The following is a 69,376-nucleotide window of genomic DNA, read 5'->3' as shown; positions in this document are numbered from 1 at the left end:
TAAAAGTTTTAAGTTTATTAAAAAAAAAAAAAAAAAAGGCAGCCAGGCTCCAGTCCCCTTCCTCCACCTAATTTCTCTCTGGAGAAATTGAGCAGGCCGATGCTCCAACCACTGAACCACACCCATCAGGGGGAGATGCAACAATTTAACAAACTGATTTATTTTCAGGACTAAATAATTGAGTCAATGAAATATTGAGCAATCTACCAACTTCACTTCTGGATTAATATAACAATTCCATATCAAGATGCTAATGCTTCAGGGATTCCAGTCTATTCCCATTTTGGAAGAATCAAGTAACAGCCTCTCTGTTCCAGTCTCTGATCCCATTCCCTTTTCCCCCTTAGATCAGGCAGGGAGAGGCTTCCTCACCCTATACGGGCAAGGACCACAGCCCTTGTCAGAAGGAAGCAGTCAGTGAAGACAGACCATCCTCCCTCTTTACCCCAAAAGATTTTAGGAATGGTGCTGGCTAGTGTGGCTCAGTTGGTTGGAGCATCATCCTGTACTGAAAGGTTGTGGGTTCAATTCCTGGTCAGGGCACATACCCAGGTTATGGTTTCAATCCCTGGTCAGGTGCGTACGGAGGCAACTCATCAATGTTTCTCTCTCACATCAATATTTCTCTCTCTCTCTCTCCCTTCCTCTCTCTAAAATCAATAAAAAACATATTAAAAATAAAAAATAAAGATACAAAGATTTTTAGGGATGCAAGTCTCTGAGGGGGGAATGAGATAGGCCAGCAAACCAGGACAAGTGGAATAGGGAAACTGAGACAGATAGCTGAACAAACTGGCAGAGCTATTCACAGCAGATACAGAAGGTCACCTCCCTAGAGATAAATCTAGACCTCAGTTGTATTTTAGCTCCAGACCCAGAAAAGCAGCAAAACGAGGTGGGTGACACCAGGACCAACTGCAGTGACTAATAACCCCCTGAAGGAGCACACTTAGAAAACTAATGAATATTCTGCTGAAACTCTCCCCTGAGATCTCTCCTAAGATTCCTGCCTGAGAGAAAGAGATAAGCCCTCAAGGCAAAGTGATAGGGGCACTTATAATTTCCAAAGATTGAGCACCTGAATTAATCTGAAATATAATTATATTACTTATAAAATTGTATGACACATATACTATGTAAGCAGGGATTTAAGGGTTTTTTCCTTAGGCTTCTTTCTCCTAGGCCTTTGCACCCAGCACTTCCCTTGATTTCATACTGAAGCAATTAAGAAGGTGGCACAGCTGTGAACAGTGGGTTAAGATATCATCTTATAGAGACATCCCCAGGCGGCCAAGATCAAAAGAATGACTTCCAGGACTGCACGTAGCTGCATTCCATTCCCAGCCCCAGTTTGCCCCATATAACCAGATCCCTCAGGCCACTCCTTAAGACAGGTTTTGGATGCTAGTAGGCTCCCTGTCTTCTTGGTGGCCGGTCTTCTCAATAAACACCTTATAGGATTCAACCCTGCCTCCGTTGAACTTGATACAGCGACAGGCAGCCCGGAGACCCATTGGGGTTTCCTGGTAACAGAAGGACCCAGCGCTTGCTCTCTCTCTGGGGAGCAGCCCCCATTCCCTTTCCCTGCTTCTTCCCTCTCTTCCTTGCCACAGGCCTGCATCTCCTAAACTCTAAAGGACACCACAGAGAACTGCAACAATGAATTCTTGACACTTAATGAATATTCATCATTTAATTTAACTAGCAAACCTTCAAATTTCAGGTTACCAAAAATATTTTTAAGTTGCTAAAAGTTAACCTAAAACTATCCCATTTACATTTATTTAATTTACTTGCTCCTAACAATTAAGCTAGATTACTTTTGAAAATTTTATTATACCAAGTTTTCTCACTGACAAAATTTGCAACAAAGATAACATGAACTCATTTAACTAATAAATTCAGGTAGAATGAAAATAGTATTTAATGCTGATGATTCTAAAGATATGCCTATTTATCCAAACCAAACTCAAGCCAGCTTCAATATCAAATATTTTCCCAGATCAAATGATTCTGAAAAGCATTTGATTTAGTTTCTATTATAATTTAGACATTTCTCATATAAGCGCCTATTTGTTTAAGCCAACTTAAAAGCACTCATATATATATATACATCATTCTGAGGTAGAAAATAACATATAACACACATGAACATACAGTCACAAGCAGAGAGCTTTTAGCCATAAGACAGGCACCATAATGCAAAACTCACTAATTTAGAAAAGAATAGCTGGCATAATTGAATTGATCTTTTCAAATGGGTGATTTGTTTGTTTGTTTGTTTGTTTGTTTGTTGTTTTAAGAATTACCTTCCTGAAACTTGCATTTTAAAAGATGGCCCAGGTAAGAGTTCCTGGAGAAGACCATATATTTACATCTCAAAGGTACAGGGAAAGAAATGCAAGCTCCTCACAGAAAGACTTTTGTTTTATTAAACCAATATTTTTAATCCTCTCACGTTGAATAGGACCATTTTGGCAAGGTAAGAGGAATTGGTGGGCTTGAATTGGTTTTTTGGAGCCAACACCTCAAGAATTGGGTTGCAGCTTAAATAGTGGTAAAAGACTAACAAATCCATCCATCCACTGTTGGAATGTTTATCCTCTGAGTACATTTCTTATCAGGCTCTGACATTAGTTTCCAATTTGGCCAAATTTCTGATCAGAAAATTATTAAATCCTTTCAAATATCCTGTCATGTTTCAGCTAGGATAAACAGTAAGTATTTCTGGTGGTATTAAACAATTCCATGGATCCAAGAGGGTGCAAAGGTCATTACCTTCTTTTTTATCGTGGGTATTTTTTTGTTAATCCTCCCTCAAGGATATTTTTTTCCATTGCCTTTTAGAGAGAGTGGAAGGGAGGGAGGAAGGGGGACCGAGAAAGAGAGAAACATTGATGTGAGAGAGACACATTGATTGGTTGCCTCCCGCTCTCGCCCCCGACAAGGGCCAGGAATAGAACCTGCAACCCGGGTACATGCCCTTGACCGGGAATCGAACCCACGACTCTTCAGTGTGCAGGCCGACACTCTAATTACTAGGCCACACCAGCCAGGGCAGGTTATTACCTTCTAAGAGTCTTTTCTTCTGATAGCCAAAAGAAAGAACTGACAGCCAGCCGGTGTGGCTCAGTGGTTGAGTGTTCACCCATGAACCAAGAGGTCATGGTTAGATTCCCAGTCAGGGCACATGCCCAGGTTTTAAGCTCAGTCCCCAGTAGAGGGCGTGCAGGAGGCAGCAGATCGATGATTCTCTCATTGTTGAAGTTTCTCTTCCTCTCTCTCTCTCTCTGAAATCATTAAAAAATAAAAGAAAGAACTGACAGCCTCTGTGGGGAGGAAAAAACTTCCTTTACCTTCAAGTTTCTTTTGGCTGTTCTAATAATCAAATAGACTTGAGATAAATTAGCAAGAGAAAATAAACCAAATTTAATACATACATATGTATGGGAACCCCACACACATGAGAGAGTCAGACCTCATATGCAGACAGGTTCAGAGATAGAAAGAAAACGTGGGGTATATAAGACATCCTGAGCTAGGGATGAGGTAAAGTGTCTCAGGGGCTTCAAAGGGTTATTGCAGGATGATGAGAAGAGCAGATACTTAGTAAATAAGCTTACTGCCCTTAGCGGAAAAACAATCCCCATACCACATCTTGTACCCAGAAGCACATCTTGGGGTGACCTGTTCTGAACTCCTACACCTTCAGGTTTCAGTTCCCCAGTGAGACACAGTATCTATTTCCATAATACAACCAGATAAAAGAGATGCAATCAATTAAAGTTGACATAACTTTTTTAACATAAAGCCTGCTTATTTTTTATTATTATTTTTTTAAGTTTCTTTATCTTTATTGTTGAAAATTTTACAGTTGTCCCCTTTTTATCCCCATTGATCCCCTCCAACCCACGTCCATCCCACCCCCAGGCTTTCCCCCTACCAATGACTGTGTCCATGGGTTATGCTTATAAACATACAAGTTCTTTGATTAATCTCTCCCCACCCACACCCCCCTCCCCGCCTTCCCTCTGAGATCCCTCAGTCTGTTTCATGCTTCTACGTCTCCGTTCATCAGGTTTTTTTTGTTTATTATATTCCACATATAAGTGAGATCCTGTGATACTTGTCTTTCTCTGACTGGCTTATTTCACTTAGCATAATACTTTCTAGTTCCCTCCATGTTGTTCCAAAGGATAGAAGATCCTTCTTTTTTACAGCTGCATAGTGTTCCCTGGTGTAAATGTCCCACAGCTTTTTTATCCACTCATCTACTGATGGGCCCTTGGGCTGTTTCCAGATCTTAGCTATTGTGAATTGTGCTGCTATAAACATAGGGGTGCATAAGTTCTTTGTGATTGGTGTTTCAGGTTCCTTAGGTTATATTCCTAGAAGTGGGATCACTGGGTCAAATGGCAGGTCAATTTTTAATCTTCTGAGGAAACTCCATACTGCTTTCCATAGTGGCTGCACCAGTCTGCATTCCCACCAGCAGTGTACTAGTGTGCCCTTTTCTCCACATCTTTGCCAGCACTTGTAGTCTTGTTGATTTGTTGATGGAGCCATTCTGACAGGTGTGAAGTGATACCTCACTGTGGTTTTAATTTGCATCTCTCTGATGATTAGCGACTTTGTGCATTTTCTCGTATGTCTCTTAGCCATTCGTATGTCCTCTTTGGAGAAGTGTCTATTTAGGTCCTTTGCCCATTTTTTAATTGGATCGTTTCTCTTCCTTACATTAAGTTGTATGAATTCCTTATATATTTTGGATATTAACCCCTTATCAGATGTGTCATTGGCAAATATGTTTTCCCATACAGTGGGCTCCCTTTTTGTTTTGTTGGTGGTTTCTTTTGCTGTGCAGCAGCTTTTTATTTGATGCAGTCCCATTTGTTTATTTTCTCCTTAGTTTCTCTTGCATTAGGAGATGTATCAGCAAACATATTGCTATGAGAGATGTCTGATATTTTGCTGCCTATGTTTTCCTCTAGAATTTTTATGGCTTCATGTCTTTTATCCATTTTGAATTTACTTTTGTGTATGGTGTAAATTGGTGGTCTAGTTTCATTTTTTTGCATGTACCTGTCCAATTTTCCCAACACCATTTATTGAAAAGACTGCTTTTACTCCATTGTATGTTCTTGCCTCCTTTGTCAAATATTAATTGACCATAATGGCATGGGTCAATTTCTGGGTTCTCTGTTCTGTTCCACTGATCTATATGTCTGTTCTTGTGCCAGTACCAGGCTGTTTTGATTACAGTGGCTTTGAAGTATAATTTGATATCTGGTACTGTGATCCCTCCAACTTTGTTCTTCTGTCTCAAGATTGCTGTGGCTATTCAGGGTGCTTTTGGTTCCATATAAATTTTTGAAGTGTTTGTTCTAGATCTGTGAAATATGCTGTTGGTATTTTAATAGGGATTGCACTGAATTTGTAGATTGCTTTGGGTAGTATGGACATTTTAATGATGTTAATTCTTCCAATCCATGAACATGGTATATTTTCCATTTGTTTATATCTTCCTCTATTTCTTTTTCCAGTGTCCTGTAGTTTTTCGAGTAAAGGTCTTTTACATCTTTGGTTAAGTTTATTCCTAGGTATCTTATTTTTTTAGTTGCAGTGGTAAATGTAATTGTTTTTTTATTTCTCTTTCTGAGAGTTCATTATTGGTGTATAAAAATGCCATCGATTTCTGGGTGTTAATTTTGTATCCTGCTCCCTTGCATAATTCATTTAGTAGTTTTTTGGTGGAGTCTTTAGGATTCTCTATGTACAATATCATGTCATCTGCAAATAATGACAGTTTTGTTTCCTCTTTTCCAATTTGATGCCTTTTATGTTTTCTTCTTGTCTGATGGCTGTGGCTAGGATTTCCAGTACTATGTTGAATAAGAGTGGTGAAAGCGGACATTCCTGTCTTGTTCCTGTTGTTAGGGGAAATGCTTTTAGTTTTTGCCCATTGAGTATGATGTTGGCTGTTGGTTTGTCATATATGGCCTTTATTATGTTGAGGTATGATCCCTCTATCCCCAGTTTGCTGAGAATTTTTATCAAAAATGGGTGTTGGATTTTATTGAATGCTTTTTCCATGTCTATTGATATGATCATGTGATTTTTGTCTTTCAGTTTGTTTATGTGATGTATCATGTTTATTAATTTGCGAATATTGTACCAGCCTTGCATCCCTGGAATAAATCCCACTTGGTCATGGTGTTTGATCTTTTTAATATATTGTTGGATCTAATTTGCTAATATTTTGTTGAGGATTTTAGCATCTATGTTCATCAGGGATATTGGCCTATAATTCTCCTTCTTTGTAGTGTCTTTATCTGGTTTTGGAATTAGGCTAATGCCGGCCTCGTAAAAAGCATTTGGAAGTGCTCCTTCCTCTTGGATTTTTTGAAATAGTTTGAGGAGGATAGGTGTTAATTCTTCTTCGAATGTTTGGTAAAGCTCCCCTGTGAAGCCATCCAGGCCAGGGCTTTTGTGTGCTGGGAGCCCTTTGATTACTGCTTCAACTTCATCAGTTATTGGCCTATTTAGACTTTCTAACTCTTCCTGATTGAGTTTTGGAAGGTTGTATTTTTCTAGGAATTTGTCTATTTCATCCAGGTTGTCCAGCTTGGTGGCATATAGTTGTTCATAGTATTTTCTTACAATCCTTTGTATTTCTGTTGGGTGAGTTGTTATTTCACCTATTTTGTTTCTGATTTTGTTTGTTTGGGTCCTCTCTCTTTGTTTCTTGATGAGTCTGGCTAAAGGTTCATCAGTGTTGTTTTTCTTTTCAAAGAACCAGCTCTTGGTTTCATTGATCTTTGTATTATTTTTTTAGTCTCTATGTCATTTATTTCTGCTCTGATCTTTATTATTTCTTTCCTTCTACTTATTCTGGACTTTTCTTGTTGTTCTTTTTCTAAGTTTTTAAGTTGTAGCATTAGAGAACCTATTAGAAGTTTTTCTTGATTTTTGAGGTAGGCTTGTAGTGCTATGAACTTCCCTCTCAGGACTGCTTTCATTGTGTCCCATAGATTTGGAGTTGTGTGTTCATTTTCATTTGTTTCCAGGAAGTTTCTTCTTTCTTTCTTGATCTCTTTGGTGACTCATTCATTATTTAAAAACATGCTTTTCAGCCTCCACGTGTTTAAATGTTTTTTAGTGTGTTTATTATAGCTGATTTCTAATTTCATGCCACTGTGGTCCAAGAAGATGCTTGATATGATTTCAGTCTTCTTGAACTTGTAGAGACTTGTTTTGTGTCCTAACATGCTATCTTTGAGAATGTTCTGTGTGCACTTGAGAAGAATGTATATTCTGCAGCTTTGGGTACAATGTTCTGTAAATGTCAATTAAATTCATCTGATTTAGTGTGTCATTTAGGGTCACTGTTTTCTTATTGATTTTTTTGTCTGGAAGACCTATCCAGTGAAGCCAGTGGAGTGTTACATCTCCCTGGTATGATTGTATTGCTGTCAATCTCTCCCTTAAAGTCCTCTAGAAGTTTTTTATAAATTTGGGTGCTCCTATATTGGGCGCATATATGTTTATCAGGGTTTATCCTCTTGTTGGATTGAGCCCTTTGGTATTATGTAATGACCTTTCTTGTCTCTCATTATGGTCTTCATTTTGAAGTCTATTTTGTCTGATATGAATATTGCTACCCCAGCTTTTTTTTTCATTTCCATTTGCATGGAAAAATCTTTTTATTATTATTATTATTTAAAATATTCATTTGCATGGAAAATTCTTTTCTATCCCTCACTCTCATCCTGTATGAGTCTTTTGTTCTGAGGTGGGTCTCTTGTAGACAGTATATATTTGGGTCATGTTTTCTTCTCCATTCAGCCACCCTATATCTTTTTAATGGCGCATTTAATCCATTTACATTTAAGGTTATTATTGTAAGATCCTTATCTACTGCCATTTTGTTTCTTTATGCCTATGTTTCTCATTCTCTTTATTTCTACTTCTAATTATAGCAATACCTTTAACATTTCCCGTAATGCTGGTTTTGTAGTGATAAAGTCTTTTGGCCTTTCTTTTTTTTTTTTTTTTTTTTTTTCTGGGAAGCTCTTTATTTCACCATCTATCTTGATTGATAATCTTGCTGGATAGAGTAGTCTTGGTTTCAGATCCTTGTTTTGCATTACCTTGAATGTTCACTCCATTCCCTTCTGGCCTGCAGAGTTTCTGATGAGAAGTCGGATGACAGCCTTATGGGAGCTCCTTTGTAGGTAACAGATTGGTTTTCTCTAGCTTCCTTTAAGATTCTCTCTTAAATTCTTGGTATTTTATAACACTTTTTTTTTTTTTTAAATATATCTTTATTGATTTCAGAGAAAGGAAAGGAGAGGGAGAGAGAGAGAGAAACATCATTGAAGAGAGAGTCATTGATCAAGCCTGCAACCGGGCATGTGCCCTGACCAGGAATCGAACCCCGATCGCCTGGATCCTAGGTTGACGCTTAACCACTGAGCCACGCCCGGCCGGGCATCTTGGCATTTTAATTATGATGTGTCTGGGCATGGGCCTTTTTGGATTCTTCTTGCTTGGGACTCGGTGCCTCCTGAACTTGTGTGACTTTTTCCTTGACCAGATTAGGGAAGTTTTCTGCCATTATTTTATCAAACAGGTTCTCTAACCCCTGCTTACTTTCGACCCCCTTTGGCATTCCTATAATATGAATATTGTTATGTTTCATGCTGTCCCACAGCTCCCTTAGACTGTCCTCCTGCTTTTAAATGTTTTTTTGTTTTGGGGTCTCTGACTGAGTGATTTTTTTTCTACCCTGTCTTCTAATTCACTGATCTGATCCTCAGCTTCCTCCAATCTGCTGTTTATTCCTTCCAATGTATTCTTTATTTCTATGTCAGTCTTCATTTCTGCCTGGTCATTTTTTATAGTTTCCATATCTTTTTTTCATGCTGTTGAGCATCCTTACAATCAGTATTCTGAACTCTATATCTGAGAGATTGCTTATCTCCATTTCATTTAGCTCATTTTCTGGAGAATTCTATTGTTCTTTCATTTGGAACTTGTTTCTTGGCCTCCGCATTTTGGCTACTTTTTTGGGGTTTGTTTTTAAGTGTTAGGTAGGTCTGCCAGGGACTCTCAGTCTTTTTGTTGTTGTTTTTTAAATATATCTTTATTGATTTCAAAGAGAGGAAAGGAGAGAGAGAGAAAAAAAATCAATGATGAGAGAGTAATTGATTGGCTCCCTCCTGCATGCCCCGGACTGGGCATGTGCCCTGACCGGGAATCAAACCCCGATCACCTGGATCCTAGGTCGACGCTCAACCGCTGAGCCACGTCCAGCCAGGTTCAGTCTTTTTGGAGGGTCTCTGGTACAGGTGAATGTCAGATGCAGTTTGTGACTGGCCCTGAGTACCCTGTTTGGGGCTATTAACAACCCTAGGCTTGGGGTCTCCACTGTTGGGGCTGGGTGCATTTGGACAGGACCAAGACGCACACCAAAGTCTGCTTTTCTAAGGCCTGGGTCCTGAAGCAGATCAGGCAAAGACTCAAAGAACCCTGAGGTCTGCTTCCACCTGCAGACTGGTTAATCTGATTCTCTTAATGAGCCTCAAGGTGGAGCAGCTGGTTGTTATCAGTCTCTTAACCAGCCTTAGGCTGTACAAACTCATCTGGGCAGGGTGAGAGGCTTTCCAGCAGGGTAGGGCAATTGCTTCCCCCTCAAGCAAAAGCCAAAAATTAGCAGCAGAGCCTGGCCGGGCGTGGCTCAGCCATTGAGCCTCCACCTGGGATCCAGGTGATCAGGGTTCGATTCCTGGTCAGGGCACATGCCCGGGTTGTGGGCTCGATCAATGACTCTTTCATCATTGATGTTTCTATCTCTCTCTCTCCCTCTCCTTTCCTCTCTCTGAAATCAATAAAGATATATTAAAAAAAAAAAAAAAATTAGCCGCAGAGAAAGATGTCCTCCATCGTCTGGGGGAATGACTCAGCAGAGGAATCCAGAAGGGCGTCCCCTGATCTCACTCTCCAGAGCCCACAATCTCAGACTCTCCCCACACAGCTCCAGTCTACTCCACTCCACCTCCACCGGAGCCCAAGGTGAGTGGCTGCACTTGAAACATTGTGTGTTGGCTCTTTAAGAGGGTGCCTGCAGTTCTAGCTGCCTATCCCTGGCAGACAGAAACCTAGCTGCTTTTCACAGCCAGATGTTATGTGGGCACCTTTCTCAGTTCTGGTGCTTTTGGCTGGGAAGCCCAGCCTGGGGTTTAGGCCCCAGAGTCCTCAGTGGGAACCCCCTACAGTTGAGATATCCCTCCCCACCTTCAGCTGTCTCCTGTGGGAGCCCAGCCAGGCCTCTCTGGCCTCCGCACGTGCTACTAGTCTCTATGCAGTCTCTTTTCTACATCTTGGTTATGAGGGTGCTCTCCAGCTAGTCTTCAGTTGGTTTTCAGGATGGTTTTTCTATGTTTCAGTTATAAATCCAGATTGGTCCCAGGAGAGTGTCAGTGTAGCTTCCACTCAATCTGCTGCCATCTTGGCTCTCTCCCATAAAGCCTATTCCAATTTCCATAATCTAATCAATCCTTATGTTGTAGGTAGCAGGAACAGCACTAGGTGTCTGACCTGTGGGGTCAGACTGGACATGGGTTCAGCAACCTCTGTACTTGAGTTCTGGCTTGGAAAGAATTCAGAGCCAAGACCCAAACTGTAAGAGACCATTTATTTATAAAATCACAGAGGTAGAAGTAATTCATAGAAGAAATGGGCTGAGGACAGGAGTTACAGAAGCAAAGGAAGAGCCCTTGGAGCTTGGGAGGAAGCTAATGGTAAGGCACCTCTAAGGAAGGGCCTGGGAGGGGAAGGGAAAAGTGCCAGTGTGCTCCCTGGAGGGAGATTGTGATGGCCGGGTTGGTCTTCCTTCCTGAGGGTTTTAAGGGTGGAGATTTTAGGGGCGGTCCCAGGGGAAGATCTTAATAGAATATTCAGCGGTTTTCCAGGTGTGTCCTTTCAGGGTTGTGGTCTTCAATGATTGATTGTTCTGCACCAGGGCAGGGGGTCATTATTCAGGACAGCTGGTCCTAAGATTAGCTGTGGCTAGCTTTGCTGCTATTCTGGGCCTGGAGCTGAAATACAACTGAGGCCTACATTGTTATCTCTAGGGAAGAAAGGTCAGGGGGTCCAAACTGAGTGACCAGCAATATGTTTGGAGAGGAAAGGTCCCCCTGGGGGCAAGGTCCCACTCTACAGTTGTCCTTTACTAGGCACCCAGGGCTTTCACTCTGGTGACCTCCTGTACCTGGCCCATCGTCCTTGCTCTGCTCATGTCTGTCAAACTGCCTGCCACACTTACATATCTATATTCTTCTTTTTTTTAATTGATTGATTCTTGTTTGTATCCTGACTGAGGACTGAACTCGAAACTTTGGCATACTGGGATGATGCTCTAACCAATTGAGATCTGGGACCAGGGCTTCACCACAGTTCATAAATTCCCATATCAAGGAATCCTGGAAACTTCTCTCTTCTGTCTCCTGATCATTTTATTCACTCAAGTAAAAAGGCTTTAGGTCACTAGCACAGAGTCAAGCCAAGGGACGTTGGCCCTGTTGTCAGACTTTAACTTGACTTAACCAGCCTGATTGCGGCTCCAACTAATTGCTGGTCAGGTCTCTCCTTGTAATCACTTCCTTCCAATCTTCTCCCAAGATGGGTAAATAGAAAAGACTTGCTTGGGGCCCTTTAATGTTGGTGTACCTACAGGGAGTCACTTCCGCCCATTCCGCCTTTTGCTGTACTGAAACCTTTGTTTTAATCCCGTTCATGTCCATTTTTGTATCCCAAATTTTTTTAAACTAAAGGTTTCCACTCTGGTGAAAGGAGTCCTGTGACTCGCCTTTCTCCTTGTTTCACCCTTATTAATATTTTAAAACGCTGTAGGTATCCCATTCTGTGTATTTGATTTGGAACACCTTGCTTTTTAAGTGCACACTAGAGCGAGCCTGCTTTCCCAGTCTGAGCTATCCCAGATTTGTTTTAACAATTTACTCCTGCCGGGGGGGCGGGGCTCAGCGGCTGAGCGCCAACCTAGGATCCAGGAGATTTCAGGTCAGGGCACATGCCCGGGTTTCCGGCTCAATCAATGACTCATCACTGATGTTTCTATCTCTCTCTCTCCCCTCTCCTTGCCTCTCTCTGAAATCAATAAAGATATATTTAAAACAAACAAAAAAACCCACAAAAAACAATTTATTCCTAAACACTGGGCATTGGCGGAGTTTCCCCTTAGCTGTTTGAACGCTTGCTCCTCCCGGCAGGGGAGATACTATATCCTGCGCTCAGAAAAGGAACCCACTTTTCTTGCTACTCTACTTTAAGGAGACCCAACCTAGCGCTGAGGCGGGCGGTGCCGCGCCGGGCGCTCCCCACCGCCTCCCGGTGGCGGCAGGCGGGGGTCACCGCTGATTAGCTCGGGTCTCGGTTGAGGGCCGCGCCCCCTTCAGCGGTAGAGGAGAGTGATAGGCTGCGGGAGACCCATCCCCCTCGCCCATTGGTGGGGGCAGCGAAGCCCGGGATTGGTGGAGCCCGTGGGGCGGGTTCACCTCCCCTCGAGCTCGGGCTCGGGTGAAATCAGAGATGGCGACCGCAGCTTGGCTTCGGGGCGCGCGAGCGACGAGCTGGAGGCTGCGGACGCCGCCGCTGTCGCCGCTTGCCCGCCTCGTTTCCCAGCGGGCCCACTCGCTGTTGGCGGTGGACGATGCGATCAACGGGCTAAGTGAAGAGCAGAAGCAGGTAAGGAGCCTGGCCCTTTTCCCGGCCCCAAGGCCTCCCGCCTGCCCCCGTCTCCCCGCTTCACGGTCGCCTCGCGCTCCGCTGCCAGCCGCCACCCAGCAGCGGCCGTGCGCCCGGCGGCGCGAGTTAGATGAGGAGTGGGACAGGAAGCCCCTGGGAGACCGATGGTGTTCTGGTGGAGTTTGGGGAGGGGCCACCCGTGTGTGGCAAAAGGACCCTCGGTCTGTCTGAAGTCCGCTTACACCTGACGCCAGGGCTGTGGTTCTCAAACAGGTTCACCGCTATTCCTAATAAATCTTTTCCAAATCCACACCTCTGGGTTTTGAAATGCAGTAATCCCATACCACAGAGTGTGTCTCACATCCGTGTTGTTCCTCTCTCCCTCTCTCCCTCCCACCCTCGGAAAAGCAATGGAAAAAATATCCTCGAGTGAGGATTTTAAAAAATACTTGAAAGACCTCATTAGGAAAGGAGCTGAACTGTAACCGTTCCAAGAGGGAGGAGACTGTGCACTTGGGCACAGTTGCCCCCGCCTCCCCCCATCCCCCGCAGGCGATTTTCCTGTGGCAATTGGGAGCAGGTGCCAGTACCCCTGGGAATTCCAAAGTCTATTTGGGTTTACAGACAACGGGCAGAGCTTTAAATCACCGCGGAGAACCAGAAATCGGTTCTAGTTCTAGTTCTCAAACTTTCTTGCCAAGAGGAATTTCTAATCTCTTTGAGTAACCCCTTTTAGACAAAAGGCAGAAAAGAGCCTGACAGGCGCCTAGAACTGAAGGGGGCACAGTAAAAGGGGGTGGGTACTGGGGAAGGCTGGAAGGGTTGGCTTGGGTCGGTTCATGCAGGTCCAAAAGGGGTAAAGATGATCTCTGAGGAAGCACAAACTCTAAGTTTCAGTCTGATTCTGTTTGGTGAGGTGTCTTGGGGCCTGTTTCCTGAATGTGTCTTCAGTAGTGGAGATGCTATCTTCAGTGGCAATAATGTACTGTTTAAGAGCATCTGTCCACCTCTCTTCCTCTAGCTTCGTCAGACCATGGCTAAGTTCCTTCAGGAGCACCTAGCCCCCCAGGCCCATGAGATTGATCGAAGCAATGAATTCAAGAACCTTCGAGTGAGTCTTGAGGCCCACGCTGAGGGGGCAGGGGGCAGTCTGGGAGCTGGGATGAGCTGGCAGTTACACTGCAGCCTAAAAGAGCTCATGTAGTCTTCTGGTGAATGAAACCTCCTTAAAAATGCAGCCACTTTTTGTGAAGCATTTGGGTTTCATTGTTCCAGGTATCCAGGCACCTGTGACTGGCGACCTTCTTACAACTCACTGTGCTCACTCCATTCTGTTGGCAGGAATTTTGGAAGCAGCTGGGAAACCTGGGAGTCCTGGGCATCACAGCTTCTGGTGAGTATACTCTCATTCCCTAAAGAGAACTTCTCTTGCATGCCCTTTAACACCAGTCCCAAAAGAAGCAGAAAAAGAGTGAAAAGATTATACCCAAAGAAACCTAGAACTTCCTCCCCCTTGGTTCTGGCAAGGCACCCATTGACTGTCAGCCCTTCTGTTTTTTTAGGCAGTGACATTGAGAAGGCAAAGAGATTAGGCCAGTGTGGTTCACTTAGATCAGGATCACTTGGACTCTTGAAGTCTACATGCTTAATAAGCTCCCCCAGGTGATTTTGGCAGCTTAGTACTTCAGTCCATTCCCTGAGTTCTATCCTACCAATAGCATCTAGGCACACAGCATGGTCCTGGGCTCATTTAGGAACCAATGGTGGTATGTAGGAGAGGGATGCCTATCTGAGCCTCCGCATGAGGTGGCCAGATGATATATGTTCAGTACACTGTTCCTGGGCCTGGCCTATGTCCCCCTCTGGGACTTACTACTTGTTTCTAGGATTAAAGGGCACGGAGCTGATGGGCTCTGATTTGGATGTTGGCCTTTGAAGGCGAGGCCCAGCTTTGCTTGCTGTGCCAGTAAATAGATGAACCTATGGCCTTACCAGCCAAAGCCTGGTTGGCACACCCTGCTTCAGCTTATATTCACTGGGCATTGGAATAGAGGTGGAACACAATATACTTCTCCTTACATCTTCCCCTTACTACTTAGAGGCAGTTCTTGGATTTGAGCTGGTCATAGAAAGTTACATCATGAGTAATGATAAAATGAAACCACTTAAAAATTAATTTAGACCACCTTAATGGAAAATAGTAGAGGGAAGGCCACCGGGAACTTCCAAACAAGACTCTTTCTTCCACTGTGTCTTATGGGTTTATGAACCCCCCAAAAGAATATGCTTCTGAATCAGATGGTAGAAAGAGGTAGTTACAAATCAGAACCTTGAAAAGAATGCCAGATATGAGTTCTGCTTTCTACATGGTTGTCCTGGTTTCCAGTGTCACCACCTGTGGGCTTTCCTTCCTGGAATTGCAGGGGGAGGGCCAGCCTTTCCAGAGAGTCTAGGATGAGCCTGACTTCTTGATCAGAGTGAACATGTGCAGAGGATCTCACCAGGGTTTACCCAAACAGCAGGGCAGCAGTTGGTACCAGATGACCCAGCCACTTTGATTCTAGATCTACTGCCAAGGACAAGGCACATTTTTATGAGGAGTTCTGAAATTCCCTACCAGCATCTCTCCCACCTTCTGCTGCACTGCCCACCAGATTTTCTCTCAGGCTATGGTTCTCCTGTTCCCTGTTACTAATCTTGCTTTTTTCCTTTTCTCTCTTTTTTTTTTTAACTTTTTTCATTGAGATATAACTGACATGTAACATTATGTAAGTTTAATGTGCACAGTGTGTTGATTTGATAGCCTGTTTCTTTAGGTCCAAACCTATGCTATGAAAATCTCACCGTAGGCCTTTTATACACACATCCTTTGCTTTGTATCTGTTCTTACTGCTTTAATCTCCCCTCTTGTTTATTGCCCTTTTTCTTTCTTCATTCATCCGCTTCTGCACTTCAGGTTCTCTTGTCCTCATTAAGAGGTCTGTCTGGGATAAAGTGGGAGTTGCAATGACTGTTTTCTGAACCCCCTCAGCTGACAGAGGCAGCAGACATAGCTGGTTCTGTGTGTTTGTAAGTAAATTCCATGGCATCAACCTGTTGACTTTGTCAGCAGGAACTTGGAATAGGTGCTACCAAGGTATTTTTCTGCTATCTATAAATGTTAGGTTCCTGTCAATGTCCTGGTTTAATCTGGGCTGCCTTTTCTGTTCCCCTGAACAACCTCCACTCCCAGCCCAGTATGGCGGCTCTGGCCTGGGCTACCTGGAACATGTGCTGGTGATGGAGGAGATATCCCGAGTGTCTGGAGCCGTGGGACTCAGTTATGGTGCCCACTCCAACCTCTGCATCAATCAAATTATGCGCAATGGAAATGAGGCCCAGAAGGAGAAATACCTCCCCAAGGTGAGGAAATGGGAATGGAGAAACACACGCTGATCTCACAGTGCAACCACCAACCACGAGGCACCCTCCCCTGTTGGCAAGGGCCAGGCAGACTTGCTTTCTGTAGCCCACTGCCCTGAACCAGATATGGTTAGGAAGAGGTCAGGTGTTTGCTTTCAAATACTTCAGTCAAAAAAATTAAAAATAGGGCCAGACCTCCTGAGTTCATCACTGGACAACATCTGTAGAGAGCACTTTCAGAAACTGAAGACTAGGACTTGCTTCCTGTGCAAAGGGACTAAGAAAAGGAGAGGTTTTTTTCAGACTTATAGATACTGGGCTTCTCTTGTAAGACTTACCAATACCCTGGTCTTAGAAGTTTGAAGCAGTGTCATGTGAATAGGCAGTAAGTAGATATTCCTATAGATATTTCTGAAGTCATAACCAGGCCTTTTGGGTTTTTCCTTGCAGCTGATCAGTGGTGAGTATATTGGAGCCCTGGCCATGAGTGAGCCCAATGCTGGCTCTGATGTTGTCTCTATGAAGCTAAAAGCAGAAAAGAAAGGTGAGTCCTCTATTGACTTGGGAGTTGAAAGGGACAGAGGGACAGACCTGCTCAGGGTTAGGGAGCAATAATTGAGGTTGGCCTCTGCTAGGTTTCTAGAACTGTTTCCAGCTGGGCAGCTTTCTGCTTAGCACTAGGTTTGTGGGCTGACTGGCTGAGACAGGCCAACATGGCTGGTGTTAAGTAGCCAAATTCCTGTTCTTAGGAGATTACTACGTCCTGAATGGCAACAAATTCTGGATCACCAATGGCCCAGATGCCGATGTCCTTATCGTCTATGCCAAGACAGACCCGGCTGCTGTACCAGCTTCTCGGGGCATCACAGCCTTCATCGTGGAGAAGGTGAGTAAAGGGGGAGTGGACGGTGGGAGGCCTTTGTCTCCTGACAGTGGTGCCAGAGATAGATCCCTTCAGCTGATGGCAAACATGATCAATCCTGTGTGCTCTGTCAAGGCTCCCTGGGGTGAGGGTGAGGCAGAAGAGCAGACTGAAAGGAGGGTGGCGAAAAAGTGGAGGCCATGGAAGATGGGTCAAGTCTGAGATCAATGGAGCTGGCCACTGAGCTGGACCACCCAAAGGGCCAGGATGATGAGGACTGAAAGGAGACAACTGGATTTGACAATGAAGTTGTCATCAGGGGGCTGCTGAGAGCAGCTATGGAAGACTGAAGTGGGAGTGGGAATATGAATGGAGATTGCACCTTTCAAATCTTGACAATAAAAGCAAGAGGGAGATAGAGCAGGAGTTAGAATGAAAAGTTGGGAGTTTGAGTTTGTTTTTAAGAATGGGAGAGCTGAGCAAATTTTTTGGTAAAGAGAAAGGAAAATAGGAGAAGGAGACCTTGAAATGTGTCTGAGCAAGTGAACAAAACACAGTGGAGAGTTGAGGGAGGCTGGTTACAGGTGATGGGGGAGGAAGATCTGCCTGGTGACCTTGAGGTGGAAGGCCAGGGCACTGTGAGGGCTGAGGACGACCGAGGTGAGTGAGTTGGTAGACAACTTCATGAATTAGTGTCATAAAGGTTTGCAATATCCTTCCTAGGAAGAGGGGAAAGTAGCTGACTAGGATTGGGGAACAAGAGTAGCCCAAAGGGCCTGGCTAAGATTAGAAATCTCAAGGTTATGCAACATTGCTCTCATCAGCCAGGAGGTGAGGGAAACCAGACTTTCACTCTGGGCGCTTGCCAATGCACACTGCATCTGATCAGTCCAGGTCAAAGCAGGTAGGTAGTTAAATTGATCCCGGCTGGGATTCAATTAGGTACAAATGGCAGAGGAACAAAGGGCCAAAGGAAATGAATGGGCTGGTGAGAATGTCTTGGAAATGATTTCCCTGAGGAAAGGAAACAAAGCCAGGAAGGGTCAGGACGGCCCCAGGCATCAGGCTTTTGAGAAAGAAGTTCCCCTGTGAGAAGTGGGGAGAATGCAAGCTAGCAGCAGAGAAGGCTAAGGTCTGGGTGGGGTGTTAGGGCTGGAGCTTCCAGGAGTGGAGCAGTTGTGTAGAGGGTGGGGCTCCTGGAAGTAGAATACTGATGTGCCGTGGGAGTACTGGGATTTGATGGGAAGGTGGGTATTTTGCAGGCGTCTTCCCTTTACTAGACCTCCTTGCGGCCTGATCTATAATCAAGGCCACCTTTTGTTTCCATAAAGAGCATGCCTGGCTTCAGCACCTCCCAGAAGCTGGACAAACTGGGAATGAGGGGTTCTAACACCTGTGAGCTAATCTTTGAAGACTGCAAGGTTCCTGGTGAGTCCGAGAAAGGGTTAGCCCCTGTCCTGACCCGTTCATAAGTTGAGAAAGTCCATCTCTGGGTTAGAGAGCCTCCCCATTCTTAGCTTACCAATGATTTGTGGCTAGATGGTGGGCCTGCCCACTGCTGTACTTGCCCACTTGCCCACTGACCCATATGTGTGGGACTCTGGGGCTGTTGGGCAGCTGTTTGCCCTGTATGCCTGACTGTGGCTGCAGTGAAAGGTGGTGTTTCCTATGTGGATAGCACACTGTGTCTAGGGTTGGATTCCAGTATCTGGAATAGAAAGATAAGATCTCTTGCCCACTAATGTCCTTCAGACATCCTTATTTGTATATTTCCCTGTACATCCTGTGTGAGATATTCATTAACAATGTTTAAAAACCACTCAAATACACTGATGGAAGCCAGACTCAACGAAGGGAAGGCATTTCAGTTTGAGTATTTTCTCCCCTGAAGTGTAACTGAAAATGTGACACTGTGGGAGAGCCAACACACCCTTCATGTGCTAATGAGACCAAGGACATAGATTTGATCACGGACTAGGTTTGCTCTGCACCTCAGTCATGGACCACCCCTCGCCCCCATGATCCACCACCTGAGAAAAGTGTGCTTTGGTTACGAAGAGCATCAAGGGAGTGGGGGATCAGTGCAAATCCTCCTTTGTAAGCAGGAAAACACTCCAAAGTCATCCAAGGTCCTGCTTCTGGGTGGAGAGGTGCTTAGCAGTTTCTGTCACTAGTATTGAATTGCCCATCTCCTGAACAATGACTCTTCCATGGACCACCCTTGGAGGGGAGGGGACGGGTAATATTGGACCAGGGCAAGGCTCAACCTGAGGGAGAGTAATTATGGACACAGGTGTAAAAATACTAGGAAGGGTTTTGATGACTTCTAGACCAAATTAGCCTTTCTTATATCCGATCCAAGGCAGCAGAGGAGGAGACCTAAGGATTGAGCCTTTGGGCCTTTGTGTCTGATCTTGTGGATGGTGTGTGTATGGAGGGGTGGGGGTGTCTGTCTAGCAAGCTCTACTTCTGACTGGAAGTAGTAAACTCCAACCTGTTCTCTCACCCAGAACCACCCTAGTTGAAGGTCAGGTGACATATTTTAGTGCCTTGTATGAGAGCCTTGGTACCAAACCTAGCAGCTTTTATAAAAATGAGGAGTCTGTGGACAGCCCTCTTCCCTCTGACCAGCACTTTTCCCAGCAGCTGACAACATCTTGGGCCATCTAAGTAAGGGCGTCTACGTGCTGATGAGTGGGCTGGACCTGGAGCGGCTGGTGCTGGCTGGTGGGCCCCTTGGGTGAGTGTGAGGCTCAGGGTGGGGGTGGGGGAGCTGGGCTTTTAGCCTCCCTGGCAAACAGCAGCTGCAGCCTTCCCCTTGTGGAACAAGGGGAGCTGCCTCCACGCCAATGTACTCTCTTTCCTGGGAATAAAAAGAACCTTCCAGGTATAATTTCTTCACACTGAAGGGAAAGATCATTCTTTGAAAGACAAAAGGCCTGAGGAGCAATACCACGTAGTTACTCAGGATGTGAAACAGGACACCCAGGTTCTAAGGCCCCACTGCGCAGGAGTCTTGCCACTCTGTCTGGTCAGGGAGGGGGCGGGGGCACAAGTCCTCAGTGACTGAGCTGGGGAGACAAGTGTCCCTGTTCTCCTTCTCTCCTCCCTAGAACTCCAGCTCCTTGTCTCGCTGAACTGTCCCCCCCAGGCCTTTTCACGTTGGCATGTTGCCCCCCCCCCCAGCTGGCAGCAGGGGAGACAGTGAAGCACCACCCATGTCTTTCTCCTTTCCACAGGATCATGCAAGCTGTCCTGGACCACACCATTCCCTATCTGCATATGAGGGAAGCCTTTGGCCAGAAGATTGGCCACTTCCAGGTGAATAGAATGCTTTGTTGAAATATGCTCTTTTATTGGGTTCAAGTTTTCTTTAACAAATGAGGGCATGGGGGCGTGTGCTATGGGCATTTACCAACCTTCCCCAGCAGAATGAGTTTGAATGTTTGGGATGCAGGCTTCTTCAGCATGCTACCTGGCTTTGGAAGTTGTCAGGAAGTTCATCACATGTCTCCTCACTTCCTGTTTGAGATGAATGAACTAAGCATTATAAGGCTGGAGGGTGAGGCGTGCAGGTTTGGGGAGGCATGGGGGAAAGGGAGCAGCATTTCCAGTCACACTTTCTGGTCTGAAGACACTGCAGGATGTTAATGAGGGTGGTGGGTGGAGGGCCATCTCCAGGTGCAGCAGCAGCCCTCTACCATCTCTCTCATCCTAGGCAAGTCCTATCTGCTCTCTGTGCCCTGATGTCCCCATTCTGGCTGTCACGTTGCTACTACTTATCTGCTTTTGGTAACTAGGGAGAGTGTCTGAGAGGAAAGTTGACTTGTGATCTCCCTTTGTGTCCAGTTGATGCAGGGGAAGATGGCTGACATGTACACCCGCCTTATGGCATGTCGGCAGTACGTCTACAATGTCGCCAAGGCCTGTGATGAGGGCCACTGCACCCCCAAGGTAAGGGCCAGCCCAAAAGGAGGCAGTAGGCGGGTTACTGGGACTCACTCTCTGGCTCTCTGCATGGCCATGACTGGGCTCTGCTGACGTGGGACCTCCTCCCACAGGACTGCGCGGGTGTGATTCTTTACACAGCTGAGTGTGCCACAAAGGTAGCCCTGGATGGCATTCAGTGTTTAGGTGAGTGCCCCCACCCCCCCAGGGCTTGCCTGTTTCCAAGAGGTTTTCTGTTCACCCCTCACTCTGAGCTTCAGCTAGCTGCAGCTGAGCTGGCGCTGTTAGGCTGCTTCTTCCCCAGTTACTAGGAGAACATGGAAAAGCAAATGAGAAAACTGCTGGAGGCAGCAATGCCTCCCTCACATCTTCCTCACCTAGTCCTGTGGACACTGGACGGTGGAGAGAGATGCCTCAGAGGTGGGACAGCCTTGTTTCAAAGCTGCACAGTGGTTAAGAGCACAGACTGGAGCCAGATGGCCTAGGTTTAAATCCTGCCTTTACCACTCACCAGCTTTGTGACTTGTGCAAATTACTTGGCTTCTCTGGGCCTGGCACCCAGAGTGCTGTGCAGTGTCTCCTTGTTCCTCTTCTGCATGTTTGCCAGTGGTCCTCCCCCTCCTTCCTGCTATCCTCTGCACCATGGGGGCCTTCCAGCCTCATGTCCACTGCCCTCCCAAGTAAGGTATTCCCCATAACCCGCCCTCTCACCACCTTTTGCTGGTTCTCTTTGATCAGTCACTTCCTCTGGCCTGTTTCCGTATCCTTGGCCTTCTGTTTACTTCTCTTGCTTTGCCCACTGCTTTTCCTGTTGTCCTTTCTTCTCTGCCCAAATCCTGACTACAGGTGGCAATGGCTACATCAATGACTTTCCCATGGGCCGCTTTCTGCGAGATGCCAAGCTGTATGAGATTGGCGGTGGGACCAGTGAGGTGAGGCGGCTGATCATTGGCAGAGCCTTCAACATGGACTTCCACTAACCCCAAGACCTTCACTCCATTTCTCAGTACCTAGAGGCCTTTGAAAGTAGAGGTGTGGCAGCTGTCCTCCCCTGCCTGAAGCAAGTTCTGCTGCTTGGCTGCCCTTCCTTGCATCAGCCCTCTGGCCTCTGTGTGAGGTTGAGTTCTCTACAATGGCTGCCAAGCAGTGGCCTCAGAGTCAGGCCAGCCACACCAACCAGCCTAGGAAAAGCATTCAATGGCTTAAAATGGACTTGGCAGGAAGCATGATGGCTTTTGTAAGGCTGTTGGGATGGGCTTCAGTGACCCTGTGCCCTCGCTCTCTAATTTCCAATCCTGATGCACCCACCTCCCAGGGTGGTCACGTGGGGCCAGACAGGCAGTCACCTCTTTTTCTTGGCTGAGCCTCTGGCAGGGTGAGCCTCTACTTAATTACTTGAACGTGGTAGCCTCTTCCAGCAAAAAAAAAAACACCGAAACCTAGCCCTTGTTTGTGCTGATTTTTAGAGGCATCAGCACCCAGTATCTTGTGAGCAGGCACCCACTCTGCACAGCCCCTGTGTTCCTCCAGGGGCTTCATTCTTTAGGGCTGAAATCCCACCATTCTGGGGTGGAGCTCTGTGGATAGGCATCTCAGAACCTGTGCTATCTAGGCTACAGTGGGGCAAAGGTCAGCATGATTGTAAAGGATTAGTTTGACATTGGCTTCTGAGCACCTCTGAGCCCTTCAGCACTGCTGTGCCACCACCACCACCGTCATCCTGGCCATGTGACAGCCCACAGCTGACTGGGCAGCGGGCCTGTGTGGACTGGCTCAACTCCAGCCAAGGCTGCCTGCATACATTTCTCTGGACACCTTATGGCTAATTCTGTTACAACTGCACAGTGGCTGCTGCCATTTTGTATTAAACATATTATGAATCAGACCTGTCTGCGTCTACACTGGTGTTTTTGGGGAGAGGCAATTGACTTGCCTCCTGTCTGGCTCTAGCCCCATGGAGAGTGACTGGTCCAGGTCCTGCTCCTGCCCTCCAGTCTGCTCATTTGTGAAAGGGGGACATGGTGGTGGAATCAGCCCTTAGGAGAGAAAAGGTCTCAGCCTCCCTTTTCCAGATCTCCAGAAATTTTTAAAAAGAAGTTGGAAGTCCATAGTGGTGAGAGTGTTAGAGCTAGAAGGAAGTTCATAAATTTTTGGAAACTATCCCCATGTGTTTTAAAAGATCAAGACAGTTTGATTTTCCCAAGGTCAAAATAGGAAATCTAGAATCCAGAGCAGCAGAAATGGGGATTCTGAAAATGCCATCCTGGGGCCCCACTGCACAGCTGCCTGGCTAGAGCATAGAGAGGAACAGGTTTGGGTGGTTCCATTCCATCTAAGTAAGTTCCCTAAAACAACTGGTTTTCCTGGCTCTTAGCCCAGCGATGCCTCTTAATTTTTAGTCTTGGCCTATAGCCAAGTGCTGTTCCACACCTATCCCAGCCCAGTTCCAGCTTGAGGGAGGAAGATCCAGGGCGTGTGGCACTGTCCCTTTGCTTTCCCCACTCTGCCTGCCTCTTGCTATGTTGATGAATGTGGCTAAAATGGTGGTCTTGCTGGGTTTAATGTGTAGCTGGAACAACAAGCCTGGAAACATTCAGAATGTGACAGAATGGGGTGTTTTGTCCAGCCAAGGTGGGCCCGGCAGGGGTGGCTCAGCAGTTGAGCATCGACCTAAGATCCAGGAGATCGCCGCTGTTCAGTTCCTGGTTAGGGCACTTGTCCAGGTTGCGGGCTCAATCCCTGGTGGAGGGGCCTGCAGGAGGCAGATGATCAATGACTCTCATCATTGATGTTTCTATCTCCCTCTTCCTTTCTCTCTCTGAAATCAATAAAAGACAAATAAAAATTTTAAAAAAGGTGGGTTACAAATCCTAACACCAACTTGGGGAGTAAATGATTGTTCTCCTAAAGCCAAAATAAAAAGTGTAGCTTGAGTCATGAATGGAAGAGCAGTGGACCCTTCCTCTGGTTCTTGTGGGAGTTTTTGGTGGTTTACATGCACATGCACTGTGCAACTCTACAGCATCAGCTGCCAGCCCTACTACTTCCTGGGGCTGCCTTTAATTCAACTCTGATTTTAGGCAGGTTACACTATCAGCCTAAGCTCCCCTGTTGACTACCACCCCAGTTTTCCTACTGCTCACCCTGTGGGATGGTAGTAGAAGCTAAGGAAATGGTTCTCCAAGTGTGGTCTGGGCATACCCTTTATGAGAATCTGGCAATCTGGAAAAAAAAAAATGCAGATTCCCACACCTAATCACATCTCCAGGGGTAATTCTGAGGCACAGGTAAACTTTCAGAACAACTGGTCTATATGGGGTCTACAGGATGCTTCCCTGAGCCCTGAGTCCTAATTCTAAACTCATATAATCTAGTAATGGCAAACCCTTACCTATGCAGCCGTCTCAACTCATTTTGACATTAGCTCCTTGGTCTTCCTGACACCAGAGCTGGGAAGACAAGGTTGCACAAGGCAGTGGGAGTGGGGAGGTGAAAGGGGGCATAGAGGGGATAAACGATGGAAAAATAGAATAAAGGTTGCACAAGGGCCCCATTCCAAGGGACATGTAAGGTGAGTGGCTCTGAGGCACAGGAACAAACCCCAGACAGCCCTGCCCAGACGCTGGGTGGAACCAGAACTGGTGTCAACAGCATTGGGGCCTGGCGAGGGCGCCCAGTCCACGTCCTCCCCGGCGGAGCTCTGACCCAGGACTCAGGTGGCTGTTCATCCCGAGCCCCCAGTTTAAGGTAGGTTAAAGGTCCTCTGTTCCTCCCCGGAGGCACTGTGACCCGCGAAACGCTGCTCAAGCTCTTCCGCTTGGGCGCTGCTCCTAGAGCCCTGAGTGGAGCTCGCCTGACCCCTGCTGGCTGGCCGCAGGCGCGCAGAGCCCTCCACTCTGCCTTTGGACTGCTCTGGACTCGTCAGGGCTCTACAACGTTTTGTTTTGCCAAATGAGAACATTAAGCAGGGGAAACCTGTTATCCTTATCTTGTATCATTTCATACAAGAAAGGCCACTTTTGGCAATTAAAAGAAGTAGAAAGGACTTAGAAGAAAGGCCAGTGGTGGGTTTTTTTGTTGTTTTTTTTAAATTTTGTATGTTTTATGTTCATGGGTTTTGAAAGACATTTTAAAACATTTTAAATTTTAAAAAAAAACAACCCTCCTTGTCTCCAATGCTTTGCCCCTGCACTTTTGAGTCGTTGAGGTTTCTTTAGGTAATTAACTTCGTGCCTCTGATATGCTTACTTAGTGATTTAATTGCAGACACTTCTAAGGATAGTTCTTTAAAATGCATACATTTGTCTTATAAGAAGCTCATTACATGCCCATATTTTCCCCACTTTCTCAGGCCAGTCATGTCCACAGGCCAGAGTTTGGGAGTCCTGGGATCAGATGGTGCAGAGTCCCATCGACATTCCTAGCTGTCCCCTGACTCTGCCCACACTTAGTGCTCCCCAGAGCCCAGAGCCACGCTAGTTCCAGGTGGGAGCCCACCTCCCCCTGTGTGCTCCACCTGGTCACTCCAGCAGAGAGCTGTTTTCGAAGCTGGCCTCTTTTATACCCACCGTCCACCCACTCTCAGACACAGCTAGCCTGTCTAAATTTCTTGGATCCATAACAATCTGACAACTTGCCTGCCTTCTTCCAATCCATGTCCCTCAACCCTTCCTCTATACTGAGCCAGAGTGAACTACCAAGCTCCCCCTAAACACTTCAGGGGCTCCCGGCATCTATAAGATCTAAGATTTGGCAAGGCAACTAGGACTCTGACCTGCCCCAGCCTTCCCCTCCTGCCGCTCCTCTCCCCATCCCTGTGAGGACTTGTGTTCAGTTGCAAATAGTACTTACAGTGCTGTTTCTCACCCCTGTGCCTTTGCCCCAGCTGGTCCCTCTGCAGAGGATGCCCATCTTAGCCCTTTGCCTTGCCCTTGCCTCTTCATCCCTAATGCCTCAGTTCAGGAGCTGCTCCCTCAGGAAGACCTCTCCAGCCTTTCCCCACTGCTTGTCCCCATCCCGCCCATCCCAAGTGGGGCCCCTTCCTGCCTCTCCCTGGCCATATCTACATCAGTGGGCTTGCCCCCCTGTTATATTTATCTCGTTTATATGTCTGTTTCCCCCTAAATCAGCCTAAGAACTTAAGGACTAGGATTGTGATTTAACTGCTTTTATATGTTCACCATCCAGCATGGCTCCTGGCATATAATAAGTGCTCAACAAATGTTTATTGAAAGAGCAGATGGGTTTCATGTGACGCTTAGCTCACATTTTGCTGGTACCATAGTTATTTGTGTATGTGATCACCTCTGAGTATACTGTAAGATCTTTGAGGTCAAAGACCATTTCTCACTTATCTGAATCCTCCCAACAGCACCCAAGGCTCACAGAAAGCCCTCCGTGGCAATGTTCATGCTGAATGAGTGAAACAACAGGTGGGCCGGAGCCTTGGCCTAATCCCCAAAGTTGGCAGGAACAGCAGAGCCAGCCGGCTCGCCTGGCCCTGCTTTCCCCAGGCCTCACCCTGGAGTAGCCAGAGTCCAGCTGCAGAGGGGAGGCCCTCACCCCCCAAATTCCTCTCACCCACTCAGAAACAGAAAGGAACTGTGATGAGGAATACTGGCCCCTCTCCTGCCAGCTGAGGACAAGACTGGGGGTTGGGGACAAAGCGAGCAGAGTTGGGGCACACATCCTTTTTTCCTTGTGTTAAGTGTGCAATATATACAGAGGACTATGTAACAAGCGTGTAATGCAAAGAACAATAATAAATTCCAATGTACCCAGCACCCCAAGTCAGTGTGGAGTACATTCCAAAAACCTTAGAGCTTGTGCCCCTCCTGACACATTTTCCCCAAAGGAACCACCATGCTGAATTTAGTGACAATCCTTTCCGCACTTTTCTTTATGGTTTCCTACCTCTGTGTATATTCCTAAAGAATACTGCTTAGGTTGCCAGTTTTTAAATTTTCTCTATTGGATTCACATTTAATATATTCTTCCGTGTCTTGTTTCCCTGTGGTCATCATTGTATAGATTTTAAAGATTTCTTCATATTAATGAGTAGAACTGTAATTTGGTCAATGTTTTTCTTATATAGTATTCCATTGTTGTGAAAATACTACGATTTAATATCCATCCTAAGTGTTCATGGTCATTTGGATTGCTACCAGTTTGGGAGTACTCTAAAACATGTGTCTTCTGGTTTATGTGTGCAAGAGTTTCTCCAGGTACATTCCCAGGAATGAAAGTTCTGTATTATAAGGTATACACCTGATCGACTTTACTAAGTAATTTCAAACTGTTTTACAAAGTAGTCGTGCACCTACATTTTTTTAGAATAATGCCAGCACAGGTGACCTGGGCAGAAGTGGCATGCCAGCCTCAGGGCCCAACTGCATGAGCTTAGTTTCAGCAATGGAGAGAAGTCTTATGGCAAAGGAGCGTGTATCACTGCTTCCCTGTTCACGCCTATCAACCGCATGGTCAACAAACCTTTACAGACAAGCTAAGAGCCATGCACTGGGTAGGGGGCTGGGAGACAGCACTGAGTTAATGCAGAGCAGCCTGAAAGAGGAACAGTTGTGTTCCCACTTACTCTGTCAGGCAGCCAGACACAGCTTTGCCCTGAAGTACATAGGAGAGTAAGGGCAGGATGGGTAAGTGGGAGCTTCTTGAAGAGAGGAACAATATTTCAGGCTCAGAATATCTCAATGCAGGCAATATCTTCCTTCTCAGAAGACAGGGGATCAGTGGAGGAAGGACAGAGCTGCCCTCACCACCACCAGAGGGAGAGAAGGAAGAAAGAAAAGATTGGGGCTCTCTGAAACTCAGAGATAGACATCCCTCCATCCAAACACACCTGTCCCGTTGTGTCCATCCCAGGGAAAACAGCGCACACACCAAGAGACAGGCTGTTAGACAGGCTGCAGGAGCAGAGGCCAGGAGCGTGAGCTTGCAGCTGCCCTCAGGAGATAAGACCAACCCAGGGGCCGCCTGCCTGGCCTGCCCTGAGAGTCCCTCTGGCACATCCACCTGGGCTCCCAAGAGAGAGCCTCTGCAAAGCCTAGTGTTTTCAGGACAACCTGGGGGCCCCACCCCAAATGCTTGCTCTATTTATGGGAATGGGGTAGCCAAGTGTCTTGAGTCCCTACTCCACCCCTTGACTGATGCTGCCAGGATGGACAGGGTTGAGTGTTCAGTAGGTCCCTTTACTTGGTGAAGTAAAATTGTTTAATTTATTATAAGATGAATTAAGATTTAAAATAGGGGGAAGAAGACTCTGAAATGAAAAAAGGCTAGTGAGAGGAAACTATTCTTTCATAATCAGCCTGCAGCCTGCCCAGTGCTTCCTTTCTTTCCAGACTCCTACTGTTGGCCCAGAGTGGAAGGGTGGGGTCTGTTGACCCAGAGTAGAAGGGTGGGGTTGGGGCCATTGCAAGGTTGCTAATTAAGGCTGGAGGTATGTGAATTTTATATGCCTGCCTGAGAAAACAGGGATCTATCTGCTCCCCAGTGCTGAGACTGCTTCCAGTGGCTGAACTGGTCACACTTCAGGCTAAAGAAGCACCACCCAGATGCAGCAAGCACCAGTCCCTGTCACTACAACCTCCTTGCCCCCACCTCCCAGGTGGCCATGGGTAGAGTACACTGTTTGGTCCTGCTAGGCTGAGAAGAGAGGGGAGGGAAGCAGATTGGTCTTTGGGATCTCCATCTCCTTGGGGTACCTCCCTCCCTGGGAGGCTGCCAAGCTCCAGAGTGAAGGAAGGTGAAGTCCTCACTGGAAAGTAAGTGGAGCCCTCTTGCGGGATGCCCAGGTGCTTGGAACCCTGCCTCTGTGTCCCCCTCCCCATTCACTGACCCTTAGGGACCAATCAGAGAGCTTCATGCTGCAGCTTTTCTGCTCTCCCCATCTGGTCACCCACATCTGCAAGGGGGCTAGAGCCTCATGCCGGGACTCCTGAGCCCAGGAGAGAGGTCATGGGGGTGGGGTGAGAGCCCCAGAAGTGCCTCAGAGTGTGGAGCCTATTGTCAATAGGAGCAAGACAGTCCGACAATCCCTAAGTAAGGCTGTTAGAGTCCCCAAAGAAGGATCAAACAGCCCTGGCCCCGGTGGCTTGGTTCAAGCTTCGCACGGAGAGGTAGCAGGTTCTATTCCTGATCAGGGCACATACCATACCAGAGTTCCATCCCCGGTCAGGTGCGTGCAGCAGGCAACCAATTGATGGTTCTCATTCTTAAAAAAAATAGGTTTTTATTGATTACAGAGAGAGGAAGGGGGGGGAGAGAGAAACATCAATGAAGAGAGTCATTGATCTGCCTCCTGCATGCCCCCTACTGGGGATCAAATCCAACACTCAAAACCCAGGCATGTGCCCTGACCAGGAATTGAATCGTGACCTCCTGGTTACAGGTCGGCTGAGCCACCCTGGCTGGGCCTATGAATGGTTCTTTCACATGGATATTTCCTTCTTTCTCTCTCTCTCTCTCTCAAATCAATAAAGAAAGAAAAAAGGGTCAAAACTGGCTCCTCAGTCTTAACTGGGAGACAAATCCCTCACTGATAGGCATCCTTTCCTATCCCATAGTCTGCATTCGTGAAACTTCCACATTCCCCTCTGCTTCAAGTGGACGCTCCTGTGGGCTCAGCCCTCTTATGATGCCCCACAAGGTCCTCTGATAAGCCCCTTCCCTCCATTCAGCCCCTCACCCCAGCCTGCCCCTCTTACCAGGAACAGCCACCCAACTAATTTCCCTGCTGCCTCACGGACACTTCATCTCTCTGCACCTCCTGTGAGGATTTCCTGGGGCCCACCACATAGTCCCCAGTCAGTGGATGAACCTGCTTGTCCAGCTTCCTGCCCCCAGCCAGCACATCCCTGGTTCAATCCATTGAGTGACCGATTCATCCCTGCACCACCAATCTCAGGCTCAGAACAATCAGTATTTACTGAGTGGCTGCTACACTCCAGGGGTGCTGGGGATTCAAAGACCAGTAACAGTTATGGAGCCAAAGGAGCTTTCAATTTAGTTGAGGAAATAGACATAAAACAGATCAGTTTAGCCCTAGCTGGTTTGGCTTAGTGGTTAGAGTATCAGCCTGAAAACTGAAGGGTCCCAGGTTCTATTCCAGCCTAAGGGCACCTACCTCAGTTGCATGCTCGGTCCCCAGTCGGGGTTCCTCCAGGAGTCAACCAATTGTTGTGTCTCTCCCACATCAATGTTTTTCTCTTTCTCCCTTCCACTCTCTGAAAAACAATAGAAAAAATATCCTCAGGTAAAGATTAAAACAAAACAAAAAAACACACAGAGGAGTTCAATCACTCCAGTCATTTCTAGTGTTATTCTTTAAGACTTAGCACAAGCACCTCTCACCCAAACATTACCTGTCTGAGGTTTGCTGCTGTATCCCCAGCATTCAGCCTGGCTTAATGGAGGCGCTTGAACAAGAAATATTTGCATGATAAATGCCTGCCGGGGGAGGTGGCAGGAGGAGACCTCTTCTATCCTGCCTCTCTCTATCAAGCTTATCTAAAAGAAATCAGATTTAACCAAAACATCAAGGGCAGACTTTCAGGGAGTAGCTGCCGAAGTGGGCAGGGGAAATCCTAAGGCTTTGCCTTGAACTAAATTTTCCAATCTTTTTAGTAGCAGCTAAAAGATTGGGGTTCTGGGGCCACAGACTCTAACTTCTTGGAGAAGCCATCTGGTCTGCCAGAGCCAGAACTGTAAATTTTATGTCTCCAGATTTCAAAGGCTCTACCCTGTCAAACCCATAACTTGGAATCCAGTCATTGCATTCATCAAGTCAGTAAATTTTATAGTAAAAACACACACAAATCACAAAACAGCCACCCAACTAATGCCCCTGCTGCCTCATGGAAACTTCATCTCTCCGCACATTGGAGACTCAGAGACCAAGATAACATCACAGTTACTCCTGAAAATAGGCAAACTGGGCTGGCAGGAGTGAGTCTAAGGGCAGCAGGCAGGGCCTGGCACACAGTGTGGCTGCAGTAACTAGTTTTCTAGCACTGTGACCACGACCACATGGCAAAGCAGTCGGACTGCAGAGCTAAGGTGGCACAGCAAAGGCTTAATATCTCTGCCAGTCGTTCATTTATTCACTCATCATTCCGTAATTGTTCCTGAGAGCCTACCATGCTTGCCAGGCTGTGGGGAAACTGTAGCCCCAATGCAGATGTCCCCACCCTAGCCTCGTCTAGGAGACCGGCCTTTCCCAGGAACCACTCCCTTGTCATGCTGGGTTTGGGAGGTAGGGAGGGAGCATGGCAGGTTCAGGAGTGAGACTGGGGGTAGGGATCAGGGAGCCTCCTGGCCGAGGCAGCCTCAGTTGTCTGTTTCAGATTTGGATCTTTATCCTGGCAGCCAGCGAGAGCCACAGAAGTGTGTAAGCAGGAGAATGATATGATGCGATCTGTTTTGGAAAGATCCCTCTAGCTGCTGAGTGGGAAAGTGGGGGTGGGGACGGGGGCGGGGGGGGGGGGGCGGGGGGACGACGACAAAACGGACGCGGGAAGCCAGGGCTGTGGTTGTTGGGGTGGGGAGGAGGAGGTGCTAGGAGTGGAGGTAAATGACAGTAGGCTGTGGTGATGGATTAGATATGGGTGGTGGCTGGGGAGGGAGAGGGAGGTGCCAAGGATGACTCGCAGGTTCCTGGTTTCTGAAATTGGGTGGGAGGTGGTGCATTTACTGCAAAATGGAAACACTGGGAGAGCACTGGGTTGGCTTGCAGTTGGAAGTTGAAGTGTATCTGATGTTCCTAAAAGACCACATTGTTATTTCAGTGTCAAAATGAGTGCAGAGGGCAGAGAAAGGGTACTTTTGATGAGACTTTGCACAAGGACTATTCTTTTTACAAAGAAATATGACAATACGCTCGCAACATTTTACCCCCAATCTAATAGTGGCTCACAGCGACTTCACGTATAAAATCCAAATGATTTGCTAACAGATGGTTGGAAAAACATAAGAACAGAGAGTTGTTTGGGGAAACTCATTTAGGAACAAGAGGTGGAGGGGCAATTCAAAGTGACGAGGCTGGGACCCGCCGCTTAACTGCGTGACTTTGGGCAAGTTATTGAAACTCACTATGCCTCAGGTTCCTCATCAGTAAAGTGGGAATAACAGTACCTATTTCCTAAGACTAGCTGAGGATTAAGAGAGTGTATACTCTTGCCAGGCGGCAAGCCAGCCATGGGCACCTCTCGGGACAACTGGCACAAGCACCATAAGACTGGGGGCAAGAGAAAGCTCTACCGCAAGAAGCCAAAATATGAGCTGGGATGCCCTGCCGCCAGCATGGAGACTGGCCCACTGCATACGCACAGTCCGGGTGCGGGGAGGCGACAAGGAGTACTGAGTCTTGAGGCTGGACTTGGGCAGCTTCTGGGCTCAGAGGAGTGTTGTTCGCACAGAACAAAGATTATTGATGCTGTCTACAATACATCCAACTATGAACTGGTCCGCACCAAGACCCTAGTAAAGAACTGTATCGTGTTCCTTGACAGCACACCCTAACCACAGACTTACCAGTCCCACTAGGCACTGCCCCTGGGCCATACCTGGGGGCCAAACTGACTCCTGAAGAGGAAGAGATTTTAAACAAACAAAAAATAAACGACCAAAGAGCCCAGCTGGGCGTAGCTCAGTGGTTGAGCGTCCACCTAGGCTCCAGGAGATCAAGGTTTGATTCCCAGTCAGAGCACCTGCCGGGTTGCAGGCTGGATCCCTAGCAGGGGCATGCAGGAGGCAGCCGATCAATGACAATGCTCTCATCAGTGATGTTTCTATCTCTCTCTCTCCCTCTCCCGCCCTCTCTCTGAAATCGATAAAGATATCTTTTTAAAAAATCAAAGGAAATTCAGAAGAAATATGATAAGAGGAAAAAGAATGCCCAAATCAGCAGTCTTCTCAAGGAGCCGGTCCAGCAGGGCAAGCTTCTTGCACCTATCACTTCAAGACCAGGCCAATGTGGTCAAGCAGATGGCTTTGTACTGGAGGGCATGGAACTGGGGTTCCATCTGAGGAAAATCAAGGCCTGGAAAGGCAAATAAATCCCCTTGCCTCCTACCTTAGCTCATGTAATAAAGATATTTGTTCTAAAAAGAGAGAATAAAAAATTTAACACAATGCCTAGCTCATGTGTTCTCTCTAGGAATGTTACCTATCACTACAAACTTCTCCAACAGAGAGAAACAAATGAAAAAGGAAATTGCTGACTTACCCATATACTTTTCAATAATAAAGAAGAGTAGCCCATATAACTAAGCACCATTTTCACAAATTCCCTTATAATATTTTTAAAAATAGAATTATTCACAAATCAGAGGAAAAAATTTTGTCAGACCTAGTGCCTGAGTCTAGATGTCACCTACCCAGCTATTTTTTTTTTGCCTGGCCCAGTCTTTCTCGAGTTATATATGCTTTGCTGGGTTCTTTAGTTTCCAAGAGTCTCAGCAAGGTGGAATGGAAGCTTTCCAAGGTCAAAAGCAATGTTATCTGCATCATCTTCCAGGTCCTGTTGGTACCTGAACAGTGCTGAGTATGAGTGAGTGGTGCTGTGGTTGGTTAGCATAGTACTGTAGTCTGGAAACCACTGGGAGGGGATGGTCGTGGCTCTTGTGGGTTCATTGTGGTTAAGGGAAAAATGGCAAAAGAGCCATTTACTGTTGGTTTTGAAGACTAGAGAGGCTGGTGGCTGTGGCTGAAAGCCTGTAGGAGATGGAGCCACCTCACCTTGAGGAATGTGATTAGGGATGCCACTGAAAATCTTTCCAAACGTAGAGGAAGATGGCTAAAGTCACAGAGATAGCCCTGGTGTTGGGGGATGGAGTGGGAAAGCCATGGGGAGGGAGGCTGGCCCCTTCTCCGCACCTAACAAAGGAAGGCACAGCCTGGGTAAGGCCAGCGTGGGACACACTGCAGCTGGATGGACAGAATACAGCCATGGATACCACATAGTAGGGACTCCATATGGGAGACAGAGGTGCAAATAGGGGTTGCAGGACTGGATTCCAGAAACAGGGCAGACTGCAGACATGGCCAGATGGGGGTATGATGAAGTAGATTCATAATTGCTAATGGGGGGCATTTGTGAAGAGTTAGGTACTTTTCTAAGTACTTTGCATGTTTTAAGATACTGTAGAGCCAGAACTCCAATTCAGGAAGTCTAGCTATAGGGTTTGTATTCTATAGTCACTACATTATGTGAAATGTAGAAAGAGTAAGGGTTTTAGACCTATGAAGGGTTAGACCTCTGTTTAACCTTTACGCTAACTGCCATATTTTAAAAAACAAAGGTGTGGAGCCACTCCAAGCCTATGTGATCTTGAGCATTTACTTAGATTCTCCAGGTCTCTGTCTCCTTATTAATTTGTAAATTTGAGAATAATATTTACCTAAAAGGGTTGTTGAGGATTAAAGAAATGTGTTTGAGTGTGTGCATGCCTTCAGTAAGACCCCTCCTTGGCTTTGGAAGACATTGCCTATTCCAGATCTGGGTGTCCTCATCATCCCAGGAGTCTGCAGGTCTGGGTTCAAGGAACCATAGTGGATGTACTCCTGGACTTCCAGTCCACTGACTCTGGGGTTCCTCAGAGAAAGGTCCCCTTTAACATACTCCAATTTGATATCTGAGCAGACAAAGTGTCCTAATAGCAGTGATCCTGAGGAAGCTGAGGTTTCAAGCAACCACATCCAGATCATCACAGGCATTTCATGCTTCTTGGAACTGTCCTCCCTTCATCATTAATTTATTCAGTTGCTATTTACCAATCACTTACTATTCGGTTCATCAAATATTATTAGGCACCTACTGTTTGCCAGGCATTATGCTATGAGCTCAGGAGTAGTCATCTAGAAGAGCCCACAGATGCTGGACCTTGTTTAATTTCCCTTTTCATCTCCAGTCTTGTTCCATGGATCTTGGAGAGTGCTCAGTAAACATCTGTACCCGAGGAAATAATAAAGGCACTAGTACAGATGGGCACTAGTACAGAATGTAAAAAGCCTCTCCAAGTAGGTCCAAGGGAGGTGGACACTCCAACAGCTAAGATCATGACAGTCATCCTAGTCTCTGTGACCACAATGCAAGGATCACAAACCTGAAAACCTTCGAGTCAGGCAGGTCTCATAAGTGCCCAAAGAGGGCAAGGTGGGGCCATGGCAAGCTACAGCATGCCTGCCCCATAAAGATGGCATTTGTTACTTGGCACCAGCCTATTGTTGCAAGTGGGCCAAAGATAGCCAGATCTTCTGATTTTTCAAGAGAAATTGGAAATTTGGATTTTTATTTTAAACCTCCAAAAATATCAGCATTGGCTTCTAATTTAAGTCTTTTTTTTTTTTAAGTCCTGTAAGACAAGAACTTGTCAAAATAGAACTTGTCTGCCCGCCAAATTCTGCTTAAAGGTTGCCATTTGGGATCCCTGAGTGGATCTGTGGCAGGGAAGAGGTAAAGGGCTGTGTGTTTGGGGCCAGATTCTGAGAGACCTAGAATGCCATCCTTCCTTGGGTGCAGGGATGTGCTAGACACACAGGAAGCCATAAAGGGGAAGTTGAAGTCATAGTCTTGCCCTCCAGGGGTCTGTAGTCTCATCACAGAGGCCCAGGCAAAGCAGCAGACGGTCAGGAAGGTATAGCAGGAGACTGGGGGGACTCCTAGGAATTCAGGACATCAGGGAGCAATGTGGACCTCACTGTGGAAGACCTTCACCTGAGCTTTGAGAGACCTTTCCTGGAAATCAGGCTTGAAACTCTGAGGATGGGGATTTCGGAGACAGAGAGTTCAGGGAGCTCCAGGAACAAACATGTACAGGCATGACCTATGCTGGGGACCCCAAAGAAAAGCCCCAAACAGTTTGCTTCCAGATGTCATGGGGAAAGGCTCGCTGGAAACAGCAGGGTTATGTAGTATGAAGCTTCGATGATACCCCCACACCCTGTCCTGCTTGACCTGGCAATCCCTGCCCCTGACAGTGGTCCAAATGGTGAGGCAAGCAGGGCAAAGCTCTCTAGGCTTGTAGAAGGCAGTGCTGTGGGCTGGGGCCAGGGGGCGTCCAACCCTGAGCTGAGAGTCAGGCAGTCCCTACTATAAGCCTCATCTGTGTGACTTGGGACAGGCATTAACAGCTCTAAGCCTTGGTTTCCTAATCTGTGAAATGACGACAGTGAGCCTATCTCCTGGCAATGAGCAGGGTGAGGACCAAATGGGCTCCCAAAAGTCAAGTGCTCAGTCTGATGCCAACTCCAGGGCCCCAGTGAGGGATATTTACCAACATCTCTACATGGTTTTTATCAGCAATGTCCACTGCCTGAGAATTCTAGTCCCCAATCAGGTGGGGAAAGAGCACCTGGAGGGTAAAGCTGGTCATGTTTTTGCCTTCTTTATTGTCGCTGTTAGAGGAAATGGCAGTGATTCTGGGAGGGCAGGACTGCCTAGAAGGAATGAGGGAGGAGATGAAGGGTTGGGTCCTCCCCAACCCTTCTCTGGGGAGAGAGGAGGTAGAGCCCATGCTTAGAGGTGGGAGCAGCTCTGAGACATGACTCTTCCCCAGGGATGGACCCTTTCTGCCTAACCCTCGCCTAAAAGGGGAGCAGGGACTCAAGGTTAAAATATCCCTCAGGGGTCCAGCCAGACGTGGCTCAGCGATTGAGCGTGGACCTATGATCCAGGTGATGGGGGTTCAATTCCCGGTCAGGGCACATGCCCCAGCTGTGGGCTCCATCAATCACTCTCCCATCATTGATGTTTCTCTCTCTCTTTCTCCCTCTCCTTTCCTCTCTCTGAAATCAATAAAGATATATTTAAAAATAAAATAAAATAAATATCCCTCAGGGAAGGCAGCTTTGGATGGGAAGCAAAGTGCAACGTCCCCCCAGCATGAGCCACACCAGGCTGCTCCCCAATTTGCCTTCCCAGATCTCGGTCAGACACAGATCCAATCAGGATCCTGCTTCCCTTAAATTCACCAGTGCCCCCAACGCCCCCAGCCACCTCTCTGCCTTCGCGTTACCCCCTATTCCACAGCTCTGTGCCTTTGCTAACGCCAGTACTCCTGTCTGGATGTCCTCAACTTTCGTTCTACTGACAGCAGATTTGCATGAAGAATGCCTGCTCCTTCCTGAAGATTCTGCTCTTGGCTTAGCCCCTTCTCAGAACGTTCTCGCACCTCACTCCAGCCCCACACCAGGGAAGACCTCGGCACTCTTCCCTTTGCTTCCTCAGCAGCCATTATGTGTTGCTGTCATGATGTTATGTTTATCATACTGTTTTCTGTCTACTTGTCCCTCTGGCCCCAACACATCCAAGCGCCCTCCCACCCCCTCACTGAAAGCTTCTTGAGAGCAGGAAAAGTCTTGGTTCTCGTGTTAACCCGGGGACTAGCTAACCCTTTCGCCTGGGGCATTCTGGCCACTCCACACGGGACGGACAAGGGGCAGGGGCACCATCGAGTGGGCGGCTGGATGGAAGAACTAAAGCAGTGGGTAGGGCTGCCTTTTCAGGAACCGCGGGGGTGGGGGCTAGGTTCGCACTTCGGCCTCCGCAGTAGGCTCCCGCCGACCCCAGCCCACCCAGCCCAGCTCCGTCCCGCTTCGGGAGCCCAAGCCCACCGGGCCAGGTGATCTCGAACCTTCTCCCTCTCACACCCCAACAACAAACAACCCTCGCTCTCCCTCTGGAGAAAGGAGGTGGAGCCTGACCTCAGCCGGAGGCTGCAGCAGCTGCCGGAGGGGGTGGGGTAGAGCTCCGAGCTCCAGGCCTTCGGGGAGCCTCTCCTCTAGGGAGTGGCAGGGGTGGGGGCCTTGGCGAGTTCCCAAGCGCCCGGGAAGCCCTCCCTAGGCAGCCTCGACCCTTCTCGGGCGAAGGGAGGAGGGGCAGAAAGGTGGCTTCAGTGAGTGCCTGCTTCCGACTCTGCTCCCCTCTCGATCTGGAGTTCCTTCGGACCCCCTCCACCCCATTCAAACCTACCCTTCCTCAAACCCTGCAGCCTCAGGGGCTGGGTGAGACTAGGAGCCTAGTAAACCCGGGGGAGAGGATGCAGCTCTGCGGGGCTTCGGGGAGCTGAGGTGTGCCCATCCCCCACCCCCTTGGCTGGGTGGGGGTAGGGCGCAGGGTGGTGAGACGGACCCCAGCGACACGCCGACTAGAGCAGAAAAGGGCGTGAAATGGGGTGCAGTCTGTAGTTGTTGGGGCTGTGGTGGAGACAACTTGGATAACGGGCAGAGAGGGCACCCCAACGGGAAGGCCTGGGGTCCCAAAGAGGGTAAGAGTCAGGAGTTGGGAGAGAGCGAAGGAGCATGCATAAATGGCTTCTTCGGGGAGCAGCAGCCTGCAAAGACTTCCCTTGGCAGCAATCTGGAGGCTAGCACTGGACACATGGGGGTTTTGGACACAGCTCGATGGACATGTATTCCCCAAAGTCTGAGTTCATGTAGCCCCCCTTTTCCTTCTTATGAAGGTCCTTGGCCCACACAGCCCGGGCTTCACTTTGACCCCCCCAACTTTCCTCCCCCTAGGCTGTCTCAGTGGGTGCCATTAGAGGGAAAGGGATCCTCTTTGCTGAGCATTCAACAGCTGGCTCCTTGGCAAGGCCTTGCCCCTCCAGTTCAGAGTCACAGAAAGAATACTTCTGCCTCCCTCATCCCTAGGGAAGGGGCCCCAGCAGGTAAAGACCCAGCAGACCTCCGCACTTGCTTCTGCCTGGGGGCAAATAATTTCTGAAGATCCCTTTAAGGAGGGGGTTCCGATCCCTTTAAGAGGGAGTGGGTCAGATAAAAGGACGATAAAAGTCCACCTTTCATTATTCCCGGGGTGGGGCGAGACGGGGCGGGGGTGGGGGGTGGATTTCCTATGATGAAGGAGGGGGCAAGTGCTGGAGCCGCATTTAATTGACGCCCTGATGTCTGTCCCCCAAGGAGCTGTGCCCTTCAGTTTGTCCAGTGGGGCTGAGAGGCCAAGTAGCTCAGTCAGTGTTCCTGGAGCCTAGAGTTCAGGCACTTTAAGGGGGCGAGGGAGGAGTTGCCCCACACCCTGGAAAGATGGGACCAGGGCATGGAATGGAGGAAAGGTTTTGAAAGTGGTTACTGCTATCACTACAAGAACCGCGTTGCCCCACTGGGGTGCCCTGCCTGGTGCCAAGTGGCTGGAACCGAGGGCAAACTTCTGCAGGGGCTGCGGGGGGGGGGGGGTAGTGGGGGAGGTGCCTGGCGGCTGGACTGGAGATGTTGGAGCAAGTCTGTCCGGGCTGTCAGTCTGATCGTAGGTGGTGGGGGAGGGGTGTGCGGTGTGTTTTCTAGGAGCCCTGTATGTTGCCCTGTGTGTTTTCCTGTCTGCATCTCCCGCTCCTCGCTCTGCTCTCCTGCTCTGAGGCAATTAACCCTTCCTGATGGGTCTGGAGGCACCTGGGTAGACAGAGGCCCCAGTCTGTTGGCAGGGAGGGGGTGGTTCTGGAGACCTGATGGATCCATTCCTCTCTCCAGACCCAGCCACAAACCCTTTTCAGTGGGGAACCTCTGGGCTGCTGGGTGTGCCAAGGTGATGGGCCCCAGGCATTGGCACAGCTGCCTTGGTGGAGCGGGACGGGTGCAGCACTCATCCAGGAAGGAGGAAGAGGTGTATTCCTTTCCAGGTGTGGAAGGGCTCTGGACTGGGAAGGAAGGAGGCCCAGTCATAGAGGTCCCTGGAAGTAGGGTGAAGGACTGGCCAAAAGGTCCCCTGGGGGATAGGATGTGTAGCCCAGGGACTCTTCTTCCCTAGCTGTTGACCAGCTTTAACAAAGTGGGGAGGGAATGGGGGTAGATCAGTGGGCTGGCATAGGAGGAACGCCAAGTGCCTTTAGCCAGCTTGTGTCTCTGAATCTAGCCCACTCAGTCAGAGCCTCCTGGGGTAAAGGACACAGCCTCCCACATTGGGGAGACTCTGAAGGTAGAATTCCTCTGGCTGCCAGGCAGGGCAGGCTTGAATGGGTTCTCATGACTACTCTGTCTCCTCTCCAGTCAGTGTTTCCTTTTTTCCCTCCCAAGAGGGCCCCATATGAAAACAACTCTCTCTCCCCTACTCCCAAACCCAGGGCTGCTGGATCTTCACTCCTGGGTGCTGGGGAAAAGCTCAGTCCTCCAACCTCATTATGCTACAACCACTTCTTAACAGGGGCTTCCTGCCACTTGTGTCTCCTTCCCTGTGACTAGGTACATTTCTCTTCTGACTCTTTAGCCTTAGTCTCTCCCTACCCATTCATGGGAACGAGGCCAAGGTCAGCCCAGGCTGAGCTGCTGACAGGAGCCCTGTACCCTCTTCTCTCTTGGCTCCAGGCTACCAATGACCACTGATGCTGTGACCCTCTACCACCGGTCTCTGATGAGGGGTGGGGGACATCAGCCCATGAGAGACTGGGTCAGGGAGAGGGTGCATTTTGTTAGGTGATGATAGGGATGGCCTGGTGATTATGGGGGGTACTACTAGGAATCTGCCCTGGGAAGTTCAGGGAGGGGAGAATCTTTAGTGTCCTACTTTTATAGGTTTGGAGATTTTGTTTTTGCGAAAGGTGGGAGGTGAGAGAAGTAGAGGCAGTTGTCCTAGAAGAACCTGACTCTGTTTCCCTCACACAGTTTTAGCTTCCATCCACACACTTCCTCTCCTTTAAACATTTCTCCCAAAACACCTAAAACTGTCTGGGCCTCACTGACAGCTCTAGAGGCAGACGGGGAACCATCCTTTAGGCTTCTATTTCCCAGCCATAGGGGTGAACAGCCCTGTTTGTCTGCAAGTCTGCCTGTCTGTGAGTGCTTGAGTTTCAAGGTCTAGGAAAGGCTAGAAAGTGTGTGGGGTATGGGGAGAGCCCCTCAGCCACCCTCCAAGGCTAGGTTTCTCCTCCAGCCTAGGCAGCCCCAGCATTTGAGGGTGCTTCTCTCTGCTGGAGGTGGTACCTCCCTAGGCTGTTTCCAGCCCTTTGGTGACTTGACACTACCCTTTTTGCTGCTGCTCCTTCTACCTCCCAATGCTCCCCTCCCCCTCCTGAATGGGAATGAGGCTTTGTTCTGGGGTGGACTCAGGTTTGTCAAGAACCTACTATGTGCACATTCAGTGCTGGCTGAAGTGAAGCCCTATGCCGGCTCTGGCGGTACAAGGTGCCCAAGACACTGCCCCTTCCCGTACCTCAAAGGGACCTCCCACACCTCCATGTGACCTCAGCCTGCTGTGCCCACCCACCCCGCTGACCCCGCGAGCATGCTCGGGCTTGGAAAGGCACGTCTGTGGGTGTGAGACGGAGCCACAGCATTTGGTAAGTAGGGGGAAGCAGGGTAAGTGTCCACGCTGGTCCCATCCTGGCTTGGGGACGAAAGGAAGGGAGTGCACCCTGGGCTGTCAGGCTGCCGCCCCCCCTCCGCCGCCCCGCTCCCGCGGAAAGCTCTGATGTTCCCCGCGGTGGTGGAAGAGGGTATGTGGGTGTCAAGGACTCACAGACCAGGCTCTGCTGTCGGCTGGAAATGGATGAGGGTTCCACACTCTGCTTCTGAGAAGGGTGAATTAGGAGCTGGAGTGGGGGGCGGTAGGTGAAGGGGAGAAAGAGGAAAAAGAGATGCGGGTGAGGGGTTACCGAGCCAGGACCGACCTTGCTTGAAAGGAAAGGAGACGTGGCAGGCAGGGAAGTCGGAAAGATGAGGCAAGGGCGGGAGGGGCTTCTCAGCGGTCGGGGCCCTTTCGCTGGAGTCTGGGGCCCTTTCTGCAGGAAGGGGGGGGTTGTCCTCGCTTGATTTTCGTCTGGTCTTCCCGAAGCTTTGCCCTGGGGGCAGCAGCCGCTGGGAAGGGTGGGGGTGTTCCTTTGCCCGCAGTTTTCTCCAGTGGGTGCTAGGGAGGAGAAGGGGGAAAGAGGGATGCAGAGGGGTTACAGCCAGGGCGGGGACAAGATAAGATTTCTCGGGGGGGGGGGCGGTGTAGCAGCTGGGGGATTGGGGCTCCAGGGTCGGGTCACCATGGGATACGGGCTCAGGCTATGCAGACGAAGAGAAAAATCCAAGAAGCGGAGAAAGAAAACCACCACCCGCCACCACCCTTGGCACCGTACCCCTCCCCCAGGCCCCACCACTCCCCGCACCGCCTCCCCCAGCCGCCTCGTGCTGCCCCCTGCGTTGGGACGACCGACCCACGGTTCTGATTGGCCGGAGACTGGGAGGGGGAGCCGAGGGCCGGATTGGCTGGCGGGGCCAGCGCAGGGCGGGGCGGCTGATTGGCGGAGCTGGCCGAGGGGCGCTCCGCTGATTGGCTAGGGACGAGGAAGCAGGAAGGAGGGTGGCGGAGGCTCTGCTCTTGGGGAGTTTGTGGAGGAACCGCGAGCGGCGTAACGGATCCCGGAGCCCGGCCCCCGCCGTCCGCCCGTCCGGCTGCCTGCCCCGCCCGTCCGGCCCTCACCGTCCGCCCGCCTCGGCCCGCCCGCCCCCCCGACGGCCCCGCCCGGCCGCGGCCCCCGCTCCGCCCGCCCGGCCCCGGCCCCCAGGAGGAGGCGCTGACGCAGCAGCGTGGAGCCCGGGAATTGAGCGCCCCCGGGGGGTTCCAGCCGCCGGATTCCAGCCCGGCTGGGGCCTGCGGGCGCCCAGAGCCGCGCCGTCCGCGCCGCCGTCCTGGTGAGCTAAGGGCCGGGGTCGAGGAGGGGGGAAGGGGCGAGCGGGCGGGAGAGAACGAGCAAGGGAGGCGGACGAGTGAAGGGGAGATGACCGGCCGCCCGTCAGCGCGCCCCACCAAGCGCGCTGCGCCGCCGCCCCCGCCAGCCCGGGAAGGGACGGACGGACGGACGACGTGAAGCAGGTGCGGCCGCCGGCTCGCTCTCGCAGCCTTCCTCCCTGGGGTCCGGCGCCACGGTCCCGCCATCGGGGAGCGCGGCACACCTCGAGGTGACAGCCCCCGGGGGCCGCTCGCTTCGATGGCCGGGGGCGGGGTGGGTGGCGGCCGTAGGGTGGCAGCTCGGCCGTGCGGCGGCGGCGCGGGCGTCCCGGGCCGCGGAGGGCGGGAGAGACGCCGGTTGTTTCCTCGCCGCGGCGTAGCCGGCTCGCCTCCGAGTGCGCGGGCGGCGAGGCCCCGGCCCCCCCGTGCCGCGCCCCCTTCCCCCTTCGCGCCCCCTCCCCCATCGCGGTCCCCGAGGCTAGGGGCCGAGGCCGGGGGCGGCGCCGCGGGATTGCCCGCTCTGGGTGGGGGGCGCCCTCCCGCGCTGGGAGCTGACCGGTCATTGCTAGATGGGGGGCAGGGGATGGGGGCCGCGCTGGGGTGGGGGGTAGTTAGACCCGACCGGATCGGACTAGGAGGAAGGGAGGCGCCGAAGACGGAAGGGAACCGGTTCGAGAGGCGAGTGTGGGCCGCGGGAGGCCCGGCGGGGACCGTGCAGAGCGGCGGCCGAGTCCGAGGTGGGGCGGAGGGATCGAAGTTGTCAGACCGCCTCCAAGTGACAGCAGGACCCCGTTCTCGTGGCCCGGCCTGGTCCTGCTCTGCCCGCCTCGCGGCCGCTGCTTTGGGGCCGGGTCAGGTCGAGCCCGAGGGGCCCGCTCGGCGTTGAAGCGCCGGACAAAGGCGGCGCCGGAGCGGGCGCAGGTGGTGGCGTCGGGGAGGGGAGCGGGTCCGAGCTACCCACCCCTCGGGGCGGGCGACAGGCCCGGACTCTGCCCGGTGAATTGCGGGGGCACCCGGGGTGCCCGCCGGGAGGAGCTGTGGCACTGGTTCACAGTTCCAGCCACGGATCGCCTCGAGGTTCTGGGAAGAGTGGGGTCGACCCAGCCAGGGTGGAGGGGCACAGGGGCAGAGGTGGGAGTGCATACCCTGGTCCTGGCCTGTAATGACTTGGTTGCTGAACTCACTGAGGCAACAGGCCGGTGAACCACTAGAGCCTGCCAGGAATAAGGGGTCTCCGCAAGCAGTCTGCCCACGGAAAGAGGTTTAATCCTACCTGGGACATCTCCCAGTCGTCCATTGTCGACATTTTTAAGAGGATAGGTATCAGTTGCATTGGGGACTAGGAGACACCCTCCAGATGTGCTCTAGCAATCCATCCACAACTGCTTTCAGCACTTTTTTTATTTTTATTTTAGTCAAAGAAGGTACCCACATAGGGAAATGAGAAGCTGAGTTTATAAATTCAGGCAGAAATTTAATGATTAAATACAAAAGGCTTCCAATTCTTTTCCTTTGTGCCACCTGAGGGACTTTACTTCCTACTTTCTCCATCTCCATTTCTTCTGGAAAAGGGTCCAGGAGGGACACTGCTGTGCTTGGCCAGCTGGAGGAGGACACTTTGGAACCAGTGGCTTAAGCTTTGAGTTCCTCTAACCCCACCAGTGACCATCTCTAAGCTAGGTGCTGTTTTCCCGTTTGTAAAAACCCACTCAGAGAGCCTGTGTCCCCTCATGTGACCCCCAAATGGAAGAGTTGGGAGCACAAAGACAGGGAGACTCGGGCTGTATAGAATGCAGACTTCTGCTGAGAATCTGGGTTTGAGTCCCACCTCAGGTAGGTGTTGGTGAAGAGCTGCTCCCAGCTGTGGTTAGCTTTAATCTCACCCTGCGAAAGCTGCCTGCCAGCCTTGCTTAGTGTGGGTATGGAGTTAATTTATGGCCACCCTTCATCCTTAGTGGGTCTAGACCCCAGCCTGAATGGAGTTGAGGCTTGTGGGAATGAGTTGTCTTACCTTATGTGAGAGACTAAAGTTTGTTCTGAGATAATTTAATTGTATGTCTAAGATAAAGAGAATGATGAAGGCCCTCGTGCCTTCTCTGGGGCTACACGGTATGTGATTTCTTTTGGTGGCAGTAAGAAGGGGGTGACCTGGTCTAGCCATGGCATGTAAAGGGCTATTAATTGCCAAAACAGTGGTTTTCTTCTTCGACAGGCTCTTCCCTGGCAGGAGTCTCATGTCAGTCAGCTCAAGTGTTTAGGAGGGTTTGCTCTGGAGAAGTTAGCGAGTGAGGAGGTTCTCTCTTTTTTATATCTCCTTCCTTTTCTTCCTTTCTGTTGCCCTGCTGTCCCCATGTCAGACCTGTGTTGTCATGGCCTCCCTTTTTCTCCAGCTTCCTCTGGTCCTTATGATCCAGTCTGTACACAGCTGCTAGATCATTCTTCTTAAAGCACTTCTTTCCTGTGTCACTCCCCTATCCACAGACTTGCAGTGGCACCCCTTTTCCTGCAGTCTTATCCCAGATAGTTCTCCTCTGACTCTCCCCTAGCCATGTCATCCACATTTATCTCCCTGCATCTTTGCTCCTGCTCCTTTCCACAGTTGTCCCCAATGAGGAGCCCTTTGCCTTCCTCTTCTCCCACCTGAACCCTACTCATCCTTCCTCTCCCTGTCACTCAGACCACTCCAGGCCAACATTGAATGTCAAGTGTGTGTGTGTGTGTGTGTGTGTGTGTGTGTGTGTGTATTCCAGGATTTCTGATAGAGTGCTATACACATGGCTTTTGTTGGATGAATAAATGCAATTGTCGTCTTAGTTGGGTGGGAACAGAGGGGAAGCCTTCGTTTCTGCTTCCCCAGCAATGCTTAGTATGGAGCCCTTTGTGGTTTCCAGTCTTTTCTGTCAAAGGTATGTATAGATAGGGCATGTTTGGGGTGTTTTAGCTTGGGAAACAAATGAAATTTAACTGTTTCTGATATTCTGGCTGGTGAAGAGTCTGTCCTATGAATTGCTCACATGGCACCATATAGACATGAATCAGAAAAAGACTATAATCCTGTTTTTCTCCTACCTCACCACGCCATTCCCTCCACCCGGCTTTGCTGCTCTTATGCAATTTTCCTTGTTGTCCATGCTAAATGAATCCATATGTTTTATGTCTTCTCAATCCTGGGTGTAAATAAGGGAGAAAACAGGGTTCTGAGAACAGAAAAGAAAAGGATTCCTGGGTCTGACCCATGGATGGGACTTTGGGGATGTGTTGGAAGAGGTGTTTATAGAGGCATTGCTGACATGGGAGGCATGATCAGCGCCACACTGGACCCATCAGAAAGGAAAGCTATGATCCCGCTATCTCAGAACTTCAGTTTTTGTTTGCCATCAGCCCTGGACCATGGGGGAAATGGGAATGAGGGCTGGTGACTGGTTTGAGTCTGGACAGTGAAAAAATAAATTCTGCATCCATCCCCTTTCCCCCAAACCTCTCTTTTGTGCCCCAGTTTGATGATTAATGGACCAGCATTTCCCTTCCAAGCTGGAAGGCCACCCCTCACAGTTGCCATGGCAATGTAGACCGCTCCCCGTCAATTAAAAAAAAAATCCCTACTTCTCTCCTTGCTTCTAAGAACCATAGCTGGAGACAAGCTACCTTAGAATGCCGCTCCTGGACTCTCAGCTGCTCAGGCTGTTTTTGCTGTGTGTTCTAGAACATAGTCCTTCCTCTCTTTCTGGGGGTTTTCTGAGTTTCTTTATCCTGAGCAAATTGTGCCCCTCTTAGATCCAGCAAACCCTGAAACACTTCTATGAAAAAGCGGAGAAAATTAATATTTTTTAATTCACCTGCAATGCAAATTAAAAACCAGAAAGATCCCTTTTCTAACTTTTCCTTTGGGGTTAAAAAAATCCCCTCCACACCTTCTCTGATGTGTAGGGGTATAAGTTGGGGAGCATTTTGACATCTGTAAAGGAAGTTTCAGTAAACCTGGAAGGAATTCAGCCTTCCAATATACTTCACATTGGAGTTCTATAGGGATTTTCAGTTTATTTATATTTTCATTTCTCCCTACCTCTCTGTCTCAATATTCAGGAGAATGTGTGTGTTTTTATTTTATCTTTTCTTATTCCTTTTGGCCTTGCTTGGGCAACATCTGGCCTCAGCACCCTGTCTCAAGGTGAGTCATTAAAGAGAAAAAAATCTTAAGGGAAAAAAGTCTCTGGAATTGAGAAGTAGCCTGTGTTGAACTAAGGCTGCCAGCCGAAGCTGCCAGGTTTATGGAGCATTATACAGACAGCCCCAACATTAAAGGGCCTCCTTTTTATGAATGGGTTGGGAAGAATGTAAATAAAGCAGCATCTCTCAATGGGGAAGCATTTTACATAAGCAGCACTACCCCGGCCTAAGTATTTATGGGAATTTGCTAGCACGGTCTGGCAGGACTGACTTCCTTTGTGAACTTGCTGTTGTGCTTTGGAGGGACAAGGAGGGTGTGCTTTGATACTCAAGGCAGACCCAGCACTCCTGCTCTGCAGGTCCTGGCCTTGACTTGATAGGCCAGCTCTTGGCTAGAAGTGCCTGTTAACCCTGAAAAGATGGAAAATACAGAGTGTAGTCAAAAGCTCATGATGATTGGAAGCACAGGCTCTGACGCCTGGGGTCCTGAGATTTTGCAGCTCCTGACCCTTTGTGCTTCTTTGACCTCCCAGGAACGGGACAGAGAGGATCTAGATGATGAAATCTGGCCTGGTTTTATGGGAGGCACGTCTAACTAGAGTAAAATGGACTGGTTTGAATTTCAGTTCCTTTATGTTTCCCCTGCCCACCTCCTGGTATGACCACTAATGAGCAGTAAACCTGCTAACAGGGAGGAAGAGCAGTGGCAGCCGGCCTGCTCAGGGCCAGACAAGAACTGCTGAGTACCAACGGGTCCCTGGGGCTTCACTGAGGGGAACTGGTGCCCTGCCTTAGGCAACTTGGTCTAGAAATGGGACTAGAGGACTGTGGGTTTGGTGAGCAGGCCTCAGGGCAGTTATGTCCAGGACTTTGTGTTGTATCTTGGGAAGGATTTTCATCCAGATTCCATATTTCCCAGTGGGCTACTCCTACAAGGGTGTATTATTTACCTGATTCAGGCCCCCCCCCCCCCAAAAAAAGAGATAAAAAATAACATTGTCCTTGAGATCCTCTGGCCCAATCCACCAGGAATAAAAGAATGGATTTGTCTCTTAGCCTCTCTGAGTTGTGAAATGGGAACTTTTTTTCAAGGCACCATGACCAAGATATCTGAATGAAAAAATGACCAGTGACTTTTCTTAATTAAAAGGATGGATACAGGCTGGAACTTGGAGTCTACGTCTTCTTTCTCACCTCAGTTTTTCTAGTGGGTTTGGGAGAGGGCGAGGTGCTTCCCCTGTCCTCATTTAAGGAAAAGGGACCTGTTGCATATCTGCTTTTTGTGACCCTGGGATCTCACCTGGAGTGGTGCTGACTGCTCCTACTTCCAGTCTACCTCCACTGCCTGTTTGGGGCCCCCCCACCCTCTCTAGGTACAGCTTTCAGTTTCCTGTCTGCAGAGGAGAAGGGTAGCCCACACTTAGGCCCTTCTCCAACTGCAGCTAACTTTTGAAATGTTTGGGGGGAATTTCAGTTTATTAATCACATTCTTTTTTGGCTAAGTGGTATAGAGGTGAATTATCTGTTTTTAGAGGATCTTTATAGAAATCACGGGAAAGGTGTTAGGTGCTGCTTGATGCCAGGATATCCTGACAAATATGCCAGAAGGGAAGATTCACATTTCTACTATAGGCCCTCCTCAGAAGTGAGGGGCAACCCCTGTTGTGTGCCTGAAGAAGTTCACTCAGTTTGGACAGAATGTAAAAACTGATGAAATGACTATAAGACATGATCTTGAGAAAACTGAAAGAACTTGGATTTATTTGGCCGCAGGGGAGGTAGCCAAGGGGCAGTTACTGTATCTTCGTACACTAAGGTGGCTGTTTGGAGTATGACCAAATTTCAGTCTTCATTGCAGTTCGGGTTGGAGGAAGGATATTGCACCTGATAAAAGAGGTGTGGTTAGATGTGGGAGGGAAGTCTGTAGACTTTTCTGGATTTACTGTAAAATCAAGACAACATGCCTTTGAAGCCTTTACCCCTTTCTAGGATATAAAATGAGTTTGTTTTCAAAAGTGTATATAAGATTTTATTGGGAACTTTGAGCAGACTTCTCTGTAGAAACAATTTGTAAAATTATGTTTATGTTTCCTGGCTGGCTCACCAATGACATTTAATTGGAATACACTTTCATTTCCTTTGTGAAGAAAAATTAGGAAAAACTAATAATGTGTTGATGCCAATAATTAAAACAACACAGAAAATCAAAAGTCAGTGTGCACACTGATCTTGAATGCTGGTCTGTGACCCAGCTGTCCTGTGTTGCAGTGGTGGTGTAGATAGGTAAAAGAATTTGCCTCTCTGTACCACTGTTTTCTCCCTTTTCCGATGAAGTAATAACAGCTATCCTGTGAGTTGGTTGTGAGGATAAATGAGAATGAATGTAATGTGCTTAGGGTGGCACCAGGCATATAGTGAGTGCTTGACAACATGAGCCATCCTGTTAGACCAGAAGCCTCCGTGGTGGATCAAGGATTCCCTACCCTGCACACTTAAGGGATTCGGGGACTGAGAATGCTAACTTTGGTCCTTTGCTGCTGAGTTCACCTTAGTATTCGTGACATTATCTGTCTTTATAGAAGTGTGCCTCTAGTACCAATCTTGTTCTTTTAGTGGCTGTGGGTAAGAAGTGAATGAGAGGAATATTTTCCTGAGATAGCTGGGCAGGTCGGGAGAGAGAAGAAAGAATGATAGTGAAAGAGGGTTGTGCTGTCTAAATGTGAGATTTCCTGAAGTAGCCCTATTCAACTGTGGCTTCCACTGAAGAGGCACAGTGGACTCCTGGGGATGGGGGAGAGTTTGAGGGTCAGAGTTTCTTGCCATGGGCTCCAAGTGATGCCATTAGTTTAGGGTAGAAATATTATATGGGATGGGGTCAGGTGGGTAGCCAGATCTTCATTCATTCTATTAGTTCTTATTAAGCCCTGTAGATGAGATTTAGTGGTAAGGAAGGCAGAGCCTGCCTGTCCCCTTAGAGCTTACATCCTAATGGGGGTGGCACAGATCTCTTAGTTTTAGTTAAGTGTGAGATACTCGGGTGCCTATAACTCTAGTAGGGTCTGCTTTGTGGTTCTGCTTGTGCTCGTGGAGCGTTGGGAAGGCCTGTCTTGCGTCTTGTTCCTCGTGGGTTCGTTCAGGAGGTTAACACCTGCTGGGGAGGCTGAGGGCAGAGCTCCCATCTCTGCCTGACAGTTTCTTCTGTTCAGGACAAGAGATAGCACCTCCAGTCTTGGCAAGCCATCTTAGAAATCTTAGTTGTTGGTTCCTGGAGTGTCCTGGTGGTTAAACCAACACATTCTTTGCCACTCCTGGCCATGGACCTGGAGCAGGCTGGTGAGCTATTGTGCTTTTTGAAGAATGGTGTGTTAGTAACATGAGATTTCCACCTGATTCTGCTGAGAGTCTGTTGCTGAGCTTTGGGGAACCCAGCCCTGTTACTGTTTTATTTACCCTACATGGTTAACTGCCCACAGCAAATGGGTCCTACTTCAAGAGATTTGCTTCTGGTTCAGCCGGGGCACTGTTGAGTCTGGGTGAGAGGGACTGAGGGAACCTTAGCCTGGAGCTCCCTTGTCCCCAGCCTGAAATAAGTCTACATGGAGCCAGTAGGGCTGAATCTGGGGAAAGGTGCATTTGTCTCCTGCCTTTTTCTATTGAAAAACTTCAGCATTTTCTGTTGCCCCTTCCTGCATCCGAACGTTTGTGAAGCCAATTCCTCAGAGTGCTGCCCACTTTCTATTTGTTTCGTCAGTACACCTGGCATGAAGGAGGCCCTCAGTGTCCGAATGAAGTCCCTGCTCAAGTGGGCCCTCTGAGAAGCTGCTGTGGAGCGAGAGCTCTCTCCACCGAGTTCCAAGTACTGCATCACAGCCCCTTTCACACTCTCTTGTCCTCTGTCTTCTACCAAGCCAGATCTCCAATTTCTTAGGCTTTTTTGCATTTTTCTTCAGCACTTAGCCTAATACTTGAAATATAGGGGGAAAGAATGAGTTCATATTAAGCATCTTTTGTATACCAGGCACTCTGCTAGGCACTTGACACATTCTTCACTTGATCCTCATAACATCCTTGCCGTGTAAACATGGAAACCACGGCTCAGAGAAGTTCAGTTCCTTGACCAAGCCCACTAGGATTAGCAACAGCACCAAGTGGCATCCAGCACCATGTGAGTTTTGCCTCCACTGTGTTGAGCCATGGGGAGGGGTAAGCAAATGTTGGTTGACTGAGCAAAGGTCACAGAGGTGCCATGTGCCTGGGAATGAGCCTCGGTGCTCTGGTTTAGCTGGACCCACCCCTGCAGGTATGGGTGTACCTTGGGCACATAGGTGCTGTGCACTGGGAAGAAGCTAGGGAAAGACAGATTGCTTCAAGTAGGGATATGTGCCTTTAAAGAAAGCCAGAAAGTCTAGTTTTGTATTGTATCTGAATGCCTTCTAATTTGTCAGGTTAGAGTTTCTTAAAGCAGAGCATTGTGGTATGACTAAAATACAGTGCTCTCTGCCCACTGTCCTAGCTCCATGTCTGTGTGTATATATTGACTTCTAGATCCGAGGAGTACACTGTCTCTCAGACCGCTACCTGTAGGAAGGACCTTGCCCTAAGAGTAGGGCACTGGCAGCTTCCAATAAGGAGGAGATTACACCAACTCTACTGTTAATATATGTAGTTTTATACTTAATTACTATTCTAATATAAAACAGGGGGTCCACTTTATTATAATCTGAGTTAAATTCCCCTCCCCACTAAGATTTGTATTCCTTCACACTTACAAGAGATGGGATGTCTGGCTTTTCATTTGGAGCCAGAAGTAAGTTGAGGTTCAGAACACTTGGTACAGTTCTGGGCCTGTGTGTCTGGGCTGTCCTACTGGGTTGGTCCGAATGGACAGGATTAGCCAAAGACAGGGCCAGCTACACCCCAGACCCCACGTGGTATGGCTGTGGATCTTCCCAACAGGGCTGCTCCCGTCTCTCTGGGCTCCTGGGAGCCCCCAGTGTGAAGTGTGAGGAGCAGGTGGTCCGACAGGCTGTAGATAGGCTTGGTGCCTCCTGGGACAGGCTCAGCTCCTCAGATGGCTGCCAGACCTGAGGGCATCTATAAAACAAGCTGTGTCCAGGCGGCTCAGGCCAGTTCCCTTTGGTTGGGAGCGCCTTGCTTTCTGCCCAGGTGTTTGTAGGATCCTAACCTGATTTCAGAAACCTGCAGTAGTGAGTAAGGCTGAATGGGCACCAGAGAGGTGGGGCCCTGGGGCTTGAGGTCATTCCTTGCCGCTGCTGCCAGGGACTTCTCTCTGCGAGTGCCCACAGTGAAGCAGCAGTCAGATGGCACCATTAGTCAGAACACAGCCCTCTGACCCCATCCCCTAGGCCTTTAGCATCTGAGGAGCTCTCCTTTCACTGTAGAGTTGAGTGTTTCTCAGAGGTGTGGAGCTGTTGTTCAGGGTCTGTTGGGATATGGTTTCTGCCTCTGCCCTCTTGCTGTGTTGTAAACTGAACATTCCCACAATTTACCCCACAGTGGGTCCTGCATGGGGAAGGAGTAGAGTCTCAGTCATTCTCTGGGGTTGACACTTGGGTGTTTTCAGTGGACTAGTAGCAAAGCAGAGTTGAGGTACACTCTGGGTTTTCAGATTTCTCAGAGGAAGCTTGACTCCGGTGGGGAACTGCCGAGGCTGAGGGCAGGCCCACCTCTGTCTGTGGGTCTGGAAGAGGGGAAGGATGTTGGTTCCTGCCCTGGTAGGCTCGTGCACAGTGACTCTGTTATCCTTACCATCACTCTTAAGTAAGGTTCATTTTGTTGTATTCTTTTTAGGTGAGGGCTCTGAAGTTCAGAGAAGTAAGTTGCTATGAGGGGCAGAGCTGGCATTTAAATCCAGGTCTGCCTGACTCAGAGGTTTGTTTCTGCTCTGCCAGCTCTTGGGGATACCAGCCACATCTCTTTGCCTCGCTTGATCATAAGAATTTCAGCAGCTTCACCTCTCTCTTTTCCCATGAAATAACATCAACTAAATTAAAATGAACTGGAGCCTGCCTTTGTGCTCTTGCTCTTTTTCTCTAATAGAAGATTGAAGAAATTCAGTGTTCATGAGAAAGTGTTATTTCTTTGGTGGGGGAGGGAGGTGATTCCAAGAGAGATCGCACAGGAGGGCAGTATTTAACTCTGTCCAGTTGTGTGGCTTTAGATATAATTGGGAGGTGGTTTGGGTCATGGCTCTTCTTGGCCCTTACTCTGGTCATCACCTGGTCTGCCTTACCAAAGGTTTCCTTAAATACTTCCCTCCCATTAAAAATAAACCAAAGGTGGCACAGAGAGGAGAGAAACAAGATGGCGGCGTAGGGAACAGTTGTACCCGCAGTTTCTTGCAACCACATCAAAATTACAACTAAAATACTGAACCACCATCACTCAGAACCTCCTGAAATCTGGCTGAACACAAGCCCTACCACCAGGGAACTGAAGGAGCACCGAGACCACCCTAGGTGCATGAAATCAGAAGGACTCTATGAACCACACCCTCAGGAAACCAGACATAACAATGCCATGGCTGACGTCAGGACCTGATACAATGATCAACTACTTCCTATCCTGGCCCCAGCCAATCAGTGGAGCCCATCACCCAAATCCTTTAGCCACCATGATTAATGATTTTCCCCCTATGTAACCCATCTCCTGGAAGCCATTGGGGAGCTAGGTCTTTGAGCACTGGCTCACCTGTGACTCCCGGTATGGTACCACCTCCTCAAATAATAAACCCTTATTTTCTTGTCTGCCAATAAATAAATAAACCCAAAAGCCTGAAAAGCAAAATTAAAAAAAAATGTATTTGGGGGGCGGGGAGAGGAAATAACAATTTGTTGTTCCACTTACTTATGCATTCATTGGTTGATTCTTGTATGTGCCTTGCCTGAGGATTGAACCCTCAACTTGGCATGTCAGGATGACCCTCTAACCAACTAAGCTACTGGGCCAGGGCCTGAAAAGCAAAATGTAAAATGTGGTGGCTAAGAAAGGTTTCAGGAAGGGCAGTAGGGCAGAGCCCTGAGTCTGGGGGTGGGGAATGTGGCTTGGAGCTGGGTAAGTAAAGGGAGAACCTTGGTCAAGACTCAGGACCTCTTCCTCCCACAGATCAGCCTCTGCTTTCTGGAGAGATCTGGGCTTGATCTGCCTGTCCAGGCCCCGCCCTAGTTTTCCCCTCAGTGGTGCCCCACAGCTCACACTTCTCCAAGCCTCTACTCCCTTGTACACACACCTTGGATGCGCTCCACCTGCATTGGTTCAGGGTAGTACACAGTGCTGCTGCAGCCTGAGGGCAAAAGACAAGTCCTCCTTCCCTTTCTGTTTTTGTGGAGATCACTTCCCCCAGCAGACCCTGCTTTGACACTCTAGCTGGGCCTGATTTCCCCCTTGATTTCTGGACCTGTGATATTCTTGGGCCTGAGATGGCCCATTGGCTGTCTTTAGAGTACAGTTGTGACTTTGCCCCTGGTTGGTGTAGCTCGGTTGGGCATCTTCCAGTGCACCAAAAGGTTGCAGGTTTGATTCCTGGTCAGGGCACATGCCCGGGTTGCGGGCTTAATCCCCAGTAGGAGGCATGCAGGAGGCAGCTGATCAATGTTTTACTCTCACATTGATATTTCTCTCCCTCCCCCTTCCTCTCTCTAAAAATCAGTAAAAATATATTTTAAAAATAGAATACACTTGTGATTTTGGATTCAACATGTGGTTTTCTGGTCTTTGGCTTGGAGAAACCACCAGCAGTGGCTGTCCTTCATTGTAGCTGGCTGTTTGCTCTTCAGAGCTGGGAACAATCAGACTGGTTTTCTTCAGTGAGAGCTTGCTTGACATGATCTAGGTGAATGGTAATATGGCCTGGGAAGTCCCTCCTAGGAACCTTCTCCTGAGTGAGCCTGAACTACCTGTGCCTGGGAGGACAGGGCTTTCCAGAGAGGAAGAGAGTAATGCAGAGAGAACCCAGGCACCCTTGTCTCTTGGCAGTGGTAGAAGTTCCTGGTTGAGCTGGTATATAAGTGAGGGGGGCATGACAGCAGAAGGATTGGCAGAACTGGAATGGGAACCAAGCCTACTGCTTTCCAGGATCTACTTTCCCCCAAGGAGCTGGGCCACCCCCTGCAGGCTGGATCCCCTTCCACCCAGCCCCATCTGGGGAGGGGGGAAGCTGCAGCCTGGGCTTCAAACCGTGACTCACACTTGCGCTCAGTTTGGAGTGCAGTGAGGCAGGCAGCAGAGACCCCAGCCTCTTCTCAGGATGGTGAATGACATTGCAGCTTTAGGCACCACATGAAAACTAAGAGTTGTTTTGCAGTGTGCCTTTGATGGCATTGGGTGTATTTAGTGGGTGATGGGATTTGGAAGAATCAAGGGAGGCTAGCAGAGGAGGCTCTTATGCTTGAGTTGGAAATGTGACTCACTGTATGATTTAGAGGTTTCCCTGATAGCCAGATAACCCATCAGTGGGGGAGGGTGGGGGGGACACTGGGTGTCCCTGAGGGACTGGAGGTAAAGAGAGATACTCTACAGTGAACAAATTCCTAGGTTCTGGGGTTAGGCTCCTGAAAGTGGAAGGCTCCCCCCCCCCCCTTGGAACATTTTGCCTGAGAGGGAGAGACTGAATAGGGAGCAAGTGCCCCAATATCCCAGGACCATCTATCCATGCAGCCAGTTCACCAGTCAACTTGGGGGGAGGATTGGGGAGAAGCAACGGCAGACCAGTCACCCTCAGTTAAGAGTTCTTTCTCTTTTTCACTTTCTGGGCTTGAAAGCACTTCCCTGTGCTCCGTCTCTTTCCCATCCACCCCCTCCTTGCTCTGTACTTGTCCTCATCCTTAAAGGCCACAAGCCCAGGTGACCTCAGCCTTGGCCCTCTGCCATTCCCAGGCCTGACTGGTAACTTGGGGCCTGTTGAGGGGCTTTGGGCCCTGCTCAGCTGTGTGGTCTTTTCACTGTCTTCCATCTCAAGGCCCTCTGGGGGTGGGAGAGGGCTGGTCCTTGGCTTTCCTAGGAAATACAGATGTGCCTCTTTGTTGCTGCTCCTCCACCTCTGGCACAGGGGTGCCCTTGTATTTGAGAAAAGAGCCAGTGGGTTGTAAGTACCTGGATACATTGCTTATCAGTATGCTGAGCAAGTAGGGATGAGTGGTCGCCCGGATTAGAAGCAGGAGTCTAGGGGAGCCTAGTAGATGCCTGGGATTTTTTAGGACTTCTCCTGTCTGTGCTTCAGGAGTGAAAGGATTTACCGTCTGTGACTCTGCATCATGCCTGGGGTCTGGTCTCTGGGCAGTGGCAAGTCATTACACAATGGCCAGAGCAACCCCTGGCACGCTCCCTCCCTTCTCCAGTTTTCCAAGTTCTTTCTCGGGTGAGGGACACGTCCTACACTGCCCTCAGCCTGGTTTTCTGAGTACTCTGTCTCAACTAGTGCAGCTTGTCTCAGGAGAAAAGGTAGTCAGTGACCCCAGCCACTGACGCAAAGCCACTGAAGCTAGCTGGGAAGGGTTCAGGAATCCCTGGGAACCCTCAGGCCTGGGACTTTCTGGGTTAAATCCTTCCTTAGCTGGTTTGCTCAATGGTCAGAGCGTCGGCTCAGGGACTGAAGGGTCCTGGGTTTGATTCCTGCCACGGGCAGAAATCTCGGTTGCAGGCTTGATCCCTGGATGTATGGGAGGCAACCAATATATGTGTCTGTCTCACATCGATATTTCTCTCTTCTCCCTCCCTCCCCCCCTCCCCCCCTCTCCTCTCTTCCCCCTTCTACTCTCTCTGAAAAGCAATGGAAAAAGTATCCTCGGGTGAGGATTAAGAAAAAAAAAAAATCCTGGCCCTGCAGGAGTTCTCTGAACTCCTGGAGTAGAGTGACCGTGAATAACAATTACAATGGGAAAATTAGTCTGAAAAGCCTGGGCTAGCTGGATAGGGAGGGCAGAGCCTCGCCTGGCACCTTACCTGGCAGCGCCTTGCTTTGGGTTGGAGAGTAGGTGAGGAGTGAACAGCTCAGTAGTTTCTGACCACTGGCACCCCCCCCCCCCCCTTCATTGCGTTGGTTGTACCAGCTTCTAGCACACACCCAGCTTTGACGTCTCTCATTCAGAATGGGTTCCAGGCTGCCCCAGGTATGTTGGGGATGGGGAGAAATGTTTGACAAGCACAGTAAAGGGGTGGTGCCTGGTCATGGGCGTTTTTTTGTCAGGGACTCTGGGCTTCTTGGCACTCCCCAGTCCTGCCTCCTGCCTGGTGTCTTGCCTGTCAGGTGGAAGACCTGAGGAATAGGGCAGGACTAACAAGGCAGCTCCTTAGCCTCCTGAGTTAGTTCTCTCCATGATACTTTCTTTTCCCAGCTCTTAGTGGCTGTTTGGGGGGGGGGGGGGGTGGAATAAAGATGTACCACACTAGTGTGTGGTCTCTGCATGTTATCTCCAGGAATGCTCGCCCTGGTTTTACCAACATCCCTTCCCCAGGCACTGGCACTATTTAGGCTGCCCTTCCCTGGAATCCCCTGATTCCAGGTGGGCCTGGCTGGCTCCTAGGACTGGCTGAGACCTCTCCTGATCACCAGCTCCTCAAAGCCAGGCCTTTACCCTTTCCGGGCTTTTCCAGCAAGACCAGGTTATAGCTGTCCTGCCTTATATGCCAGCAGGGTGTCCTCACAGGCTGGACTTTGCCTCCTCCACAGCCCAGCAGGCAGGTTCCTCATCTCAACTCCTCACTGTCCATCTCCTTAGCATCCTGTGGCCAATCTCAGAAGCCCTGACATGGGGTAGGGGGTTGGTAATATTTTTGAAGGAATAGATGGTCTCTCACCATCCAAGCCCCCAATCCTGGCTTGGTGTCTTCAGAGCCTCCTCCTGGCCTGAGATAAGTATCTAGTGGGAGAAAAACAGAGAGAACCAAGAGCATTGCTTCTAGCTCCTCCTGTCTTCTGACCCTGGGGCCTGCATTGCTCTGTAGGCTCTCCCAGGGCTTAGTTCAAAGAACAACCCTAGGTTAAAAGAAGAATGGGTCAACCATTCCTTGCACAGCTGCTGGGTACCCTGACCTCACTGGACTTCTGCACTCTGGAAGAGGGTTCCGTGAAAATCTAGGCTGGAGATAGGGTGAGGGTAGGCCAGAGTTACTGTAGGTAGGGCTGGATGGGCTGCAGTGGGGGGAAAGGCAGGCAGCACAGACCAAGGTGGGCTTCTCTCATTACCTGCCTTCTGTCCTGCAGATTGGAGGTACTCCATGACACACACTCGGAGGAAGTCCCTTCCCATGCTGAGTTCAGGCCCCATTGGCCACCGGGAGCCCCTGCAAATGGAAGGCAGCAATATGGAGCAGGGGGCGGAGGGTGTGGAGCCAGGCATGCCTGAGAGCCCAGGGAATCTCACAGGGCGCCGCAAGAACTACCCACTGCGTAAGCGCCCCTTGGTTCCTGAGAAGCCCAAGGCCTGCAAAGTGCTGCTGACCCGCCTGGAGAATGTGGCCGATCCACGGAGTGCAGATGAGGCTGATGAGCTGCCTCCTGACCTACCCAAGCCCCCCAGCCCGGACCCATCCAGTGAGGACACTGGCCTTGCCCAACCCCGCAAGCGGCGCCTGGCCTCCCTCAATGCCGAGGCCCTCAATAACCTGCTGCTGGAGCGGGAGGACACCAGCAGCCTGGCAAGCAGCCGCCGCAGTCGTGGGGGAGACCCCCACCATAGCCGGGACCGTGACAGGGCCGCTGGAGGCTGGTCTTCCTCTAAGAAGCGGCCCCGGCTGGGGGACCTCAGTGGAGGAAGTCGGGATCTGTCCCCAGAGCCAGCACCAGATGAAGGTGCCCGCCGAGATGGTGACCCAGCTCCCAAGAGACTGGCCAGCCTGAATGCAGCTGCCTTCCTAAAGCTGAGCCAGGAGCGGGAGCTACCCCTGCGGCCACCTCGTGCCCACCCAGAAGCAGACAGGCGCTCCACTGATCCACCAGCACTGAAGGCCCTGAGGCCAAAGTTGGCCAAAGTCAATGGCAAAAACTATCCCAAGGCCCAGCAGGGGGCTGGCTCTGGGGAGGCCGCAAGCCCACCCAGCTGGCAAGGGTGCCCTGAGGAGCCATGGCTATCTGCAACCCCTCGTGGGCCATCTAGCCAGCTACCTTACCAGCCCCTGAGCAAGGCTCTGGAGAGCCCGTTAGGGCTGCGCCCCCACCTGCCTCTGTTGATGGGTGGGCAGGCAGCCCTGAAGCCAGAGCCTGGGCGCCCAGGAGAGGAGTCACCTGCCCCCAAGCAGGAACTGCACCAGCCCTCTTTCCCTACAACTCAGCTGTCCCTCCTGCCGATGCCTGGCAACCCCGCCGACTACAGTGGGCTGTGTGGTCGGCCTGAGCTCACTGCGCTAGGCAGCTTCTATCTGTATTGCAGCCAAGATGGGCTGCAGTGTGGGGGCTACTCTCCCTGTCCCATGCTCCCCGAGAGCAAGCTGTCCCCAGTGGCTGCACCTACCGAGGGGTTTCTCTTGGCCCCAAGCTCAGTGCCTGCCAGTACCCCTTTCCTGCACCCTCCCTGGGGCTCTCACTACTGCTCCAGCGAAGACGCTGAAGTGAATGGCTATAGCATCTGTGAAATGTTGCCCTCTTCTCTTACCCACATTGGCACTACCTGTGGCGGCTATTCCTACAAAATGCCTTTTGCAGCAGGTAAGCCTTCCTGAGGATGGGATGTACCAGGGAGTCTCTGAGACAGTGTCCCAGGAGGGTTGGTGGTTGGGCTCCTTGGAGTCTAGCTACTACTGAATGGGAGATAGGGGCCTTTGAGAGGGGAATACTTCCCTTGTTTAGTGCCCCAAGCCTAGGAGTAATCCCAGGATGGAGCCCCTGTTTAGCTTTTAGCAGCCCTGCTCTGTCCCCACTGTATATGGAGAGATTTCTTGGCCTGACAGCATTGGCTTCCATAGGTAGCATTGTGGTGGTATAGAGGGGTAGGAAGGGCCTCTCCTCCCTCCCCATTGGGATTTTCAATCTTAGACTCTTAGTAGCAAGTTATTGAAATTAGAGCTTTTGCCAAGTTGTCCCCATGTCCCTTCTGTCCTCCTTGAAGAAAGCTAGAATTTCTTCTTTCCAGGAGCCCAGACCGTTCAAGTTCAGCCAAGTTCAACATTCATGGGAAGGGTGGAGGGTACCAGGCCCAGTGGATGGTACCAGCTGCATTAAAATGGCTTCACCCTGGCTGTACAGGCTTTGAAAGAGAAGTGCCTGGACTTAGCCTCACCTTGCTAGGGCTGGGTGGGGTGGGCACACTCCAAGAACAGACAGAGTTCCCTGGCACAGACAGGGTGCTCTCAGGGCCTGTGGCTTTGGTGTCTGCCTTCCTGGCAAGACCTAGACACCTGAGAGGCTCGTGATGCAGCTGATGAGACACCCCCACAGTGATCTCTCTTCCCCAAAATTGGCAGTAGTGTCCTCACATGCCTCTCCAGGCTCCCTTCCTGGCTCTTGGGTGGAAACAAGGTGACCAGCACCATCCTGGCTGACAAGTCTGCCCTGCTGCTGGTGAAGTGAGAGGCCAGGCCTTCCCAGGGCTCCCTTCCCCCACACCCCTTCTTGTGGGGGTCTATAAAACAACTTTATAGACCAGTTGACTCTGGCCAGACTGGTTGTTTCAGATTCTAGTGTGAGTCGGAGTTCTAAGAAATGAGAACAGGCTTCTTCTTGGGCTTTTCCTTCTCTTTTATATCACTTTCCAAGTCTAGACACCTAACTTGTGGGACCCAGTGCCCTTACCCTCTTGCCCTGGGACCATGTGTAAGCACCATGTGCAAGCACCCTGTGCCAGGCACTGTTCTAAAGCACTTTGCAGATGGAAGGCCACGTGGCATGTAATTGAACATAGACTGTGGAGCCAGACTTGGAGTGAAATGTTCTTCCCCCGCATGTGAGACAAACCAGTAACTAAATGTCTCAATTTCCTTAATTGTAAAATCGGAATAATGGTACCTGCCTCATAGGGTTGTTAATACATTGATAAGAAAACCACCTAAGACAGACTACGTGGTACTTGCAACTGCTGCTTCTATTGCAAAGCACTGAGAGGTAAAGTGACTTGCCTGAGGTCACACAGCTAGTAAGTAGCAGGTCTGGGATTCTTATCCTGGGCTGTCTGATTCCAGCTCCCCTGCTCCTAAGCACTGTGGAAGCCCTAGAGCTAAAGGAGCTGTTTCCCTTACCTACCCCTTTCTTCTTTTAGGCTAGAAGGGGAGATGGAAATGTCTGTGGGCCAGTCTCTAAGGTTAAGAAACACCCTTGGCCAGTCACTCTGACAATCCACCTTAAAGGCCCCTGAGCCGACCTGTCACCTCAGTGGCCTTTTGGTTCACACTTAGAATTAAGATAGGAGCAGGCTCTGAAAGCAGAGGCCAGGGCAGGGTTGGTGCTTGTCCTTACCTGTCCTGAACCTCTCTCTCCTTTTCCCAGAAGGCTGCAGGTCCCTGGGCCAGCTGGAATTTCCTCTCCCAGAAGCTGGCCACCCAGCCTCACCTGCCCACCCCCTCCTGGGATGCCCTGTTCCCAGTGTGCCACCTGCAGCAGAGCCTGTCCCTCACCTTCAGACACCCACCTCAGAGCCCCAGACAGTAGCCCGTGCATGCCCTCAGAGCGCCAAGCCTCCTAGTGGATCCAAGTCAGGTCTGCGTACAGGCTCCAGCTGTAGGCACACTGTGAGGAGCAAGGCTGCCCGCAGGCCCAGCCACCCCAAACAACCACGTGTCCAGCGCCCACGCCCACGCCGCCGCCGCCGCCGCCGTACTAATGGCTGGGTACCTGTTGGGGCTGCCTGTGAGAAGGCCGTCTATGTCTTGGTGAGTACGAGCTCTTAGCTGATGGGAAGAAGAGGGTGGCAGTGGGGACACAGGACCTGCAGGGAGTTGGGTCCCAGGAACCCTGGCTCTAGCTACTCTGAAAAGTAACAAGGGACCAATCATGCTGGCCCAGCCTGCTCCCATTTCCCCTACTGATCCTATATTGTGCACCTTGGGGAGGTCAGGAGGTACATACAGACACAGCTGATGGCTGCTATCTCTGTGATTCTCAGGGAAGTTATCTGAAGTATCTTTACCCCCTCATCCCTGTACCCGCTATCCCTTCTATTCTGGATTTTTTTTACTTATTTTATTTTTTTCTCATCCAAGGATATTTTTTCCATTGATTTTTTTTTTTTTTTTTAAGAGTGGAAGGGAACGAGGGGGAGAGAGAGATGGGGGGGGAGAGGGAGAAGGAGAGAGAAAGAAAAACATCGATGTGAGAGAGACAAAACAATTGGTTGCCTCCCACGCCTGCCCCAACGAAGGCTGGGAATTGAACCTGCGACCAAGGTATGTGCCCTTGACTGGGACTCAAACCCTTGACCCTTTGGTATGCAGACCAGTGCTCTAACCACTGAGCAACACTGCCCGGGGCTTATTCTGGATTTTAAAATGGAGGACTTGCACTCAGTCGGTGGTTTGGTTGGAGTGTTGTCCTGTACATCGAAAAGGTTGCAGGTTTGATTCCCAGTCAGGGACATGCCTAGGTTGTGGGTTTAATTCCTGGTACGGGAGGCAACTGATCAATGTTTCTCTCAGATCAATGAAACATATCCTCAGGTGAGGATTTAAATAAATTAAATAAATAAATAAAATGGAGGACTTTTGTAGAGGCTTTTTGGATAAGCATGTGTAGGAAAAACTGGGATGGGCAGAGAGAATCAGTGATAGAGGAACATCTGGGATGATGAAATGAATGTTGACTAAAATTTATTGAGCACTTTTGAGCCAGAACTGAGCTGATTGCATGCATTATCCACTTTCATCCTCACCACCACCCTATGTGGTATGTACCCCATGTTCCTATAATTATCATTTCACAGATGAGGAAACTGAGGCTTAGCAGTAAACAGTTTGCCTTAGGCTACTCCACGTACAGTGGTGGTTGAAGGGTCAAACCCAGACTGTCCCATTAGGAAACATGAGGACCTACACAGTGCTGGGGGTTTGGAGTAAGAGTCAGTTGTTGGGGTATGGTGGTCAGAGTGCAGCCCCACAATCCTTTTTGTGTCATTGGTTTGTTGCACAGGATGAACCGGAACCAGCCATTCGAAAGAGCTACCAAGCGGTGGAGAGGCATGGAGAGACCATTCGAGTCCGGGACACAGTTCTTCTCAAGTCAGGCCCACGAAAGACATCTACACCTTATGTGGCTAAGATTTCTGCCCTGTGGGAAAACCCTGAATCAGGTACCCACTGCCTAGAATTTGACCTGGCACTGATTTCCCCTTGTTTTTGGCACAGTCTGCTTTCCACTCATCCAGGATCTGTCTGCTACTGAGGGCTACAGATGGCCTTGTGACTTCTGTTGGTTCAGCTCATTAGCTTTTCCAGCCACCAGAACCTGGGCACCTGTCCCCCTTCCTCACCTGTCATTGCTTTCCCCTCCTTCTCCCTTCATACCTAATGGCATTCCAGGCCACAGAATGCCAGGCTTGGCCTGAGGCAGAGGACATGGGTGGCTAGAGCCTGCATGATTGGCTCAGCACTGAGGTTGGATGAGCCTCCAGGGCAAGGGGCCATCCTGCCTGCCTGTCTAATAGCTGGGGTTGCCAGCTCAAGCCATGACTGCTTCTCTTGTCGTCCCCCCCCCCCCCCCCAGGTGAGCTGATGATGAGCCTCCTATGGTATTACAGACCAGAGCACTTACAGGGAGGCCGCAGTCCCAGCATGCACGAGGTGAGTTGCCGGGCAAATGGGATGGGGAAGGCAGGGGTGGCAGAAGGAGAGGTTGTAACACAAGAAGATGATATGGGGAGGGCAGCTGTGGGTAGTCAAGTCCCTAGATTTGTTACCTTGGATGCCAGAGAACTTGGGAAGGGCCTGGGTTTCAGCTTCTTTTCCCCAACTCATGTGTCAAAGAGGATAGGAACCTTTGTCTAGAAAGGGAGCCCTTGCAGGTAGGGGTGCCAGAATGTGTCTTCCTGTGGACAGGAAAGGGGAAGTGAAGCGGCACACCTACCCCCATTTGAATGCTGTATGCAGCATGAGAGGGCGCAGGAGAAAGACTGCTTCTAACATCCCTTAGCACCATACCCAGTGGTGTGCTAGAAGTGGTACTATCCTCTGGGTGTGCTGTCATCATTCCCCATCCCCACCTCCCTCACCCCCAGCCAGTCTGCGCCCTCTTTTACTCTGCCAGGAAGATGCGCACCAACTCCCCTCCTTGCCTGGCTTGGGGTTAGGAAGCTTAATGACAGGCTGGAGGGGGCATCTGGCTTCTCCAGAGTAGCACAGAATCTGGGAAGAATGCCTTGGGATGCCAGGTGGGAGGGGCAGTTATACTCATATTCCAGGGAAGCTCCCTGACTTTTAGGGCACTAGCTGGAGTGATCTCAGGTCAGGAGTCTCAGCAGAAGGGTTGGAGTTAATGTCCACCTTTTCCCTAGAGCTAGGTGCTTCCAACCTCGGTAACTGATCTCCTCTCTCCCCTTGAGCCTTTGCAGAATGAAGTCTTTGCATCGAGGCATCAGGACCAGAACAGTGTGGCCTGCATCGAGGAGAAGTGCTATGTGCTGACATTTGCGGAGTACTGCAGGTGGGTGGTGCCCTGTGTTTCTGGCTAGCCTCTCCCCTCAGACTCCCTTGGGCTATTTGGGGGCTGCCTGTGAGCCCCAAGGGGATCTCACTGGGCCTGACCTCCTAGAATGTTCTTCCTTACAGCCTACTTCTGCCATCTGATTTAAAAATATGTTTCTTAAAATATATCTTTATTGATTTCAGAGAGAGGAAGGGAGAGGGAGAGAGAGAAACATCAATGATGAGAGAGTCGTCATTGATCGGCTGCCTCCTGCATGCCCCCAACTGGGGATCGAACCCACAACCCAAGCATGTGCCCTGACCAGGAATTGAACCGTGATCTCTTGGATCCTAGGTCGATGCTCAACCACTGAGCCATGCCCGGCCAGGCACCATCTGATTTTTTTTTTAGAAGAAAAAAATTGTTACCTGTCTGAGACAGAGTGGTTGGACAGAATTGGGGGTGGTTACAGTACTGCTCTCAGAAAAAATCAAGGAAAATTGGCAGCTGATCATGAGGGAGGCCCTGGCAGGTGTGGTTCCCCAGTGACAGAGAAGGTAGACTGACAGTTGGCAGAGAGGGTGTAGCCCTCAGGACACAGATGGAGGCAGCACCTCGTAGGGGTTAGAGGTGACTTTTCAGTTCTCTGAACAGGGTGGGAAAGGGATTGGTCTTTCTGCAAAGGCGGCTTTGATAAAGACAGTGAATGATGTGTCACTACAGATTCTGTGCCATGGCCAAGCGCCGAGGCGAGGGCCTTCCCAGCCGAAAGACAGCACTGGTGCCCCCCTCTGCGGACTACTCCACCCCGCCACACCGCACTGTGCCCGAGGACACGGACCCTGAGCTGGTGTTTCTTTGCCGCCACGTCTATGACTTCCGCCATGGCCGCATCCTCAAAAACCCCCAGTAGCCTCCTCCTGCCCACATTGGGGCTGCCCATGGGCAAGTGGGGCTCAGGGCAGGGGGCACTGCTTGAAGCACAGCACTTGGTTAAGGGGCCACAGGGGCCTGAGGTTGCTGGCCTGTGGTTCTTTTGGGGGGAGGGCAGGGGCCCCTCTGGGTTCCGGGTCTTAAGGGAGGGAAGGGGGAGGCCAGGGTATAAGAAAGCAGCGGAGCCCTCAGGTTGGCCCAAGGTACTCTGTGGTCCCTGGACAGAGACTCCTGAAGGAGCAGTCTTCCCTGAGGCTGGGCCAAGCCCGAGGGGCATGGGGCTCGGGGGAGAAGGGAGGTACTTCAGGAACAGGCCCCACAGGCCCTTCTTTATCCTCCTCTGGGCCCTTCAAGGGAGAGTGGGAGCCAGCTTTACCTCACCCACTGTGACCCGCTGCTTCCCCATCGGCCTGGGACCAGCCTCTTTCGGATTCTAGCGCAGCTTCCAGCTCGTTAAAGCCTTTGAGGCATAGAGAACCAGAGTCTGGCTTCCAGAGCATCGATTTCCTCTTCCTGGATTCAGGGCCTTTCCCTGGCTTTCCTCCTTTGCCCCTGCAGTCGCCCCTGGTGCTGGGACAAGTTACCTGGCCCTCAGAGTCATGGATGTCAGCTTCCTGTTTGCCTCCTGGTGAGGGGTGCTACCCAGCAGGTCTGGCTTCCCTGAAGTTAACTGATCAACATGGGGTAGTCATGCCTGGGAGGGCAAAAGGGAGCTGGGAGGTGGCAGGGGGCAGGGGACAAGGAAAATTGCTACCTGATTTATTGAAGACTTTTCCTCTTGCCTTACACTTAGAGGTTCTAGGAAACCTCTTGCAGAACTTCACACATGACTCTTCAAGCCACACCCACCTGAAATCAAACCTGCCTTTATTATAGTATGTTGTCACAAGTCCATTTGTATTGTCCCACAGCATAGCAGATCCAGCCCCAGGGACAGCCCCATAAGGTGGCAAGCAGGGCTGGGACTCCAGAATCTTTGATAAGGCATGAGGTGGAACTGGGCTGAGAGGTGGTCTTGGGCCCAGGCAGGCTGTTTTAGCTCTAGCAGCCCACAGTCTAGGTGAGACCCAGGATGGCCTGGAGCTCCTGAGCTTTGTCGCCAGGCAGTGAGCCCAGTGCTGAATGGAAGTTGTTGGTGTGCTTTTCAGCCAAGAATGTCAGGAGCAGCAGCAGTGCAGCCTTGGTGTCCAGTGGCATCTTGTCAGCCTGAATGAGGCTGTAGGTACACAGGAGTTCAGGAGCCACATCTACAACCTGGTCAGGGCTGCTCTGGTACAAGAAGTTGAGGTGCCCTATGGTGACCCACTCCTCCAGTAGCAGGGCATGCAGCAGGGCAGCCAGCACCTGGGGCTCTGGCTTCCTTGTGGGGCTGGCCATCAGGCAGGTGAGTGCTCCACAGATGTCATCATGAACACAATCATGACACTCCAATGCCAGGAGGGTCAACAGGAGCCCCACCAGCTTGGAGAAGTATTCCTGGCAGGGCAGCCCAAAGATGGCATAGCTCCACATTTCAGGGGCGTTCAGCAGCATGGGAAGCAGGTGGGACACAAACAAGCACCCAGTCCCTGAATGGACTCCACCAACTTCCCCACAGCAAAGGACTTTTCTGCCCCTGTGCAGCCCTGTTTCATCTCAGAGCAATAATGTCAAGAACCCAGTGAAGAAGGGGGCAAAAGCGTCTTTCCCCGGCCACAGCTGCCAGGGCAGGAATGGCCTCACCAGCGTCCTCTAGTCCTCTATAGTGACCGCATCATTTTCAGCCTGGTCTTCATCTTCTTCCTCCACAGTGTCCTGAGGCTGTCTTCCTCTGCTGCATGGCCTTGAGCATGTTGCAGAGCTCAGCGAGGCACCCTGGGGCCTACAGTGTGAGGGTCCCACAACTGTGCAGCATCCGTCAGGGCCTTCAGCATGGCCATCACCACTTGGCACTCCTTGTGGTATGCTGCCTGCATGTAGGACGGTACCACCTGGGCCAGGGTGGCCTGCAGAGCAGCAGTGTTGGGTTCTGGGGGGCAGCTTTGACAGGCCTTGTGCAGCACACAATAGAACTGACCCAAAGCCTCATGGGCTGTCTTGCACACACTCAAGTGAGGGCACTTCAGAGCTTTGAATACTTCAGAGACTCTCCATGTAGGGAAGGAAGGCCACACTGGTGTTCCCCTGCCCTGTCACCCCTCACCCTAGTCTTTTGTAGATTGCACTAATTTACATCCCAGCGAGAAACAACACTGTATCAGTCCACAGACCTGCTGAGCTACAGCCACTCACTCTAGGAACTAAGGACTGCATTTTGTTCTTGTTGCCCAGGGGCCCTTTTCTCACGTTGCTCCCCAGAGTAGATTAGGAGACTCAGCCCCCTGTTGTCCTTTCCAGGACTAGGCCCTGGCCCTGAGGCTCTCTGTGAGGGGCTGGAGCAGCCTGGTTCTTTCCTATTTGTACCAAAGAGGAGCATGGTGGGGAGAGGGAGAAGAGCCCTGTGTGGCTTGGGCCTGATGCTGGGAAACTGCGTATGAGCACATCCCTGGGGGCAGGGGCAGACCAGGGCCCCACAGGCTGAGGAGGTGGCACTGGGTGAGGTCATGCAGAGTCTGGAGAGGGAGATGGAAGTGAATCCTGAGGGTACCCCCAGCAACCCTGGCTTTGTTCTGTTCTGAGAAAACAGCTGCTCCTGCTTAGTCATTGAGGTGGTGGAAGCTTGGAGGCTTCAGAGGTTAATTTACATGGGGAAAGCCCAATCCCAAACCTAAAGAGAAGGAACTCTGGTTCCTTTGGGAAAAGCTGTTTAGAGGAAAGCATTGGTTTAGGAGCCCTGTGCAGTAGGAGAGGTTGGCCGAGTAGGGGCTCTGAAAAGCCAGTCACAGAGCCTGCTGATTCCCACGGTACTGAGCCCTTGACATCTAGGAACCGAGCCCCACCCAGCAGGAGAAATTTAAGACCCCTCCTCCCAGGGTCTGCTGCCCAGAACTTAAATGCTTTTGAAATCTCTTAGATGTGGAAATATTTTTTCGAACCTAAAAATGCAGCTGGTAGAATTTCAATGGAAGCATAATTCATGTAAAATATATTTTAGTTGATAATTTTGTAAAATGCACTTTTTGTGTGTGTCGACCCTGGTTTCTCAAATCTGTATTTCAGTGTTTACAAGGGAGGGAGGACCTTTCCTCACCTCCCTTTTAAGAGAGATTAGAAGTACTTCTTTAAGAAAAAAAATAAATTTGAGAAATTGTATTGATTTAGAAAAGGATCGTTTCCTGTGTGTCCTGTCATCTTTTTGTGTATGGCTGTGGAGGGGTATTTATTTTGTGGGTCCCTTTTAACACTTGCAGTGCAGGGGCTCACTAAAACCCGTAAGCAGAGAGCAGGAAAGCAGAGGGAGGGGAGAAAACGGAACAAGAGTTAACTTAGCACCGTTGTAGCCAGAGCCACCTGCCTGGAGTGAAATCCTTGGGTTGCTAGCCCTTACGAGGCTAGTGACCTGGGAACTGTTCCCCAGATAGTTGTACAGTGAAGATAGCACCTCATCACCTTGGGTCATACCCTTGGGAAGCTGGCCAACAGAAATTGGCCTAGGGCCCCAGTATCTAGCAAGTGGTACTCCTTGCTGAGGGAATGAAGGCTCATCCTGTGTGCTTTGATATTGATAGGATTGGGGGGCATCCAGGAGTCTTCTGTCTTCATTTTATCCCTCAGCCCCTAATCCTTCTGAATTCTGATCAAAGGTAATGCCATTCTCCCACTAAAAGCCTCTGGCCTCTACTGTTCTACCCCCCCCCCAATACAGTGGGTTGTGGGTCAGCTGCTCCCCCCTCCCCCCATTATATGTCTGTATTCCATCTCTGAAGGATGGTGATTAGGAATTTAGGTTTTAGAATCAGACCGACACAGTCTCAGCTTCCCTGAGACTTGTTTTTTCAGTTGTACGGTGGAAAATGCCCATGGAACCTCCCTCCCAGGAGGACTGACAAATGAAGCAGAAAATAAAAAAACACTGAACAGATACCTGCCTCAAGAAGTTGGACTCTCATCACGTTTACTACTGTGCTTCAGAGCCTCCCTGGCT

General features: G+C 49.8%; 2 protein-coding genes and 2 pseudogenes across 7 annotated transcripts; 3 read left to right on the top strand and 1 right to left on the bottom strand.

Moving 5' to 3' along the window:
* The first annotated feature begins 12,584 nt into the window (after window positions 1-12,584).
* On the top strand, window positions 12,585-22,862 carry IVD (isovaleryl-CoA dehydrogenase). Of its 2 annotated transcripts, none has more exons than XM_016220438.2 (12): window positions 12,585-12,765; window positions 13,787-13,876; window positions 14,107-14,158; window positions 15,998-16,167; window positions 16,618-16,711; window positions 16,917-17,053; window positions 18,361-18,457; window positions 19,676-19,769; window positions 20,269-20,350; window positions 20,879-20,983; window positions 21,091-21,163; window positions 21,824-22,862. In XM_016220438.2, exons 1-12 carry the CDS (start codon window positions 12,610-12,612, stop codon window positions 21,955-21,957), a joined length of 1,284 nt encoding a protein of 427 aa, XP_016075924.2. In that variant the 5' UTR covers window positions 12,585-12,609; the 3' UTR covers window positions 21,958-22,862. The 2 variants fall into 2 exon arrangements, with proteins under 2 accessions (XP_016075924.2, XP_016075923.2); XM_016220437.2 differs by having other exon boundaries at window positions 19,673-19,769.
* Window positions 22,863-32,188: 9,326 nt separating this feature from the next.
* LOC107543015 (small ribosomal subunit protein eS8-like) lies at window positions 32,189-33,048 on the top strand (annotated as a pseudogene).
* An 8,052-nt stretch (window positions 33,049-41,100) lies between these two features.
* Window positions 41,101-68,687, top strand: BAHD1 (bromo adjacent homology domain containing 1). 5 transcript variants are annotated; one of them, XM_087822292.1, is made up of 7 exons: window positions 41,101-41,296; window positions 58,042-59,481; window positions 61,255-61,637; window positions 62,890-63,049; window positions 63,463-63,539; window positions 64,298-64,398; window positions 65,104-68,687. In XM_087822292.1, exons 1-7 carry the CDS (start codon window positions 41,101-41,103, stop codon window positions 65,291-65,293), a joined length of 2,547 nt encoding a protein of 848 aa, XP_087678418.1. In that variant the 3' UTR covers window positions 65,294-68,687. The 5 variants fall into 5 exon arrangements, with proteins under 5 accessions (XP_087678418.1, XP_016075919.1, XP_087678411.1 ...); XM_016220433.2 differs by having other exon boundaries at window positions 41,237-41,277; XM_087822285.1 differs by lacking the exon at window positions 41,101-41,296 and adding an exon at window positions 42,497-42,616.
* Window positions 66,370-68,937, bottom strand: LOC107542959 (importin-4 pseudogene; annotated as a pseudogene).
* Between the last annotated feature and the right edge of the window lie 439 nt (window positions 68,938-69,376).

The sequence above is a fragment of the Miniopterus natalensis genome, chromosome 1 (assembly GCF_054644295.1).
Source record: "Miniopterus natalensis isolate mMinNat1 chromosome 1, mMinNat1.hap1, whole genome shotgun sequence".
NCBI lineage: Eukaryota > Metazoa > Chordata > Mammalia > Chiroptera > Miniopteridae > Miniopterus > Miniopterus natalensis.
Note: the sequence above shows the minus strand (reverse complement) of the source record. Positions and strands in the feature narration are given on the sequence as shown.

Excerpts from the sequence above, each read along its gene's own strand:
- IVD (XM_016220437.2), top strand. The coding sequence starts at position 12,610 with ATGGCGACCGCAGCTTGGCTTCGGGGCGCGCGAGCGACGAGCTGGAGG. Across the intron at positions 19,770-20,268 it reads CTGGCTGGTGGGCCCCTTGG|GATCATGCAAGCTGTCCTGG; the intron begins GTGAGTGTGAGG and ends TCCTTTCCACAG. Across the intron at positions 20,984-21,090 it reads AGGGCCACTGCACCCCCAAG|GACTGCGCGGGTGTGATTCT; the intron begins GTAAGGGCCAGC and ends CTCCTCCCACAG.
- BAHD1 (XM_087822292.1), top strand. The coding sequence starts at position 41,101 with ATGCCGGCTCTGGCGGTACAAGGTGCCCAAGACACTGCCCCTTCCCGT. Across the intron at positions 41,297-58,041 it reads GGTAAGTAGGGGGAAGCAGG|ATTGGAGGTACTCCATGACA; the intron begins GTAAGTGTCCAC and ends TCTGTCCTGCAG. Across the intron at positions 59,482-61,254 it reads CAAAATGCCTTTTGCAGCAG|AAGGCTGCAGGTCCCTGGGC; the intron begins GTAAGCCTTCCT and ends TCCTTTTCCCAG.